Below are 72,089 nucleotides of genomic sequence, written 5' to 3' on the forward strand. Positions count from 1 at the left end.
TTCATCACTAAATCGATTTAGTGATGAAAGTTCGGGCAGCCATGTGGAGATTGCGAAGAGGTCGGGAGGCCGAGGTATCTGGGATGCGGTTTCGAGCCGGACCAGTACCGGAGCGGAACGATGATCACAATGCTCCGGTTCTAAATTTCATTCAGTTGTCCATCTCCCGCCTGCGGAGGAGACTTTACAGCCTCGCGATGGATGCATGGCAGCAAGAATGGCACACCACGACTAAGGGAAGGTCCTTGTATAGATTTATACAGAATCTGGGGAAATGGTATGCCTCAAGCTTGATTTTAAGGGCAACGGGTGCCTGGGTGCTCACCAACCACGTTAATTTGAACCAATATCTGTTTCAGTTCCGCCTGACGGCTGATGAGCTGTGCGTCTGCGGGGACGTCCAGTCAAATGAACACTTGATGTTTGACTGCCCTGCTCTTGGGGGTGCCAGAGACCGGGCCACCCTGGAACTTAGAGGTCAAGGGGAAAATTCGCCACTCACAAACGGCGAGTCAATGTGGCGAGAGCCGCATTATCGGACCGTGTGGGAGTTCCTAAATATGGTTGCTTTGATCAACCGGCATCAGTAGTTTGCCTAAGAGAAAATACTCCTACCGCGCTGCTGTAGGAAGCTAACCTAGAGATATGGCTGGCTATCAGCCAGATTAAGGCTCTAAGCTCTTTAAAGGTGGACAGGTTCTTGCTGGCATTCAGCGGTCTAGGCGTGGCAGCGAATTGCTGTCTTTGACGAGATAAATTTAATTATTGATAGTAATATTTGTTTTACTAGTTGACGGGGTGTGCCTACCCATTTTAGTGGTATATGACAAGCAATAGTGGTATATGGGCAATGGGAAACATAAGCGAGTGGTGGATGGTACCTCGCTTATTCCGCTCACGCTTTTAGGTTAGCTCTAGGAGCTAATTAGGACACTGGTCGCTAAACTGTTTCGAGGCTCAGTAGCCGTTTCTGGCACAAACATTCGGTCTTATGCTTTAGGGTGACCGAATGGTGTGGTGACGGGAGAAATGCCAAGCAAACCTAAATTATGTCTTTTGTTATACTGAATGAATTGATTTTCAGGTATTAATTTTTTTATTTCGTAGAGAAACTATCTTTTTTAGTCTCTTAGAACATATTTTCTGGAAGTTAAACGAAAAATTAAATAAAACTGTTGTTGTTAACATAAAATTATTATTATCATCTTTTCTACTAAGATCACTATAGTTTCTTTGTTAAGTACTGCTTACCTTTCTTAGGTTCATTTTTCTATCACTTGATGCGTTTTGGAATCACTTCATTGTCAAAACTTATACTACACTTTCAATTTTAAAGAGTACTCTTTTAAGATTGCCTACGTGACAAATTTAAACACAATTTAAAATTTGTTTGTTGTTTTTCCTTAATATTGTGTGTAGTGTTATGTTATAGCGTTACAACACCTTCATAATTTTAAAAAGATAAACTGCAAAACTTTAATTAATAATTAAACCTATTTTTTGCATTCCGAAGAGCATCAGCTCATGGTCAGATTGTTGTTCGCTGCATCTCTTTTTTTTATTAAAACATTTCCTTTTGATTGCTTGTCTTTTGCTTCTCTTCTATTCGCCTTTTTTTAATAACGAAAACTGTTCTGTATACGTCTAATCACAGTTCAAACAAAGTAATATTTAACATTAATTGAATTTTATTAATAACAATAATAAATTGACTTAAAAAAAAATTAAAAGGTTTTTAAAACTTTTTTAATTATCAAAATGTTTTCTTTTTACTTCCTTGTACGAAGTAAAGGAAGTATTATGATCGCGAAAAATCTTGGTTTTCAGATTTGAACGGAAATATCCATTTTCATCATTCCTGAATCCATTTTGACTAGTTTCGGTGTAAGGTATGTACGTACAGACGTCCCGTAACTCAAAAACGATTAGCCGTAGGATGTTGAAATTTTGGATTTAGGACTATTGTAACATCTAGTTGTGCACCTTCCCTTTTGATTGCAATCGACAGAACCAAAAGTGTCCAAAAAAGTCGAAAATCAAAAAAAAAAATTGATGTTGAACTTTTTATTAACTGCAGTAATAAGTTCTCATTGGTAGCTTTTCAACAATCCTACATAAATGGTATTTATTTTCATTGGTTTCAGAGTTATAGCCAATAAAATTTTAATTAATAAAATATTTGGATCTTACAAGGGGGAGGCACATCGGTTCAAATCAGTCTTGATCTCCTTTTTTTAACTTTTTTTTTAATTGAAATATATTGATTTATTAATAATTAACCTCTGAATGTAAACATTTTTTTTACTACAAATAATGATTCAATAATAACAATAAAAATAAAATATGAAAAAAATCAGAAGTTTATAGTGAAATAAAATTTTATGTTCTTTTATTTTTTTTTTAAATGTTATATATAATTTAATAGGCGTACAAAGAAGTTATGTGGTGTCTACATCAGATATTTTAAATCAGCACGAAATTAAAAGCAATTATCAATAATTTACTAACCCGTAATCTGGTGCTGATTTAGAATAGTACTTTTTTGTACCGGTTTTTTTAACGTTTATTTAGCGTAATCATTTTAAAGCCAATTTTTTAAAACTGAAAAAAAATTAATAAATTCTAAGTTAAAATTACAAAAAATTATAATTTGATTTTAACATCGTTTCTATTATCAGATCTCAGGTTACTCCCAGGAATGAAGGTTTTATTTCCATATTTCATTAGCTTCATCCTGAATGAATAACCCTGTTATACAATTAATTATTTTAATTTAATAAATTGTTTAGGAATTTAATTTTCACGTTAATTTTAGGAAGAAACGTATTAATGGAATTGCAATTTTTACACTAATGAATTAATAGAATAAATCTAGATGTGTATTTTAGTTTAAATAATTTATCAAGTTAATTTTACGTTAAAAGAATAAAAAGGTTTAATTATTTAAATTCAATGGCCGAGATTTATACTCTCAGTTACGATATTCATAATGTGTTTTTTTTTCTTTCGTGAAAGGTGATAGCGTGATACCTAATAATATTTCTTTGATGAGTAATTCTAGCCAGCTGAGCAGATTTAACGGGTTGATAATAAGCTGAAAGAAGGTCAAAACAGTTAAATTAGTTTAATTTCTCAGAAGTTCGTCTGTTATTTAATAATTTTATTCATAAAAAATTATCATCAAACAATTATGCAATTAATTAAATTACGTGGATATTCATATTTTAATTTAAATATTTTTTTTTTTCGTTTGTAAATATTTGTGTATTCAACTAAAAAATTAAATACATAAAGAAAATTAAAGTTAGCTATACCTAAGATATTTATTACTGTTACTTGTGCAGTGCTATATGTTTTCCGATAAATTGAAGCTAAATAATTAGTTTTATTGCATAAATTAAATTTTCATTTACGAACAACTTAAAAAGTGTAAATCCTAGTACTTTTGGAGCTTCAGGGATTTCCAGGGATGTTAATTTAAATTCAAATCAATAATCGTTTTTAAAATTAAACTGTTATGTTCATAATAGTCGGTCGTCAACAATAAAATTAATTCGTACGTCAATAAGACAGTAACGTCATGTCTGTAAAATGTATGCGACTGTAGATGTTTGCTAAACGCTTAGTAAATTAAATTAGTTTTATTATTACGAAAAAACGGACGTAATGTCGATTTATTTTTCAATTACTTTTCTATTAATATATGCAACGTTACTTCATTACTGAAATTTTTCTTAAAAAGTCGGAAGGAAAGCTAAGGTAAAGCTTAATTGAACTGAAATTTATGTTCGCGTGAAATCTCTAAAAAAAAAAGCCTTATTAATTTCATAACTAATATTTTCTCAGTGTCTACATTCATATTGAGCGTTTTTTAAATAATGTATTATAATATTTTTTTTTTTCATTTAACGACCTTTTTCAAATGCTATTCCAATCAGATGAAATCGAATTTTTAAATAAATAAAGCCGCAAATGAATTTCATAACAAATAACTTGAATACAATTTATGCAATTCAAAAATTTTTAGGTTTTTTTTTATTAGAGAATTAGAAATTTAAAATTCCGAAAATTTTTTTTTCATTTTAGGGCTCCCCCAAACTCATACTTAAGAGGAAGCATTCAGATAAAATTAGTTTTTAAGGAAATATTCCTTAAATAGTTATAATAAATTAAACAAATATATATTTTTTTAAATTGTTTAAAAATACCAAAGATAGAGCCATAATTTTAAATAAACAAAGTTGTAATTTTCTAGGAATGAGGTGAACATTTTCGGCTATTTTCTTTCAAGAGATATTAAAAAGTAAGTACTACAAAAACAATAAAAATAAAAAAATAAAATTTTAACATTTTAAATGCAACGGGTAACTTCCCAGATTTAAACTCGTCATCGCAAATCAGCTGATTTCGAAGTCGAGAGTTCTAAGGTTCAAATCCTAGTAAAAGCAGTTGTTACTTTTACATGGATTTGAATAGATCGTGGATACTGGTGTTCTTTGGTGGTTGGGTTTCAATTAACCACACATTTCAGGAAATTGTATATCTACTAGGAGGTTCCCTACCACATTTGAGGAACGGTCAACCTGAGACTGTACAAGACTAACTCCATTTACATTCATACATATCATCGTCACTCATCCTCTGAAGTAATACCTTACGGTGGTTCCGTAGGTTAAACAAAAAATGAAAAGAAAAAAGATCTCGTAACGTAAGTCAAGTCCCATTTCAGATTACCTACAACCATTAGATTATAGCATCATGCAAACATGAACGAATTTCTTCTTCCTCTTCTTAATTTAAAAACACATGATTTACTTACTCTTTCTAGATTATACTTTAGAAAATATAAATTGAATTGTAGAGTTTTTTTTAGTGGGATCTTTTAACTTTTCAACATTCAATTTTTTTTAAATTCTCAACAAAAAAAAATACCGTGTTTATTACATATGAATTTTTGGTTCATAACTTATTTTTGTCTGAGTGACTTAACAAAATACGTACAAAAATTGTGTAGCACTTCCCATTTCTCATGTTAGGATTAATAAAAATCGTAATGAAGTTTCATTCTTTACTCAGCCAAATTTCTCTGCATATCAATATGCCAGGTAAATTAAAACCCAAATGATATTTAATTTTACAAGCAATACCATTCAAACATGGGTTGGATATATAATTAACCTTATAACTTTCAGAAAAAGAACTGTAATATTTCTGATTATAATTTATTATTTCTTGATTTGGTATAAGGTAATTTAGAAATTTTCGCCTTAGACATAAATATTTAAAATATATAATTAATGATTTTTTTTAAATGTTTCCAATAAAAATTGATTCCGCAATATTTTTTATAATAAAATCATATTGCTATTATATTCCTGTACTGTTTTATGCTCCCGGAGTCAATGTAACTTTGTAGACATAATTAAAATAATAAATCTAAAGGTCATCATCCATGAGATTCATTTCCCGTACTGGAATTTCCTCCACAATCACTTAATGTTTTCTATAACAACAGATTTTTATATTTCTTGCTAATCAATTATTACGGAATTTCCCGAGTTTTTTTCCAGATCTTTTCCTCTATAAGTTACTTTTAGTGCAGTAATTATAGGTATCGATAGTCTATATGTGATTAAAGTAATTCTTAGTAGCATATAATAAAGTCTCACCGCTAAAATCAGCTACAATAATTTTCTAAGAATAGTCTTAAGCTAATTTAACATAAAAACACTCACTGTCTGGAAAATGATTTTTTAGTCATAAAATTACAACAAATCTACAAGATATATAACTGAAAAATAAATCAATATAAAGATATTTGCATACTTTTAAAAATATATATATAAATATAAATAATAAAATCTACCATTTAACCGACGTGATTTTTAACAGTACCGCCATTATATATTTTGAGGAAGAATAATAAGGTAATTTCACTGTTCCAACTTTTGAAACTTGTATTTTTATTAATTATATAACATATTTTTCAACATACTTCATTTTCAAAAAGATTAAGGTTGAGGACGTTGAAGCTCACAATTACCTTATTTTTTAATAAAATATTTTTTGTTTCACTAATTACTTTCCTTTTATCACTCGGTTTAGTAAATGTTAACCTAAATACTTTAAACTTTTTTTTTTGGTAGTCGTGTAAAATGTTTGTTAAATTTTTATGTTCGTTAGTAGTTAAAATACTCATATAATTTATTATTTTTTAACGTTTTTCTTGCATATACTGATGTACTGAAATACATTTTTATTTTGGTAATTAAAATCATTTGTAATGTTAATTTTAGGGAGAAAAGAAATAAATAAAATGTATTTATAAATATATGTTTAGAAATGCACTTAGTTGAATCTATAACGAAGAGTGTTGTTAGTTTCATTATTATTATTATTATTGTGTTTGAAAAAATTAAAAAACTAATATCGTTATAAAATCTATATTATACAATTAATTCAATAACAGTATATTACAAACATTTAATGTTGTCACATATATTACATTTAAATACGCCATGAAATTATCATAAAATATATAAATCAAAATTTATTAGTGTGTTATATATCTAATGGATGATGCTATACGATACGTTATTGCATATAATAAAATAGAATTTTATAATATCTGATATACAATTGTTATATGGCAGTAGTGCTTTAGGAAGGGGATATTATACTCGTATGTGTGTAAGATACACAACCCCTTCAAAGAAACCTGTTTTTTCACCTCCCCTTTCGATCCGCCATCCCGTGCTGGAACGGTACTTTCTCCTTGATAACGGGGCAAGGTGAGGGCTAGATCGAGGTGGTAGTTTGTTTTTTTTTTTTTTTAACTGAATTCTTTTCTTAACTCTTTCAACGTCATTTTTTTGTATTTTAAAAATATAATAAAATGTAGCTAAATATATATTTGTTACGTAATTCAACGTAAGAAACTTTATAATTACACTAAATGAATGAAGTAAATCTTTAATTTTTAAAAAGGAATTTTATAAAAAAAAAAATTATTCCTAAATTAGTTAAATATGTCATTCTTTCTCGAACTTGATTTATACCTTCTCGTAACAACTTAATAGTCTATTAGGCAATTCCCAAAAAGAAAGTTTCCACAAAGCCCCTTTTCATTATATAAGACACAGGTTATCTGAAACCCAATTGATGTAATCATATTTTTTTTAAGGAAGTGTTTATAGCATTTTATAATTTAACAAACTTGAAAATTGTGTTATTTTCAGAATCGATTGATTGATATAGAATTAACTGCCATTTTACAGCAAGACGGAGGAGTCCAGCTAATTATGCTCAGTCTGTAAGAGAACGTTTAAATGAGTATTTTAAGGACGATAAATTTGTAGGTGCTCCCAGAGTTTGGTGATCTAGAAGTTCAGACTTAGCAACCTGTGACAACTTCCTTTGGGGAATAATCAAAGAAAAAATCTCCCTTTTGTAACTAAAATACGTTGATGAACTAAAACCTTTTGTTTGAGATTGTTTTTACAACTTTAAACCTTCAAAACGGAAGAGAATGACCAAACCCACTTAATGACTGATAAAACTGTGCGCGAACAATGGAGTAGACCATACAGAAGTCATTTAAAATAAGTTATATGCATTAAAATATTGAACTAATGCATATAATTTATGTTAATTTTTGTATGTGCCCAATTTATAGAAAATATAGAAATATATTTCGTAGTACAGAAAAAAATTATGTTTGCAATGTAAAAACAAAAAAGGTTTTGATATTTAAAATGAAATCATTAATATAACAAAATAATCTTGGTTAAAAAAAAATCTAAAATGGAACCTTTTTTTTTAAGTAATTAAAAAAAGCTAGCAAAGAATTGCATGATTTCCTGGCAATTAATAATAAAAATCTGATGTGAACACCACATTACTTCCTTGTACGCCTATAAAATTACATATATACATATTTTTCCTGCACTTTATTTAAATTTATTTCATTTGAAAGTGAGATACGAACCGCCAATTCTTTAATAAAATGGTCAGTTACACTATTGCATTGGGTGGACACCACATTGAATCACATTTTTTTTATTGTATCCGTATCAGCATTTTATATTAGTTTATATATTTTATTTTTCTGTCACATCGCTAAAGTAGTTATATAGTGTAAGCGAGAACGTGTTGGATCAGTAACCATGCACACATCGGTTCAAATCCGACTTCATATCCATACTTTTTCTTAACTCTTTTTTTTTTTTTTAATTTAAATATATTAATTTATTAATAACTATTAATCTCTGTAAAAATTTTGAATTAAAATGAAAAGTATATAACATTTTATTTCACTGATAACTTCCGTTTTTTTCATATATTTTTTTTTCAATCAGAGGTTAATAATTATTAATAAATCGATATATTTAAATTAAAAAAAAAAATGAAGTCTGATTCGAACGGATGTGTCTTCCCCTTGTAAAATCCAACTATTTCATTAATTAACATTTTATTTTGCTATAACTCTGGAACCAATGAAAATAATTACCACTTCGATTGATAATTGTCCAAAATCCAATTTTTGGATTTTGGGCTTTTTTGGACACTTTTGGTTTGATCAATTGCAATCAAAAGGGGCAGTACACAACTAGATGTTACAACAGTCCTAAATCCAAATTTTCGAATTCTTCGGCTAATCGTTCTTGAGTTATGCGAAATACATGCGGACGCACGTACAGACGTCACGCCGAAACTCATCAAAGTGGATTCAAAATGGTCAAAATGGATATTTCCGTTGAAATCTGAAAACCGAAATCTTTCGTGGTTATAATACTTCCTTTACTTCGTACAAGGAAGTAAAAATTGACAAAGTTTGAGCCCAAAAAATAAAATATATATATTTTAGATCGGGAGGTATTTTTTAAATAATCTTTTCTCACAAATATACGTTAAACTAAACAAATTTGGTTAAGTAAAGTGTTTTCTAAATCTAACATCTCCTTCAATACAGGCAAAGATAGGAAAAATAAAATTTTAGGGTAAAAAGATTTTAAACATTTCTAGATAGCATTATATATGAAGTATAAAATTTCAAAAAAAATCTTGAAAATATTTAAACCAAAAAGAGATAGAGAAAAAAAACAAAAAAAAATCATTTTTAAATTTTAAGAGGTAAGGGTTTAATTTTTTTGAAAAAAAAATCATTTTGAATTATTTATTTCTAGGTAAAAAATTTGGTTTAATAAAATTTTCTCTTAAAATGCCCGTGAAGAAAATCGAAATTGTTTTTTACGCGATATTCCTTACACGCTTAATGAATTTTGAAAAAAAAAATAATGTGATCATTGCCCCATTTATAGAAATAGCTGAGAGAAATTTGAGAAACGTTGGTTTTATCAATTCTGAGAAATAAGGCCAAAAGCAGTACGACACACGTACGTACATAATTACGCTCGTTCATACATAAAACTAAAGGTAACAAAGTACAAAAAATTCGAAAATTAACTGTTAAGAATAAAAAAAAAAAGTTAAGTTAAATGGTACATAACATTGATATTGAAAACAATAAAATTTTGTGTAGCAATACACAAAAAAATAAATCATACATATATATTTTGCTTGTATAGACGGGTACCCAAATACATTAAGATTTACAAAAAAATCCAATACTCCATCTTCGATACTATCACCATACGCCCTTTAAATCTTCCTAAAGAAATCAAACTATACATTTTTGTATGTAAATCAATAAGAAAAGGTATCAGATTTTGAACTGTTAGTTTTTGAAATTGGATTTTAAAAACATAAATAAATAAACGGTATTAAAAGGTAACTAGCACTGCAGTAAAAATAAGTAAATTGAAAGAAACATTACTTACTTCTATAGTAGGAAGAATTTATCCTCTTGAATTATTTAGCAAGTATTTAAAAACATTTTCAGTAGTAACTGTTTATGGAAGTTAGTGGAACTGTTTATGGACTGTTACATTATGGAAATAATTAGTGTAATGACATGGCATATATGTTAAGCATTAACCTTCCCGTTCAAAAGACCTAGAGAAGTTTCAGGCGAGACCCGAGTAGTTAATGTATAACTAGTCGGGTCTGACTCCTCAAAAGTGTGCCCTAGCGGCGAGGAGCCAGTTAGTTGTTAATGTATAACTAACTAACTGGCTCCTCGATGCTGTATATTCCCCTTGATCTATAGGCTCTGCTCACGTTAGTATATTAACGGTGAAAAAACACTACGTAAATATGATATAGTAATTGTTAAAGCTGTTGAATAACGGAAATACTGCACATAACGGAAATGCACTATCCTACTCATGTCGGTAGGTTTACACATTGCCTCAGTCGCTCCAATTAAATATTATCGTAAAACATATCATAAAAATCAGAAGGTTAGTCTACTTTAGTTTATATAAAAATAGAGAATTATTTTTTTTTTAAATATACGTTTGAATCTGTCCATGGTAGAACGCTTCTAGACAAACATTCAATAGTTGAGAAATATTTCAAATTTGGCATGATTTCATTTATCAAAAAATGAAATGAAAATTACCTTATAGCAGCTTGGTTCAATCTGTTTTATTACTAATGTCGGTTCATTTTACAATTTTTCTTTTAACTTCTTGATAATGTCCTGATCTACATTCTGTTGTTAGATTTTTATTAACAATAACTTCTGCCTTGATAACATAAAGATATAACAAGTTATCACGGAGTTCGTTAGAACTTCGTCGGTAAGAGGCGACAAAGTCAACGAACTACGTTTACAGTTCTAAACGTGACCTAACCTAACAGTGAAATGAAAATGGAGAAAAAATAAATGTGAAAACATTATATTTCACTTCAATTAGCTGTGTAATAAAGAATACTTTCCAAAAATACCTCGAATTTTGTTAGGCAACGTTTTTTCTCCATTTGATGAAACGTGGGACACGAAATATATCTTTTTTTTTATGTACATTTACGAATCGCGCCGCAAGGTATCAGTACTTCATAGTACTAGGTAGCGTATAAAAACGTAAAAAGTTACTTGAATAATAATAAAATTAAAAAAAATATATACTATAGCTTGTTTTAACAGTAAACACTCTTATGTAAATGAAAGTATTGAGGTGAAATAATTTTTTTAATTCCCATCACTTCTTCAAAAAAAAAAAAATGTATTAGTTTACAAGAGATTACATTATTTTTATTAAAAAAGGAATAAATAAAACAGAAATAAATTCTATTGGTAAAATTGAATTTAACGATAAAAATCAAGAGTACATATACAAAGTAATAAGTGGAATATTACATCGCGGATCTTCGATTCGTAAAGGTAATTATATTAGTTTTATTAAAAAAGGAAAAATGTGTATAAAGTAAATTATGACTATAAAAAAAAAATTGGCCGTGAAATTCAATTTGTTTGTTGTAGAAAGGCAATAGATTTTAATAATAAATTCATAAGATAACTATCAGTAATTCATAAAAAAAAGGAATAATCTAACAAAACGCAGTGATATACAAAAATAAAATAAAATGAAATTGTAAACCGTACGGTAAGTCTCGCAGATATTTTTTCTGCTCAAAAAAAAAAAAATATCTGTAATATAAATAAAACTATTTTTAACAAAACGATGCTGATATCAAAAAATGTAAGACACTACATTTCTATTATCAAAATTTGTATAATTTTAATTTTTTATTTTAATAAATATATGTAATAGGCTATAGATAAACAATAATAGATAATAAACAATGTTCAAGTGTTCCATATAATAAGAAAAAAAAGAAAAATTTGTTACAAAACTTTTACCGGCCCGATTTCCTTTATATGCTAATACATATCCCATTTGCAGAAATAATACAATTTTTATGTTTACAATTCTAATGTTAACAATACAATTCGTTGTTTAATAAATGAAATCGAGCCGGTAAGAGTTTTGTAACAAATTTTTCTATTTTTTGCTTATTATATCGAACGCAGAAGCATTGTTTGTTATCTATTATTATATATTTACTGTCTGTTACATATATTAACCATGTATTTTTTTTAAAGAAAATTCTAAATTAGAATTAGAATTCAGATATTCAGAAAAATCATTAGAAATTCATTCAGAAATTAGAATTCCAAATTCAGAATTTGATAATAGAAATGTAGTGTGTTTACCTTTTTTTAATATCAGTAACGTTTTGTTAAAAACAATTTTAGTTATATTAAAGAAATTTTTGTTTTTTGAACGGAAGAAATATTGTCTGCGAGATTCTTATCGTACAGTTTACAATTCCACTGTAATTTTTTGGATTATAGTTTACTCATTACATTACTTAAAGCTGTGAGTTTGAAATCAACAAACCTACGCAAAATATCTAGAGATTTTCAGATATCGATCAATTATTATGTCGGAGTTAAAATATTTAAATAATTTTAAAATTTGGAATAATCTAAACAAGCAACCAAGGCGGTATCGAAATTTCATTCATGTATAAAAACCGTATATTAGTTGAGTCAATAGATTTTAACCTCAAAAATATTTTCTACAGCAAATAAATTATTGAATGCGTTCGTAAAACTATGTAGAATAAAAGTGTGCCTTAGCGAACATGAGCGATTAATTATTTAATTTGATAATTAAATTAAGAAAAAAAGGTTTTTAGTTTTTTGCAAATAGAAGCTTTAATTACATGTAAAAAAAAAAAACAATACATAGCTGAGGAAATTTCGCATAAAAAACTTTCCGGGTAATTTTTCTACAAGCTAAACTAAGGGCGCTAGCGAATTTTACAATAAACAAAATCGCACAATAGCTATCACACATAGGTAGCGTAATTCGAGGGTGCACAATAAATAGGCTTCCATAACTCTGTTCCTATTAGAAATAATTTAAAAAAAATTGAATTAGATACGTATTCATAAACCCAAGGACAGAAATTAATTAAATTTTCGACGTATTTTTAATTTCTGATTGCCCGTTAATCCGGATCTACTAGAAAATTTGCAAGTGGTTGATAAAACGCCTATAACAAAAAACAAAATGCAAAAAATGAAAAAGTCACACAGCATGTGTGACTTTTTCAGTATCACAGTTCTTGAGATACTCATTCCATAAGAAGTATCTCTATGCATTATTTAACTATTTATCAACATTTGAAATTGCGTTTTTTTTTAGAAAAAGCGTGTTTTAATACCTTGGCTAAATCTGAAAACCAATCATTATTAATGTATAAAAATATTTTAAAAACATAAAATATTTATTCAATTATTTAGTCAATTATTATCGGCAATTTAGTTATATTTTTGTTTATATTGGTAGTATTGTCGTGTTGCGTAAATGACGCATGCGTGGTTTAATTGTTATGTCTGTGCAGGTTTGATGCTGCTAAGTTACTTCCATTAACCTACCGGGTTGGTCTAGTGGTTAACACGTCTTCCCAAATCAAGGATTTACAAGACTACACCACTAGACCATTACAAGACTACACTCATACATATCATCCTCATTCATCCTCTGAAGAATTATCTAAACGGTAATTACCGGAGGCTAAGCGGGAAAAAGAAAGAAAGTTACTTCCATTATGGCTGCCCTGCCGATAACCATGGCTGCTCCGCTTTCTGTTTGCACCAAACAAGAGCAACGTTCAGTGATCCGTTTTTTGTGGTCGGAAGTTGTATCAGGAGCCGAAATTCTTAGAAGACTTTCGGTGCAGTACGGGAACAACGGAGTGTCTACGAATGGATTAAACAATTCAAAAATTGTCGCACAAGTGTTACGCACGACGAAGAAGCCGGAAGACCGTTTATCGCCACAAATGAGGAAAACATTGAGCGTGCACGTGACATGGTTTTCTTAGACGGACGAGTAACTATTGATGAAATGGCACATTCTCTGCAAATTATTCACGGTTCTGCCTACGAAATCATCCACAACAGACTTGGGTTTCATAAAATCTGTGCAAGACTGGTCCCAAAACAACTTAAACAGTTGCATAAACAAGCGCGCTTGGATATCTACCAAAAACATTTGGATCGCTACGGTAACGAACGGGACATCTTCTTAGACAGAATCATCACCGGTCACGAAACACGGATCCATCATTACGAGCCGGAGAGTAAACGGCAGAGTGCGGAATGGAAACATCCAAATTCGCCCTGCAAAAAAAGTTCAAGTTCCAACCGTCCGCAGGAAAACTGATCCTTACTATTTTTTGGAATTCAAAAGGCCCAGTACTGGAACATTATGAGGAGAGGGGCACGACAAGAGGGGCGCGTTACAGTGAGATGCTTACTGCCAAGCTAATGCCTGCAATTGGAATCAAACGCCGAGGACTGCTGAAAGGTGTTGTGTTGTTGCACGACAATGCTCATCCTGTGCTGACCTGTGCTGACACAGCTGAAACGCACCAGAAACTCAACTTTTAAATACTGGTTCATCCTCCGTATAGTCCTGATCTTGCCCCTTCTGACTACCAGTTGTTTGGTCTACTCAAAAAGGCATTAAGGAGCCGGCGATTTTCCTCGGACGAAACAGTGAAAGAAGCGGTGCATTCCCGGCTCGCAGCTCAGCCGAAAACCTTCTTTTATGAGGGCATCAGGAAGCTTGTGAAACGATGGAGCAAGTGCGTTGAAATGCAAGGGGACTATATTGAAAAATGATGTACATGTAAGTTTCCTATTTGTATTACAATAAAATGTATAACTAAATTGCGGATAATAATTGACTTACTCTCGTGTATGTATATATATATATATATATATTTTTTTTTTTTTAAATGGTTTTCGTTTAGATCAAACTAGCTGTAAATCCAAGCGGTCCTCAAAGTTGGAGCTGAAGTGGGAGACTAGATATTATACTCGGCTCCCGAACGGACCAGATATGAGGATCCTCTGGGACATTTATTTTCACGCTGGTAGCACTCCAATCACTAAATAAGGCGGTATGCCGTCGAGGCAATATTTTGGCTGGATTTGATATGCTGTCGTGGCATAAGTTGTTGCTATCATTTTTAAAGCGGTTACTTACGGTTGTAGGTGGTGATAGAATTTTAGTGATAGGCGCGGGGTCTTCGATCTTCTGCGTGTAGACTTTTAGCTTAGTTCCTGAAGGCTACGTAATAGAGTTAGGTGTCTGATATCTTCTTTGAAGGCAAACTTGACTAGGGCGGAATTTACCGATGTGGATATCTCTAGAGGTATCTACATCGGTGGCATTACAGGAGTCTCGACTGATAACTGTGGAATGTGATCAGTGTGAGAGCAAGAGGATGTCCACCGATTAAGTCACTCATGGTTAGAAGTGGAGGAGGTGGTGTAGCGAATAAACACGCGACAAGGAGGGTTTTCTTCCCCTCGGAAGAGGGTAATTGAGATGTTATTTGTTTGGTAAAACCTGTACTTAAGTATGGCAGAGATGATTTTTTAAATATTTTAATTCTTCAGAGTTTTAGGAAGTATAAGTATAATTCGTAAACATAAAAGTGTCGCTATCAACAAACTGTTGTAAAAAATTAATGAAAATAGATATTTTTATCTAACTGTAGATTTATGCAAAAATACGTCGTTTGTCAATATTTAACGTGAGATTTGATTAATTTTGCAAATGTTTTGCAGTTTGTGAAAGAAACATGTTTTTTTTGAAAAAGATATCTTGTTTTGTTTAAACTTAATCTTATGCAAAAAAATAAGTACCATTAGTAAAAAACTGACAATTTTGCATAAAAAAGCTCCCACACACTTTTTTTATGGGCGAAATTAAGAAATTATTGATAGATCATTAATGTATCGGATAAATTATCAATTTATTTATTTAGTCCTGCTGTATACGAGAAGGTATCCTGTTTTCAAACAACTCTATCATAAAGAGATTTTGGTTTTTATTGTAAAATTCGCTAGCACCCTAAGTTTTGCTCGTAGAAAAAAGTAAACGAGAGGTTTTTTATACAAAATTTTCTTAGCTATCTATTGGTGCTGTTTATTTTTAATACGAATAAAAATAAAGCCGCTATTGGCGAAAAACAAAATATTTTCCTTAATTTGTAAATAAACAAATTAAATTGTTATTCGCTTATGTCCGATAGGGCAGACTATTATTCTATAAACTTTTCTGAACCCGTTCCAATAATCTGTTTGCTATGGTAAACCTTTTCAAGGTTAAAGCCTTTTTGAATTTCTATTGACTCAGCTATATGTGGATGTAAATCTGTTTTGTTCAAATGTGAGTGTTGGGTTCAATTTACTTTTAGTACATTTTTTTATGGCCAGAATTGTATAAAAAAATGAAATATAACTAACGGTTATTCAGACTTATAAAACGAATCGGCGGCGAAATTTTCTTTGAAGAACGACTTTTGTATATTTCATTTTTAATAAATTAAAATTATATATTATTTTGACTTGAATTTTGAAACTGCTCTATCCAATATAATAAAGGAATTACGATCATAAATATATAAATTTTCTTTTATGCATTTCTTGACAAAATATACCTAAAATGTTATTTTAAGTGGAGCGCTCAGCGAAAGAGGAGTGGTTCACGGAGAGGGGTACGAGAAGAGTATGCACTCCTTACTATCTAGCGGGCCTCTGGCATGTTTATTGGGGTTGTATATCGCCCTTTCTGTCAGGTACTGCTTTATTGCTCACCTTCACTTCTTCCCCACTTCTTCGTCCACTTCGTTAGCTCATCCCCATTCCAATTTACAAGTCCTTCCCGTCCCTTATCGCTCACCTCATGGGACGGTCAACTGAACATAAACTTTCAAGGCCATTTACTTTACTGTACGTTCAAAATCTATTTCATACTAACTGTAAGTTTTCTTATATATATTTTTTATTATTATGACTTCGGAAATGTTTATACATGTAATTTAACGAGGAAAATGAGATGTTTGGAAAGTTAGGGGAAAGAATGTCAATTTTTGCTGGAAATCCTTATTTTTGTGTTTTTGACGTGTATCTCTCAACGTATATATACATGTTACTTGATAACTTATCAACTAAGGAATCTTTAAATTATTTCGATTATTTTTACTTATTATTCATTAAGGCTGTTATTATTATTTGATTAATTTTACAAGCGTGATACTTATAAATCAATATCCAAACTAATATTTAATTTTTTTTAATCTTATATGCATATTTTTACTTTTTCGTCTAGCGCTACAGCAGAAGTTATAGATATAGAAGGGAAAGTACTGTAATCGATCCAATTTGGGGATATGCGGTTTTCACCGGACCTTGAGATTTTGACACCTAAGAAACCCAAAAAACCGGTTGGAAATTTTCAGGATGTTCGTATGTACGTGTGTGTGTGTTCGGTGTCTCACATCTTATATCTCCAGAACTACTGGACCGATTTTGACCAAACTTGGTCAGATTACTTCTGTATACGGGGCATTGATTCCATTAAATTTTCAAAAGGTCAAGGGGGTGAGGCCGTACAGTAAGGTCACCCTCAGTATCTTGCAGGAATGGTCAGCCTGTGTTTGTTAAAGACTACACATTTACCGGTACAGTTACATACACTGATAAGTCGCTAATGACTTTAATTATTGATGAGACAATAAATAAAATTATTTTTTTTATTTTTTATATCAATTCTATGATAATAATTTTATCTTTAATCTAATCTGGACTGTGATGTAATGTTTGCCTCTACGAGTTAATATACCTGTTATCTTTTTAATTTTACGTTTTTTAATAATAGAATTCTTTGATAATGATACAGTTTACATTAAAAACGTTAAATAATTTTGTTTATTAGTCAGTGTTAACTGATAAATGATAATCATTATTTTATTATATCTGTCTCTATATTTTTAAAATTTTATATAACGTAATGAAATATGATTTTAAATATTTCAATAAATTTAGGGATTTTAATATTTTTAATATTTATAGCCTTAGTGACCAGTAGGAATATGTCGGTAAAGAATTTATTTTTATTTTTTTAATTATTTATTTTATTTTAGAAATTAATTTAATTTTTATGTATAAAAGTTATTAAATATATTCATAGTAATAATTTTCACAAATTCTTTTTTTTATTGTTAATTAAATTTTAATTATAAGAGTAGGTATACGTTAGTTTTATCTAGAAATTACCAAAAAGAATGTTAATCTAAAGTAAAATGTTTAAATATAAATAATTAATTATATACTAGAACATGTTTAACATTATTAATACATTTTATATACGATCATGCTCGGAATGTTTATCAGTAAAATTAATATGAATTAATTATACACGTAGAAATAAAATTCACTTCTTGAGACAATCTTTTTCATTAAATTTATAGTAACAAAAATTTAACAGTTCAAGAAAAAAAAACATATTTTAGCCTCAAATATTTTAATTAAAAATAAATTATTAATTAAATACTTACTGTTTTGTGTCTAAATGAACAATTATAGTAACCGCCGGCGCCGTTTATTGTGATTACAGTGTGATACGTCTTTACGATAGCAATAACCGAAGGCAATATTTCTTTAATTTTGGTCATCTCTGTATTTTTTAGATTAGGTCTACATAATTAAAAAATAAACAATTATAGTTTGAAAAAAATATATATACAAATTTATACTTTCAAACCTATTCTACTCGTGAAAATAATGGAAAAAATTCAAACAAACATATGTTCTAAAATGCTTCGTTTGTAAGTTAACGGCTAGTGTAACGTTTCGCTCGGAGTTTAGCTACCCGGATGAAAAGAGGTCGTAATGAAATTGTTTGAACTTAATTAAGGGACAGAAATAATGATTTCTTATGGTTTTTGACCTGAAAATCGAATAAAATAGTCCCAGAACCGTATCTGCAGTAGTTTTTGAGAAATCTGGGGTGAAACCAATAAATTGGGGAAAAAAATCCTGTTTTTTTATGTTTGATGTACAATAACTTTGTGGTTGAAACGGACCAGTAAACTGGCCACCTCGATATCCCGATCTCACGTCAGCGGACTTTTTCTTTTGGGGTCTAGTGAAGTCGTTAGTTTATTCCACTTTCAGCACACAAGAAGAATTGAGACACCGTATAATAGAAGCTGGAGTTACTATTAGGAATAATAATGATGCTATTAGACGTTCCCCCGCTAGCGTGAGTTCGCCGAGCGGAACTAAGCATTGAACAGAATTGCGGCCGCATGAAGCAACTGCTTTGAAGAAATGTTTGCAGCTCTATTAATTAAACATTTTGATATTTAATAATTCTTAGAAAAATACCAAAAAGTATATAATTTTTTTTTTTCAGTTTGTTATTTATTAATTTTTTTCTGTTATGATAAGTTTTGTTCTATTTGTTTTTTATTTACGTTATGTTCAAATATTTATAAAAATTGTTCTGTTTAAAATCGTATCCCTTTTCCAATCCAGTTTGTGTATTAGATAGATTTCATAACAAAGCTTCCTATTGTAATGAGTGCCATGAATCGACTTCCGGAAAATTTCGACATATCTTCTAGTTTCACAACCCCAGATCCCAACATCACCGTCAGTTCAAATGTTTATATATATGTATGTATATTTCACTTTCTTGTGGACACGATAACTACCGTAATTTTTCACCAGTCACTTTCAAATTGTTACATAAAATATAACGACCTAAAATCTCGGTCGAGTTCGTTAACGGCAAAAATCGGACCGTGGGGGTGGAAATGGGGCGACTTTTTCGAAAAACAAAATTTTGCTATAACTTTCTTATTAAGTAAAATATTGAATTCGTTTAAAGTTCCGACTATTCTTTGGAAAAGGACCTAAAACTTAAGTAAAGTTTTTTGATATCACCAACCATTGTCGCAGTGGATGGAAAAATTGGGTTTCGAACACAAAAAAATCATACCTCCCTTAATAGACATAGTATCGAATCGGTTTAAAGTGGTCTTCTAAACATTACCTAAAACCTTTGTCTAAAACAATTTTTGATATGTCCAACCCTTACGGCAAGGGATGATCAAAATGTTGCTGTAATTGTAAGAAGATGGGGCTTGTACGCTTAACATGTGAAACTTTTTTCACATGCAACCATTGTCGTATTGAGTAAATTTGAAGTTTTTCTTAACTTTAAGGTAGAAATCTCTTTTATCTCCTACTTATTACCGGTGAAATCTACTCCCGCCTTCTGGCGTGCCGAAAGGGATTTTTTTGTTTCTAATTAATGTTGAACTTCTCAGATTTTTGTTTAATTTTAACAGACGTTATATACATCAATTTTCTCAAAATTAAATTCTCTTCAAAGTTGACTAGAAATTTTTATTTCTTTAATGATAAATTAACAAAATTATTTTTATTCCAAACCTAAGAAAGTGTATTTTCCGACAAAACATTTTGTTGTTTTTTTAAAACCTAAATATGATAGAGATCTGTAACGGCTTTTACACAATTTCATTGATTACAAACAATAAGGAAGCTCCAAATTTACCCCTTGAGTTGTACCTCAACAATTTTAGTTCGGCTTAATTTCAAAAAGGAGGCAAAAAGCAGGGCAAAATGTTTCGCGACCCGAAACTCAATAACGAACCGGTTTTTGATGTATGTTTATATGAACTTTTTTATTATTTTTGGTTAGAGATTGCCGTGCAATTGGGAATCACTATGTATATATATGTATGTGTATATGATAATGTGTTAAATATTATAAATACAAGATAAGTTTTCATAAGTAAAGACAAAGTACATAAAATAAAACTTTATGTATTTATTCATGTTGACTTGCTATCAAATAAATTAATGTATTTTATTACCATCATAAATTTAGAACTTTATAATGAAACAATTGCGGCGCGAACTAATTAAAAAGCAAAAGTAAATTTTTAACCCATGTTTGATTTGTTATATGTAATCCTAGCGTAGTATATCGATTTCACTGCATTTTATTAAATAGTGATACTGTAATTATTTTTTCACATAATTTTTTTAAAAAATAAGTTGGAAAATTTAAACTAATGTTCATCTGTCGTATCTACAAGTATATACATATGAGTATCGTATCTACAAGTATATTTGATATACAATGTATATCAAATACATTAATACTTTGTAAGATAATGTATTACAACTAATTTTTTTTTCTTTTTCCGTAATTTGTCCGTAGTCGATTGATTGCTTTCTTTGTTTTTTATTAGAAAATCATTAACAAAACCTCTCGTATTTGTAACTTTTATGAAAATCTTCAGGTATCTGTTATTGATGAAATATTTTGTAATTATTTCTGTTTGTTCTTACCGGTAGAATTCTTTTACAAATATATCTATCATATTTACCCGCTTCTCTGGTGCTGCCATATTATTTAACAGTAATGATTTACAAACGTAATTTTCAGTTAGTTTCATTACAGTTTATCTAACGTCATTCAATCTTTGTACTCGTTTTTGGTCATGTCCAGAGACTGCATATTTCCTTTCAAGCATCGTTTTAAATGAATTTTTTTCAGTTTATACCGCGAAACAAAATAATAATAAATTAGCTGAAATAGCAATTCAATAGATGTAACAGTTTTATTATTATTATTTTTTTTTTTAAACACCCCAAGGTAACCAACCAGTCTCCGCCGTTAGGCGCAACGTAGTCATCTCAGGGTGTCGTTGCAGCAGTCTCTGCCCTCCCTGACTTACCCCTTCAAGGGGCTTTCCCAACGGGGACCCTCCAACCTCATAGGAACATGCCGACTTCCTCTTCTGGACAGCCGATGCGCCCCTCCCCGGCCACCTTCTACAAGCTCCAGACGTGCGTTGCACGACGTCTGGAGCTATCCTATGCTGTCCGCGACCCTCTCACACCTCAAGAGTCCTCTATATCATCATCGGGAAGCTCCGACCTCCTCCCCCACTTTTGCGTGTGGGCGGTCCAAAAACACCCTAGGCATAGAGGCTATCTCCTTGGCCCTACACGTTGCCACGCTTAGACCCTAGATTTCCTGAATTTTTTGAAGTCTTCCCCGTGTGTTTTTTGTTTTTTTTTTTTTAAACAAATATAGATGAAACAGTTTAGGCTCCCTGGTTTCTTTGAGCAAGTGGTAATATTGATCGTTTAATAATATTATTCGTAATTGAAATAAACGGTAATCACTAATTTTTTCTGCTACAAGAGTATAATAGCACCATCAATAAATTTCTTGTAAATCCTTATAATTGATTCATGAGATGAATCTTTGTTTACTATAAAAGAAAATTAAAAATACATTTTTAGGTTTTCTTCTTTTTTCCTTTTATTCTTAAGTGTTTACCGATTGTTAATTTATAATATAATTTAAATTTAAGATGATTTCGTTATATATTTATTTTGGTTTTGACACATTTTATCATTTCTCTGAATTCTTTGCCAATCTCTTATTTTTACCTCTCTTACATTCTACCTGTTTCATTATCTGTTTTGCATATTTTTATATTTTCTCTTTAATTGGGTGTATTAATACCATAAACACTTCCTTCTGGGATTAAATCCAGCAAAACTGGGAGTCTTAAATATACATGGTTTTGTCAGACCTTTCCCTACTACAATTTCCACCATCATCTCGCTTCAGTTTTAACATCTTCTGTTTCATCACATTTCAGAAACATCTATTATTTTTATTATTTTATTTTTTATTCTGTTTATTTTGTTATCAAAACGTTATACATTCCATGTATATTTTTTAAAGCTGTGTTATTATTTTCTAAATCTATGATTCTATCAATTCTTTTCTAGATATAATCTAGAAATTTAAACTCTCCTGGGCTTTTAATGTGTTCTTTTATTCTCCATTCTTTGTAAATTTATTCTGCAACCGCTGATATATTATGTTCTCCTACCTAATATTCAGTTCCTCCTTATATTCCTTTGAATCAATTTCGTTACTTTTGTTTAATTTACGGGATTGAATATTTCCCGTAGCAACGCATCCATACCATTAACTGATTTCCATTTATTTCCAGTTTTAGCAAAAATAACAATATCATTAGTGAATTCTTTTTTGTCACTGATTTTTTATTTTTTTGTCAGATTTCGTAAAAAATTTTTCATTCCTATTTTATACAATAATAGTATGCATGTTACGCTTCTACTGAGCTCTGATCAGTTCTCGCTTAGACTATGATTGCGTGGCTTTTCATCCACGGCTATCGCTCTAAACCCACGGGTTGGTCTAGTGGTAAACGAGTCTTCCGAAATCAGCTGATTTGGAAGTCGAAAATTCCAGCGTTCAAGTCCTAGTAAAGTCAGTTATTTTTAGACGGATCTGAATACTAGATCGTGGATACCGGTATTCTTTGATGGTTGGGTTTCGATTAACCACACATCTCAGGAATGGTCGAACTGAGACTGTACAAGATTACACTTCATTTACACTCATACTTATCATCCTCATTCATCCTCTGAAGTATTGAAGTATTAGCTGAACGGTAATTACCGGAAGCTAAACAGGAAAAAGAAAGAAAGAAAGAAGGCTATCGCTCTAAAGATGCTCGAAGCAGTACAACGTTCATTTATCCATCTCTCTGTAGATGCTCAAGCCACGTGGTAAGTCAATAAGTGGACAGTAGTGAGCTAGCTCTTTGGAATAGACGAAAGTAAATAATCTGCTCGTACGTAGCTATTATTAAAATCAACCAAATAATTCTTTGATGCTGTATTCTCCAATCAGTATGTTAATCGATATCAGGATCAACCGAGATCTACTGCTCCGTCAGGTATTGAAGCTCAGTGCCTTTTCTTTACTCTAAATATACAGTTACCTCCAATTCTTATTGTCGCTCCATGTTACTACTACCTTTGGGAGCTTTATATCGTTAATTGTCTGCTTCAGTCTTTGTCGGTATCATAAGAAAACAAATCAGGTTATATTACGAGAAAAATTCTATAATATGAATAGAGTGAATTCTGTTGCTGTAGTTTATACTAAAGGTTCTAAAAACGTTAATTCTGTTGGTTGTGCTTTTTTGGTTGGCAATAGAAAATATATATTTGGCCAGCATATATATTATATTCCTTCCCAGCATCGTCGGTGTTTACGTTGCGGAGCTGTACTCTATTAAGGCCTTACATATAATTACTCCAAAATTTTGTTCAACTTCCATGAGTGGTTTAGTGACTTATGCTCTAGACCTCTTGGAGAGGGCTAGAGACCAGGCCACCCTGGAATTTAGAAGTCAAGGGGAAAATTGGTCACCCACAAGCGGCGAGACAATGTGGCGAGAGCCGTATTGTCGGACCGTGTGGGAGTTCGTTTATGCGGTTGATATGTTCAATCGACATCTGTAGTTTAGTTAAGGAAAAGACTTCTACCGCACTGCTGTCGGAAGCTAACCTACAGATATATGGCTGACCACCAGCCAATTAATGTTACAAGCGCCTTAATATGGTGGACAGGTACTTGCTGGCATTCAGCGACCTAGGTGTGGCAGCGAATTGCTGTCTAGACGAAGTAAATTTTAATTTTTGGATGTCATATATATTTTTAGTAGTTGACGAGTTGTGCCTACCCATTTTAGTAAATATATGACAAGTAGCGGTTCGGACACGTAAACCGGTGATGTATGGCACCGTGCTTAGTTCGCTCACGCTTTTAGGTAAGCTCTAGGATTAATTTAGGACACTGGTCGCTAAACTGTTTCGTGGTTCAGTAACCGTTTGTGGCACAGAAATTCGGTGTTATGCTTTAGAGCGACCGAATGGGGTGATGGCGGGAGAAATACCAAGCAAACCAATATGCTCTAGGCACCCTGTCGTCTATGATATACAGACTATCTCTTTTTTCTTGTTTAGCCTTCGGGAATTGCCGTTCAGGTATTACTTCAGAGGATGAATGAGGGTGATATGTATGAGTGTAAATGAAATGTAATCTTGTACAGTCTCAGTTCGACCATTCTTGAGACGCGTGGTTAATTGAAACCCAACCACCAAAGAACACCGGTATCCACGATCTAGTATTCAAATCCATATAAAAGTAATTGCCTTTACTAGGACTTAGACGCTGGAACTCTCGACTTCCAAATCAGGTGATTTGGGAAGACGCGTTCACCATTAGACCAACCCGATGGGTTAATGGCTGTTATCTCTGAAATTACTCAGCGTAACACAACTGTGAGTTTCTGCTGGATCCCCAGCCATAGTGGAATTTCAGACACCGAGTGTGCTTATAATGCGGCAAAAGAGGTTTGTTTTCAGCCTTTTTTCACTAATCGTGTTTTCTGATAATCTTGTCTGTTTTCTAAAGAGCGTGATCCGTGATGAGTGGCAAAGTGAAAGGAGTGTTTACAAACAATAAACTTTGCCCTGTTAAGAATATTGTATCACCGTGGAGCTTCTCATAGGGGAATAACCATCGATAGGAGGTTGTAAATTGCCGTTTGCGAATAGGGCATACTAGGCTCACTCATGGATATCTCATGACCGATGCACCCGTTTGTACTGGCTACGATAGGTAACTAATTGTACGCCATATCCTGGTAGATTTTGTCTTTTATGCTGCATTGAATCGGATGTTTAAACTAGGAGATGCAAAAAAAAATATCTTGGAAATAATATCTCAAATATGTTGGAAAACAATGAGACGATGTTAGACAATGCTTTACGCTTTCTTAGGCTCGTTCATTTATATTCAAATAGTTGATTTTTACCTGTAGTATGTGTCTGCTACTTATGCCATTTGGCGAATAGCAGATTGTAAATTTAATGTTAGAGTATTAATGAAATATTTCATTGTAGATTTATTTGGGTTTTTAACATACCTCATAGGATTTTTCCATTTATCCAGCGTTTTTATGTTATTGGGTTTTAGTATTTAACTGAATTTTTAATATTTATTTACTTACTATATAAACATCGCGTCCGGACACTGATATCGATACTTCAGTGTGCGCCCAATCAATTTCATTATTTTTCTTTTACTCTTATTTACGGAATTAAACATTTCCCGTAAAAATGTACCCATACATTTAACTGATTTCCATTTACTTTTAAGTATAAATAAAAATTTTATTTTTGTCTTCAGTAATTTGACTGGTTTGATGCTGCTCTCCAAGATTCCCTGTCTAGTGCTAGTCGTTTCATTTCGGTATACCTCCTGCATCCTACATCCCTAACAATTTGTTTTACATATTCTAAATATTAATTACAGGATTCCTTAATATGTGGTCATAAGTCTGTCTCTTCTTTTAACTATATTTTTCCAATTGCTTCTTTCTTCATCAATTTGCCATAACACCTCTTCATTAGTCACTTTATCCACCCATCTGATTTTTAACATTCTTCTGTAGCACCACATTTCAAAAGCTTCTATTTTCTTCTCAGGTACTCCGATCGTGCAAGTTCCATTTCCATATAAAGCTACGCTCCAAACATATACCTTCAAATATATTTTAGTGACGTTTAAATTAATTTTTGATGTAAACAAATTATATTTCTGAGTGAAGGCTCGTTTCGCCTGTGCTATTCGGCATTTTATATCGCTCCTGCTTCGTCCATCTTTAGTAATTCTACTTCCCAAATAACAGAATTCGTCTACCTCCATAATCTTTTCTCTTCCTATTTTCACATTCAGTGGTCCATCTTCGTTATTTCTACTACAATTCATTACTTTCGTTTTGTTCTTGTTTATTTTCATGCGGTAGTTCTTGCGTAGGACTTCATCCAAATAACAATACCATCAGTGAATTAATTTTTTTGTTCCTGATATTTTTATTTTTTTGTCTAATTTTTGTACTAGTACTTTCATTTCCGGCCTCCGTGGCGCGAGTAGTAGCACCTCGAATTTTCATCCGGAGGTCCCGGGTTCGAATCCCGATCATGCACGGCATTTTCACACGCTACTTGTCATTCATCTCATCTTTACAAGTAATACCTAACGGTGGTCCCGGAGGTTAAAAGAAAAAAAAAACAGTTCTTTCATTACTATTTTATACAAGTAAAGCGTAAATGTTACAGGCTACAATGTCTTCACTCCTTTTTGTTTGTTTCTTTATTTTTTTTATAAGAACTTGATTCTTTAACAGTATTTTAATTCTATTTTTCTTAAAACCTTTGAAATTGTATACTATTCAACATTATGAAATGCTTTTACAAGCTTTATAAAATGTAGCTTTGGGTTTAACCTTATTATAAATTTATAAAACTAAAATTGCTTTTAGTGTTTTATGTCTTAGCTAAATTATAAGTAAGCTATATTAAATTTATAGAACAGTAATTCTCATGTTTATCTATTCCTCCTTTCTTTAATATGGTAAATATAATGATTTTATAAATAAATTTACTGGTACTTCAGTATCATAAGTTTCTCAAATTATAAAGTAAAAGTTTTTAGTCATTTTTCTCCTAGACTTTATAATAATACAGGTATTTGGCTTCTATCAATCTCGAAAATCAAAATCAAAAAATACTTCATATTTATTTTGAATTTGTCAGATTCAAATCTATATGTACATTTTCCACTAAATTATTACTTTTTCTTCCCATATAGTTTTTTCGTCAGATAATTTATCCCTCAAACAACCCTTTCATGTATGATTTTCGTCTATTACCTCAATTTTTCCTAAAGTTTAATTTAATTTTTCTATTAGATACCTCTTTATATCTATAATAACCTTTTTTATTTAAATATTTGTATAACTTCTGTCTTTGTCATTCTATATATTTATTTTTATACTTCCTGTGGACATCAATTTTTAACATAATTTTCATTTTCAAAGGTTTTCTATAAATTTTTACTTTTCTTTCTTAATTCTACTAATCCTTTAAAATTATTTCCTCTTTCAAATGCATCCTTTCTCTTTTGCTGAATCATTTTTTTCAGATAACTTCTAGACCTTATCCTAAACTTTGTTCTATCTTTAACGCAGCGTTCTCCAACCTGTATCATAATCGAAATCAGAAACATCCAAGCTCTACTGCTCCGTTCTGATACTCAGCGCCTTTTCTCAGCTGTAAATTATACAATTATCTCCAGACCTTACTGTTATTCAACATTATTACCCTCCTTGGCAGCCTTGTTTCGTAAATTATTGCTTAATCTTTGTCAATGTCATAAAAAATACAGGAATCCGATTATCTTACAAGAAAAATTCTATAATATTACAAATATCTTGAATCCAGATGATATTGTTCATATTGACGGCTCTAAACACAATGTTTGGATGTGCTTTTGTGGTTGGCAATAGAGCATGCATATTTGGCCTTTCCAGCGCTGCCAGTGTTTTCATTGCGGAGCTGTATGCTATTAATAAGCCCTTAAATACAATCAACTCGACATTCCAACACGTACTTGTCTGCTCAAATTCCGTGAGTGCCTTGCAGACGATTAATGAATGACGTATATTCCAAACAGCCTGTTGTGCATGAGAGTGACAATGAAAACTTAGTTAAAACTCTTCAGCTACGGCTGTTTGCTAAACTATGCGATGAAATGGGCAAAAAGAAAAGATCTCTTCTTTTCCATACGGAAGTCATATGGTTGTCTCGGGGAAAGTATTGGAATTACGAGATGAATTAATAAAATTTACCCAGAATGAAACAAACGCCATTCTAAATGTTTTTACAAAATCATGAGTATATATGTTGCTAGTGGCCTACTTAGCTGATGTATTTTCACATTTATACGACGAATGTGAATTTACACGGACGTAATAAAAACATTTTATTAATGACAAAGTTCTCGCCTTCATTAAGAAACTTAATATCGGGATTATTCGCCTTCAAAGCAAAAATTTTGATATGTTTCACGTACTACCGATTATAGAGATAAATATTCGGGTGAAGACGATTCTGATATTCACCACTGTTTGGATAGCATGAAGATGTATATGCGTGAACTAAAAATTCAGTTAGAGGAGTATTCCGCGGAAGATAATAATGATTTCTAAAAAAGATGGGTAGTGAATAAATGTAGTAAAAACGTTGTTGCAGCTGCTATATTACCGGTTGAGATTCACGACCGGCTCATAGAAATATCTCCCAATAAAACGGACCCAATAGACTGACCATCTCCCAATAAGATTACAACTACAGTTCACATGTGAAGAGTTCAGATAAGTTTTGGCTTGCTTGTCGAAGTGGATATGGAAATTTGGTCACAGAAACATTGAAACTATTAATCCTTTTCGCCACGTCTTACTTGTGAAAAGAGTTTTTCGTCTATGGTTGCGGTAAATATTAAATATAGGAATCGTCTTTTATCGGTTGAAAACGATTTGCTTTTGTGTTTTTTTAACATAGATTCTCGTATGGAGAAATATTTAAATGAAAAACAAACGCAACCATCTCATTAATTAATTAATTTATTTTTTTGCATGTGTACTTATAAAAGCAAGTAAAATGTTTATTATAAATGATATTTTATCTCATGAAATGATTTCACTATTGTTTCCGTGTAAAGTTTTACGCTAATTTTTTGACTCCCCTTTCATGTCACCGCGAAACCCAGGTTGAGAAACGCTGCCGTAGATCATTTACCATAGCAATGACTATTTAATAATAATACGTTGTCTTCATAACACTGCAATGTCACACAAGTATAATTTTTTTTTCTTCCGTCGATTTTCCTGCCCCCTGGAGCCGGATTCGCGACTAAGCAAAAGCTCAACTCCAAGGGGCGCCATCGCCTCAAACTAGCACCTCGGAAGGGCACAAGGCCCCACCCAGACAGCCGGGACTCGGTCTCCCTTGCTCGGTCTCAAATGAGGGGATCTCAAAAGGTTTCCCTCACAGAGACTCCGGTCTTAACGCCTCGCCTCTAACGAGGAACCCCAAAGGGATCTCCCACCGGGACTACGGTCTTACTTTTCCCCCAACGGCACTGCAAGAGAGTCCCTACTTGATTATCGAAGATGAGACGCCGGAGCCTCCCACCCGTCCCGGATGAGGCTGTTCCTTGCAAATACCACAGCTGTGTACGTATTCATGGTGCTGGTGCAGGTGGGGCCACCTTACATCCTCGACCTCCGGGTGCATGTCTACGCGATCTACATGGCAGACAGCGAGATTCCTGTGTGCAGCCCCTCCTCACGTGGCCGGCCATACCGCAGGCAAAATAATGACTACTTCGGTCTGGACCAAGAAAAAACTTGGTCCAATGCCCCACACCCCAACACCGAAAACAAAGGTCATTTGAGGCACGTCGAGTCACCCGGCAGGCCACCCACCCATACAAATATAATTTACAGAGTAACTTCACCACTAAGTTATTCCAACCACATTTTAATGATTCCAACACCTTAGTTTGAGACAACTATTTTTTTTATAAATATTTTTATTGGCAGCTAAATAGGTCTAAATATATTAATGGTTTACTTTTTAATTGAATTCTTCTCTTTCATCATTTATTAATACATATCATTTACCATTTCTTTTAATTCATTATACAAATTGGAGGACGTTAAAACTCGATTATTGGGAGGGGCTGTTTCATAAATCATCACTTATGATCAACAAAATAGTTGATCGATTGGACAAGAAGAATGTTTCTTTTTTCACACTTTACCAAAAAGTGGAAATTTAGTAGATTGTAACTTAAAAAAGTTTTTTTTAATAATTTAAAAAAAAATGTTGTGTACCAACGTTCTGGGCAGGAAAACGTTTTATAAATATTTAAACTACAATATATACAAAATAGAAGATTTATAAAAAAAATATTATTTCGATAATTTGTATTCTAAATGGAGTTAAAATCATAATAAAAAAATGGTTAAACATATACTGAAATTTTCTCGTATTGGTATTTTAACTCAAAATAATATACATTAATTGACACGTGATATTTTACAATAATTATTAATTAAAAATTCTAATTAGAAGCTTGTTATTACCTAAAGTAAATTAAACATAAAATTTTATTATCCTTTTATATTTTATTGTATGTATTCTATTATTATATGATTGGATAAATTTTATAGTCTCACCTCTAAGGAATTAAGTTTAATTAGCTTCGTAAAATTTTAAATATCACAAACTTAATAAAAATGATACTTAAAAAATTTATGTAGAATAGTTTTATGCTTCAAGATTTTTTCTTTCAGAACCCAGTTCTTAAAATAAAAAATAAATCAAGCGGATTAGTCCATTTTTTATTGAATAAAACAATTAAATATATTTCTTTTAACTGGACAATGGTGTGATGAATTTTGTGTACTGGTTTTTAATGATTGTGTTAAATTTAATTTAGTTGATTATCAGAATAAGGGTACATTTTTTATAATAAAAAATATATTACTCCTAATGAATTTCAAGGTGTTTGATAACCCATATTGGGTAAGGTAATTTAAATAAACTCAGAAGAGAGTAAAAAGCGCAATTTAAAATAGTTAATAAGATTATATTATCCGTTTTTATAATCTTTATTATGATCTAAAATAATTAGGGTATGGATTTATTACCCTTGTGGGAGGAATTCAATTTGAAAGTATAAAAAGTAAAGAAAATAAAATGAGAAAAAAGTAGGAAACAAAAGAAAACTCTAACTTTTCGGATAGAGGATCATTAAACTTTGGAAAATTTACTTTTAATTAAGTAATGAAATTATAAAATATTGATTAAACAAAAATATGCGTCAAAAGTAAACTATTATTCGAACCAATAGAGTTTTTTAGTAGAAAAGAAAACTAAGTATCAAACCGAAATTTAGAAATTGTAAAAATGCTCTAAAATAGTTGTAGACAGCATAGCGTTTTCTAGCATGGAAGGTTAAAATAAAAAATTTGATGCGGACACATGACTTCCTAGTATGCCTATTAAATTACATAAACATATTTTTGGCTACACTTAACTTAAACGTTTTTCTTTTTTTTAACCTCTGGGACCACCAGTAGTGATGAAGTAAGTCATTTTAGACAAGGTGTGAATTTTATTTTTACTAAACATTTCATTCAGAATACGAAATATAAATCAGCTGCGTACTATATAAAAAAATATCTACAGAGTGTTCAAAAAGTGACGCAACCTATAGGAAAATGAATAAGTTACAACAGTAGTTGAAAGTGGCATTATGTCACATAATTGTATACCACATTGCATGCTCTTAAACACATGTTATAACTTTTTTTGAGGAATTGCAGCGACACATGGTTAAATTTCGCTCTGCAATTCCGGAATGGTGTAAAAATGAGTTTTGTAAGCAGCATCCTTAGGTATCTTCACAAGAAAAGGTTAGAAGAGGATAAATCAGGACGAGGAGGCCACAACCCTTTCGAAATCACTTATCCATGAAAATATTGATCAAGAAAGTTATAGTGTTGATGGCTGCATGAGCCGTAGCATTGTCCGGGTGAAACCACATGTACTCTAGCCGATCTGCAAATATAATGTTTACAAATTGCTGCACTATCTATATGTAATGCTCACTGATCACTGTGCCGTGAAAGAATGTCATGAAAATTCGGTTACGTGATATTTCACACCAAACACTCACTTTTTGTCTGTACAGCTGATGTGGATTTTCCGTGAATGAGTGAATTTTGTGCATTAACCTAACCATCAAGGTAGAACCGTGTTTCATCAGACCAAAATCAATCATCGAGTTCTTCCCCATCTGGTGTTACAGATGACATGAATCACCGACGTTTTCCAGTGTGTGCAGGTAAATACTTGTGAACAACAAGAATTTTGTACGGATGCATCTTTAAACACTTGCGTAATGTCGTGTGGGTATTACCGAAAGAGAGAGACCAGACTGGCTAGATAGCCGTCGTATAGACTTCTTCGGACTAACAGAATATGCAGCTTGCAGGTCGATCAACTTTTCTGGTGTCAGCACTTTCGGTGGGCCACCTTTGGCTGCATCTGCCACATTCTCTGTCTCTTGGAACTTGTCCTATAGCACTTGCTGGAGGAAAACTTGTTTGGTGCATCCACACCGTAGTTTTCTGTGAAGGAATTCTGGATCTGAGCATAACTGGCACATCTAATATATTGGAAAACTACAAATATTCTCTGATGCGTTTTGTAACCCATTTTTTCTCGATTTTTCTCAATTAAACATGCATAAAAAAGGAAGCATTCTTCCGTAAGGTTGCATCACTTTTTGAACACTCTGTATTAAGGGGATCAAATCTCTTTTAATCAATGAGAAATTAACATTAAATGTATAGTAGTCATTTTTTGTAAATTCTTTTAAACGGTTCGGAAAGCTGTCCATTAAACATAACAATAGTTTAAATTTACAAGTCCTTGAAGATAATAAATTACTACCTTTGAAGTTACAATTTGTACAAGAATTTTTAAAGTATTGTATTTTTTAAATATAATTATGGGTTGTGTATTTCAATATTACGATAGAAACATTTAATACATAAACTTTTTTTTCAATTAAGTTTTCAGAAAACGCTATTTCATATAACATTTTTTTCTTAATGGACTTTCCAAATCTTTCAATAGGAGGTAAATAGCAGTACAGGTCTTTAGATATAGGAGTTTTTCTATAGGAGTTTTTATTTTGTAGGATACAGAAATATAATTTTTATAAAACTATACCCGAAACAATTAATGTCCTGAAAATCACTATATTTCATGAAGCAGCTCATACATTAATCAATATCATAAACAATTCCAAACTATTCACTTTGATTAGCGGGTTCCCAAGATACAGAAGGAAAGCGTTTTTTACATTGATTCTTGTAATTTTAGCTTCCAGGAATTTATTAAATTACTATATCCTGATAAAATAAGCTTTTAAACCTTAAAAAGCGGTTTAATTAAATAATATCAGCTTATCTACGGTATATCATTAAATCTTATAAATGTAGTAAGTACTTTTCATTACTAAAATTTATCTTGAGTAAACTTAAAAATAATATTCTTTTCGATTATTTTTAAACTAGAATTTATTTCGGGTTTTAAAAATGAAAAAAAAAAATTCTAAAGATTGACTTATTGGATATAAGTTAACTCTCTTTTTTCGTTTTTTTCCATCGATTTAAGACATTTTCTGATAAATTATTTTTTTAGTTATGATCATTCTTACAAAATTTCAATTCAAGTTTGAAATTTTTATTTTTAAAATTGATGTAAAGTTTTAAAAAATAACACGTTAAATAAATAAATTAAGGATCAAGTACTCTAATAACACAGATTACATTTCTGCGACTCGCTTGCTGAGTACTGCTGCTTTTAAGAGAAAGCGCTGCTTTCTTTTTCTTGTTTAGCCTTCGGTAATTACCTTTCAGATAATACTTTAGAGGATGAATAAGGGTGATATGTATGAGTGTAAATGAAGTGTAGTCTTCTACAGTCTCAGTTTGACCATTCCTGAGATGTGTGGTTAATTGAACCCAACCACTAAAGAACACCGGTATCCACGATCTAATATTCAAATTCGTATAAAAATAACTGACTGACTTTACTAGGACTTAAATGCTGGAACCCTCGACTTCCAAATCAGCTGATTTGGGAAGACGCGTTCACCGCTAGTCCAACCCGGTAGATTTGAGAAGGCGCTGCTAGCTGATAATTATCTTTTTCTTACTAAATATAACTCGAAATGTATTTTATTTACAAATATCAGTTATCCAAAGCATAACAAAAATGTTTTCATTATTAAAAATGTTTTCTTATTTAGTTAAACGTATTAGTTCTTCCCTTTTTTTTACATATATTTCTAAAAATGATTCCTATAAACCATTGCTGCAACCTAAAAAAAAAAAATATCTGGTAATAGACAACTGTTTGTCGGGTAGTCTTGAGAACACTGAAAAACTAGATATTTATGAAATTAATAATAACAATATATTTGAATGTTTTTTCCCTTTCACTCGGAAAAAAGTTAAGTTAAGGTGAAAAAGAATATTTTTCTTTAGTTTACCAGTTCAATAGTATTTTAGAAAAACATTTTTGGTTTTGTGATGAGGTAAAGTTAAACATTGTCTCACGAAACCGTGTAGCAAACCAAATCAACGGTATGTTATTTATAATTTAATTTAGCGCAATCTATTCGAGAAAACCCCTTCTTTATTTTTAACATAAAAATGAAGTAAAAATATCTTGTAATACAAAAATTACAAAATTGTGATAAAATGATATATTTACCTTAAAATTAAATAAAAAATTGAAAGAATGTTACCACTATTTTAAAATTTCATCAAGTAAAGCAGGAAAAGGTATTTGTTAAGTCAATCTATTTTATCAATGCTCAAAAACCTGCCGTCTCTTGAACTACTGTCATCGTTTCTCAAATTTATCGCAATATCTTCAATAATATTTAAGCAAAAACTGTCTGCTTCCCATATTTTTGTCTTCCTTAATTACATGTTGCCCAAATTAATTACTTTGACTTATGCCCAAATCAGAATCTCTCTGGCTAAAAGTGCAGTGGTATGAAGGAATACACAACACGACACAATTCTTTGATTTTACGATTTCATCTACTTTATAATGAATATATTTTTGTGTAACTGATTTTACCATCTTTAAAATTTCTAATTATAGTACGTCTTCAGTGGCGCGATTATCTTTGATTTTAACCATTCGGCAATCTCCGATTTTCTGGTCGAAGCGTATGAATTTTTTTCAATTTTCAGGCATTGGCACAGCGCATTACCCATTACTATGAGGGATCCTTCAGCAATAATTTCAAAAATTTGTTTAAACCTCTACATAAAATTGTCAACATTCATTTCATCTTTCGTGATAACTGGGGAAAATGTGAATTCAAATACCCATAAACCCCCGTTCAAAAACCGATTTTCACCTCCTATGTACGTTACTATAAATCGTTTATATTTTCCAGCTTGGGTTTTTCTTTTTTAGTAAAATCGTCCAACATTTCGATCGTTCTCACACGCTTTCGAGTCTCTTTAGGGTTAAAATGAAACGTGTTAACATGTCTTTTGTTTCTTTATTGCATTAAAAATTGTTCTTTCGCTAACGCCTATAGCACTACTTGGTTTCCGAGTAATGTTTCTGACTGCAGTTTCAGAGTTATTTTGTTTCAAGTTTATATACGTTGTATTTTACTTTTTTCTCGGAGCTACTTAGCAGTTTTACCAGTTTTTTCAAGGCAGAACTACTCATTGTTAAAATCCGATCGGCACAAACATACAGAATAAATTAAAATTAATCAAAATAACACTGAATAAAACTGGCATCAAAATTAACAATAAAATTGTATCGTACTGTACAGAGTAACGGACCAACAAAGAATGAAATACTTTCTTTCACTAAACCTAATAATGGTGGCAAGCATTACGAATAATGTTATCGTTATTCAACATTAATAACAAAGACTCATTGTTTTATCTTTGTTTTTGTTTTTATGTATTAGTTATTATCGGTATGCCAAGGTACCAGACAAGTGATAGCTTTTAGTATATTATTATGCGTATAAAGAATGAATGAATGATTCAGCCTAAACTACTGAGATATTATTTATGCATGGTGAAATTTATATTTATATTTGCTACACGGTTTTCTATGACAAGGTTTACATAAATTAATAGAAACTGATTGCAGTGGAAAATAACACAACATGAACTTTTTTAATCTTATGAAGCAAATTATTAAATCATCAAAACTAACTCGGTGATGAAAATATGTCTCGAATATTATATTACAGCTTTATTTTTATGTGTAATAATCTATATATTTGTTATTATAATCTAAAAAAATGTTAATAGCATAAAAAAATTAATTAATTTAAGCACTACTTGATAAAAACAATTAATAAATTCAATACAGATTGATAGATATGAGATAATGCGAAATATTGAAAGAGTGGAAAGAATGTTATTGTCGACAACGACACGACCTCCAACAAGCACTTATAACCCCTATGAAGATTTGGACGAAGCGTTTGTACGCCCATGGACTAGTGAAATATCTACTTCTTCTGAAAATTTAAATTTTTCAGCGAGTTTAGGTTTAACTCTTGAATATTCAGTAGAAGACGATGTGAAGAAGTTTCGATTGGAAAAACGCAAAAATACTACACAAAAAGTTCCATAATCGGTAGTTTGTGTTTTTTTAAAAAAGTAAAGAAAAAAAACATTTCATCAAATCCTGGAGCTTTTATAGAGGTAAGCTTAAAATAAGATTATTATCCTTAATTATTATAATACTCCAAGTAAATGATCTCAGAATTTTTTTTATTTTATTGCTGTCAGACTTTTTTAAGCATTTATTCTCTAAATAATACTGTTAATATATTAAGAGAACTAAATAGAAAAGTTTTTTTTGGAAAATAAAACATTTTTAAATAAAACTGTCATTAAAAATTGTTTGTTTTAAGAGTAAAATAAGACAGCTTGAATTATCTTTGTTTTATTGAAAAATTTTCAATGTCCTAATTCGAATCCCGGTCAGACATGACATTTTTCATGCGCTACGAATTTTCATTACGGGCTAAATAATCATAGCAGTCGATGCCGCACATCTCAAAAAAAAAAATCATATAATATTTTTTTTCGAAATAAAAAAAAAACGATTAAAAATAATCATTATCAATATTTTTTTTTAATAAAAACTTTGAAATTTTTCTTCTTACCTGCGCAAAAAAAAAATCGATTACGTTCTGTTAAAAAAAATTTAATTCAGCTTTCAAATGCGTTCATAATATACCAAAGAAAGCAGGAACAGATAAATGTGAAGAATACAGAACAATTAGCTTAACCCAAGTCATGCATTAAAAATCTTAACCAGAATTCTGTATAAAAGAATTCAGAGAAGAGTGGAAGAAGTGGTAGAAGATCAATTTGGTTTCAGGAAAAGTATAGGGACAAGAAAAGCAATTTTAGCGCTCAGATTAATAGTAGAAGGAAGAGTAAAGAAAAGCAAACCAACATACTTGGCATTTATAGACCTAGAAAAGGCATTCGATAACGTAGACTGGAATAAAATGTTCAGCATTTAAAAAAATTTGGGTTGAAATACAGAGATAGAATAACGGTTGCTAACATTTACAGGAACCAAACAGCAACAGTAATAATTGAAGAACATAAGAAAGAAGCCGTAATAAAAAAGGGAGCCGACAAGGATGTTCCCTATCCCCGCTACTTTTTAATCTTTACATAGAACTAGCAGTTAATGATGTAAAGAACAATTTACATCCGGAGTAACAGTACAAGGTGAAAAGATAAAGATTATACGATTTGCTGATGATATAGTAATTCTAACTGAGAGTAAAAAAGATTTAGAAGAAACAATGAACGGCATGGATGATGTCCTATACCAGAACTACTGCATGAAAATAAACAAGAACAAAACGAAAGTAATGAAATGTGGAAATAAGGAAGATGGACCACTGAATGTAAAAATAGGAAGAGAAAAGATTGTGAGGGTAGAAGAATTTTGTTATTTGGGAAGTAGAATTACTAAAGATGGACGAAGCAGCAGCGATATAAAGTGCCGAATAGCACATGCGAAACAAGCCTTCAGTCAAAAATATAATTGGTTTACATAAAAAATTAATTTAAATATCAGGGTAAGATTTTTGAAAGTATATGTTTGGAGCGTATATGGAAGTGCAACTTGGACGATCGGAGTACCTGAGAAGAAAATATTAGACGCTTTTGAAATGCGGTGCTATAGGAGAATCTTAAAAATAAGATGGGTGAATAAAATGACAAATGAAGAGGTGTTGTGGCAAATCGATGAAGAAGGAAGGATCTGGAATAATATAGTCAAAAGAAGAGACAGACTTATAGGCTACATATTACGGCATCCTGGAATAGTCGCTTTAATATTGGAGGGACACGCGGAAGAAAAAAATTGTGCAGGCAGGCAACGTTTGGAATATGTAAAACAAATTGTTAGGGATGTAGAACGTAGGGGGTATACTGAAATGAAACGACTAGCACTAGATAGGGAATCTTGGAGAGTTGCATCAAACCAGTCAAATGACTGAAGACAAAAAAAAAATACGAACGATTTAGTTAAAATGATATTTGTGTTTTGGGGATAAAAAAGGAAAACACGGGTTACAGCCGTGGTAAAAATCACAACTTGTGAAACAGCTAAAAATATTCAATTTTTTGAAACTTTTCATTGTAAAGTTTTTGGTGTTAGTACGCTAAATTCATGAACGTTATTTAGTTACAGTTGACAGAAACATTAAAAAGATCATATATAGTGAAATACAAGTAAGTAACATTTTCGCGGCGGCCTTACGGCTCGCCTATTTTCTTGTATTTAATTACGTTTTGTTATAAAAAAAAACTTACATCAGTCGTAAAGGAACACCTAATTTATTTTTCCTTTACCGTATAGTTGCACTTACCATTATAATCGTAGTAGATTTTTAAATGGAAAACCATGATCAAATAACACCAGGGAAAACACTGGGGAAAAAGAAAGAAAAATATTATTTTTTTATTACAATACAAGAGAACTTTTTAAATTTCTTTTTTTTTAGAAAATTAGGTCAGTCTTGATTTAAAACTGCATAGCTTCATAGGGATAAAAAGAGCAAAATAAGTTATCATAAATTTTACTTTCTTGACATCATATCTCTAGGACTATGCTACAAAAAGGAAAGTTAAATAATCACTCAAAAAATACGGTTTAGGTTTTTTCAGTTTTCGACGTTTGGTGACCAAGCAACCCCCCCCCCTCAACAAAAGTAAGGAGGTAATATTTGTACGTACATATGTACATGTGTTGGCTTGTTAGAAATTTAATAATTTTTGACTCGATAATCCGATTTTGATGAAATTTGTTACTGAGATTCGTGTACATGAGGCAATTTGTTGGTAAAAGTTTGGGGTCAGTATCTTCAAGAAGCAGGATAGATAATTTTTTAGGGTAATTTTTTCAAAATTTTACAAACATAAACCTACTTTATATTAAGCTCAGAACATGCGTTCATGCTAGTCTTACCATTTTTAAAAAAATGTTGCCTCCCAAATACTTCTTCTTGCCCCATTATCGAAAACTTATCTTTTTATTTATTGCATATTTTTAACTGATTTTTTTTTTGTACTCTTAGGCATAGTAGTAATGCCTATGACCTTCCTCCCAACCGAAAAAAAAAATACTTTGGAGGTAATATTGGGGTTACGGGATCTAATTAAGGTTTACAAATATAGATTTTTGAAATTTTTTAAAACACTTTTTTTTTGGTTTATTTAAAGCTTTTAATTATGATATTATAAAATTTTATCGTAATTTAGTCTCAATCCCAAAAAAGAAATCTTAGATAAGTTTTTATTAGTTGTACCATATTTCAATGGGATTTTTTTTTAGTTTCTTCCAGTTAACATAGTAAACGGAGACAAATCAAAAAACTTTCTGGGAAGTTGCTTTTGGGAGTAGAAGAGCAGAAAAAACAAAAATTATATCGATTTTTTAAATTTTTTTCATGTTTCATTATTTTTAATTACAATTATACGAATAAATAACCAATGCCAGGAAAGTATTACATCTTTGTTGTTAGCTTTTTTGTTGTTATTACAATACATTAAGATTTTTCATGATTGTTCTATCGTACTTTGATAATTATTAGGTCATTCCGCTTCACTGGTTAGTGTAAGTTTCTTCTTGGAGGTAGGAAAGCTATAAGGAGAAGTCATCATTATAGAAAAAATTATTATTATTATGAAACTAGTTATGAAGCTTCAGATTCATTGTCAACATTATAAGCGTCTAGTACAGCTTATAAAATGAATATTTTTTAATCATTATACGAGGGTAAGTCAATTGCTATCGGCAATTTAGTTATACTTTTGTTTATGTTGGTAGTACTGTTGTGTTGTGTAGATGACGCATGCGTGGTTTAATTGTTGTTATGTCTGTGAAGGTTTGATGCTGCTAGGTTAGTTCCATTATCGCTGCCCTGCCATTAACCATCGCTGATCCGCTTTTTGTTTGCGCCAAAGAAGAGCAACGTTCAGTGATCCGTTTTTTGTGATCGGAAGGTGTATCAGGGGCCGAAATTCATCGAAGACTTTCGGTACAGTACGGGAACAGTGTGTTGCCACAACGGAGTGGCTACGAATGGATTAAAAAATTCAAAAATGGTCGCAAAAATGTTACGTACGACGAAGGAGCCGGACAACCGTTTACCGCCACAAATGAGGAAAACATTCTGCGTGCACGTGACATGGTTTTCTTAGACGGACAAGTAACTATTGATGAAGTGGCACATCGTCTGAAAATTAGTCACGGTTCGCCTACGAAATCATCCACAACATAATTGGGTTTCATGAAGTCTGTGCAAGATAGGTCCCAAAACAACTCACACAGTTGCATAAACAGACGCGCTTGGACATCTACCAAAAACATTTGGACCACTATGGTAACGAACGGGACATCTTCTTAGACAGAATCATCACCGGTGACGAAACACGGATCCATCATTACGAGCCGGAGAGTAAACGGCAGAATATGAAATGGAAACATCCAAATTCGCTCTGCAAAAAAAAGTTCTAGACCCAACCATCCGCAGGAAAACTGATGCTTACGGTTTTTTGAGACTCACAAGGCACAGTACTGGAACATTATGAGGAAAACACGACAATAAACAGTGCACGTTACAGTGAGATGCTTACTGCCAAACTGAAGCCTGCAATTCGAAGCAAACGCCGGGGACTGCTGTCGAAAGGTGTGTTGTTGCACGACAATGCCCGTCCGCATACTGCTGCCTACACTGCTGAAACGCACCAGAAACTTAACTTTGAAGTACTGGCTCGTCCTCCGTGTAGTCCTGATCTTGCCCCTTCTGACTACCACTTGTTTAGTCCACTCAAAGAGGCATTGAGGGGCCGTCGATTTACCTCGGACGAAGCAGTGAAAGAAGCGGTGCATTCTGGCTCCCAGCTCAACCGAAAACCTTCTTTTATGAGGGCATCAAGAAGCTTATGCAACGATGGACAAAGTGCATTGAAATGCAAGGGGATTATGTTGAAAAATTATGTACATGTAAGTTTCCTATTTGTATTGCAATAAAATTTATAACTACACTGTGGTTAATAATTGACTTACCCTCGTTGTAATGATTAAATACAGATTGGAAAGGTCAGCGGACAATTTATGAAAATTGCATGATATAAATTACGAATTTTTACTATAAATTAAAAGTACGAAATTTAGTTTAACTTATTTGAATATTAATTACACTACTTAGGAATATCTTATTTTTTGTGGATTACCTACTAAATTTATTTATTACTGTTTTTATTTTGTTTGTTGTAGTGAAATTGAAGGAGAATTATATAAGCTCTATGATTGTACGTTTATGTATTTCTACAGGACATAACAAATAATGTAAAAAGTTGTTTTATTTAACTTATGTTGCTAAACACAGTAAAATGTTTTGAATTTTTACTGAAAACTAATTTGAAACGAGGACCTGAAAACTACAAGAAAATAACTGTGTAGGACTTCTTGCTGATTTTAGTTGCTGTATGCGAAAAATATTTCTTACCATCAGTTGTTTTAGTGATTTAATACACTTCTAAATTCCTTTCGATTCCAAACCAATCTCTAAGATTCATTATATTTCCTACATCCTCAATTATCTGTAAAGAAATAATTAAAAATAATTCAGTGGAATTTTTATAAAATGGAAAATACATTCAAACTACGGATCACTTGAAAAAAAGAAGATTTTTATAAACCTTAGTTTCTTGATATGGAGTTTTATAACGATAAATACTCTAGACAGCAGATAGATAGTTTGTGAATTGAACTAAAAAAAAAATATTATTCTTATGCGTGTTATAAAAATGTAAATAATTTAATACAATTATTATTACTATTATTATATATATATTTTTTTCTTATTCATTTACAATATTCTTTTTTTCATTCATTTTTTTAGCAATAATTATAATAAACACTTATAACATGTCCGATGTTTGTTTTTTTCAGAAATATTTACCCATTAACATAGATTTCGTGTACATTGCAAATCAAAAAAATTCCATAATTTTTTTTTTTAATTTAAAAATTATTTTTGAAGTTTTACATTTTTTAAATCTATATCCGATATGTAGACATTACCAGAAAGAATCTAATTAATATAGTTTATATTGATTGATAACATAAATTAAAATTTAGGCATAAACAAAATTGTTAAAACTGAGAAAAATCTATGTAAGGAAGAAAACAAAAATTGTTTTCTTTTTTAATTGGGTCTTCATAATAAAACAATAAAAATAAATAATTGTATTAACTGATACCCACCGGTTGTTCTAGTGATCAACACGTCATCGCAAATCAGCTGATTTAGAAGTCGTGAGTTCCAGCGTACAAGTCCTAGTAAATTCAGTTATTTTTACTCGGATTTGAATACTAGATCGTGAATACCGGTGTTCTTTGGTGGTTGGGTTACAATTAACCACACATTTCAGTAATGGTCGACCTGAGATTGTACGAGACTACACTTTATTTACACTCATACATATCATTCTCATTCATCCTCTGAAGTAATACCTGAACGATAATTTCCGAAGGCTAAACAAAAAAATAAAGGTAAGTAACTAATATTGCTAATGATCTACTCATCGTATTTCTAAATCGAGTCCAAATATAATTTTAAAGAAGTTTCTGGAATTGATAAAAATGATACCGGTTTTTAGGTATTACAATGTCAATTTTTCATTAAAAAAAAACGTTATCGGGCAAAATTATACAAAGTATGGAAATAAATTGCGAATTCCTTTACTTAAAATTATCTCTTTAAACATTTCTTTATTTATTTTAGTATTAAATTAATCCTTCATTTGTTTTAACTTTATTTTATCTGTACTACAGCCTTTATACTTTTGTTTTTATTTTTTGATTTGTTAAGTAGAATGAATTAATTGATTTCACATAAATAGATGCGTAACGTATGTAGCTTATACAGCAACACTTAGTTTTATAATTCTTAAACAAAATGATTTGAGTTGAATTTCTTCTTATATTGGTTAACAATTTAAATTTAAGTTAACAACTTAAATATATGTCATATCATGATGTATTAAGTTGTAGACTTGATGTTATGATTTTCCTCTTTGTTTAAAAGTCATATTAACATTTATTTTCAAGGCTGATATAGATCAACGTTTGACTAGAAATTAAAATTATAATAAAATACTTTTCTCAGGTATATTTTATAATCTCAATAATAGTTTCGTAAAATAGTTCGTTTTATTAAATTATTAGAAGAATATTAAATGTATTTATAGATTAAAACAGCGTTTCCTGAACTAAACATGCAAAATAAAATTTTAATTTCTAATCATCATTTCTTAAACACATATAAATATAAATATGTTTCAACCAGTTTTCCAGCTACTGCCGGATCTGAGTGTTTGTTTAAATACACTCATTGTACACAATGGTAAATTTAATTACTATTACCGGCTTGCCAGGTCTGACGTAGCTGTAATGTAAGTGTAAGTGTACCGGTAAACATGTGGAACAGACTCAGGTCGATACCTCCTGAGACTTGTGGTTATGTAATTGAAACCCAACCACTAAAGAACACCGGTATCCATAGTCTAGTAGTCAAAGCCATATAAAAGCAATTGCATTTACAAGAACTCAAAACTTAGAATTCTCGACTTCTGGTTTTACGATGACGAATTTATATATATATATATATATAAACAAGAAGAGGGTTTTGTTTGTTCGCGATAAACAAAAAACTAATCGATCAATCGTAACTAAATTTTTACCAATGTTTCTTGGCATAACTTAGAAGGTTTTTAGATAATTTCATCTCGAGAAATCTCGAAAAAAAAAATATACATGTAGTAGTAGAGATTTTCCGATGGAAGCACAAATTTTAATGAATTGAATTAATGAACTGTGAATTACGAGTCTCTGGTGAACTAAATAACTGTGTGAGCTGGGTTTGAACTGAATGATTCGAATCAATCGATTGAATAATATTACAAAAATTATAGTATTAAATTTACGCTAAATAAAATAATATTAAAAAAATTTTTTTAAATTTCAGTTAAAAAATTATAGGCTTCCCGTGGGGACTGCGTGTGAGGTCAGTGTGATGAGGTATGCGAGCACCTCATGTGAGGCTAGATCAATCATCACAATCAACTGGTAAAAAACGGGGTGTCTCTAGGGCGCTGTTTTGGGGGTGGCAATGGGGTGCTCTTATAATATCTCTGCAAACAATCGTATGATTTTCAAAATTCAAAGAGGGTATTATAGGGGGTAGGTTGAAAGCTAACTTTTGCATGCCTCAGGTACACTCTCGATCTAACATTTCACGGTTAATCGGAAATGTATATACTCGTATATTTAAAGTTTGTCTGTTTTTCTGATATCACCTCACGCAAGAACCGATTACTTTTAAATTTGCAGGATTCATTCGTGTTATCCCAGGGAAGGTTTTAAGCTATCAACTGAGGCCCTAGCTCACTAGAAGATTAAGATATTAAAAATATTTATTATTTCTTTGCCATCAAGGAGAGTGAAGTTGGTGAATTAGAGATACTCATTAAGAATAAATAGATTAATCCTTTTATTTCATTATTATATTCCTGCCACGGTGCAAAGAAATAAGTTATGAATTTTTTGTCTTCAAAGCTGTATGTACTTTAGTTATCATAGTTATTATTACTCTGTCTTTTATAATTTAGTTTCTTTTTCAGGTTTCTATAAAGCCTGAATTCTATAATTATTACTTATCAGTATTATTCTCACAACCGTGAGAATAACCTACAATGCGGAGGTTCAGGGATGAAGCGTTCTAGGTAGATGGGAATGGCGAGCTAAGCGAGCTCTGCGGCCTTGGAGTAGGTCCCTTGGCTCGGCTATGGGCTAGTATTTATATACGAATATATGAGAGAAAGTACATACATTTTTTTTTTCAACCTCCGGGTCCACTATTAGGTATTGCTTCAGAGGATGAGATGAGTGATTTGTAGTGTGTGTGAAAATTCTATGCCTGACCGGGGTTCGAACCTGGGACCTCCGGATTAAAGGCCGAGACGCTACCACTTGCGCCACGGAGACCGGAAATATATTGTTTCTTGTAATCTGCTTAATAAACAATTTTATTGGCATTTAAAGTAAATATCCTGAAAGTAAGGTAACTATTTGAAAAGAAAAATATAAAAAGGGTTGTTTTTAAAGTGTTTCCAAAATAATTTTTGAATGATTGAATTTGGAATAATCAAAGTTTTTTTTTACAAAAACGATAAATACTTCAGGTAAATTTAAGCATCCGAAAATTTGCACTTAGAAAATTTTAAAGTCTATTTCTTACATTTTTAAAATAACCATACTGTTTACGAATTCCCCTCATTAATACACGCAATAAAAAACACTTTCTACCTAGATTTTTTATATTAATTTTTAAAAAGAAAATACTTTTATGGTCTAAAGAATTATTCATAATCGGTTACCTGGACATTTTACAAATATTTTTCAGAAAAGCTCTTCTGATCCCATTTAATCAGTTACAACCAAAACCTTTTTCCTATTTTTTATGAAATTTTAGGTAAAATTCCTTGCTACTGGGTAGAATTTTATATTATTAAAGATTTTTCATAAATTTTTTTTAGTGCTGGCCATTATATGTATATATATTTGTTTTTTTTGGACAGACTAATGATGAGAAATTATGGAAGTCTGGTTTCTTCTCTAAGAAATCTCTGATTAAAAGTAGACTGAACATGTGGTTGTCCTACTCCTGACACAACTACTCTTACTTTATCCATCATTTACTCTTTGTCTTTAGCAGTTATACCTAAGATTCCGGCTTCCGTGGCTTGAGTGGTAGCGACTCGGCCAGAGGACCGAGTGCTTCATCCAGAGGATCCGGGTTCAAATCCCGATCAAGCATGGCATTTTCACATGCTAAAAAATTGCTATTTCATCCTCAAAAGCAAATACCTAACGGTGTTCCCAGAGGCTAAAAAAAATTATACCTAAGTTACAAATGGTTTACTCAATTTTTAAGTGTAACGTTTCTATTAGAGACGATTTTCTTCTCTCAAAGAAAAAAACGTTCACACTCAATTACGATCGAAAATTCCATTCTGTACTTTATTATAATTTTCATTTATTAATTCAGCTTGGTAATCTAAATTCAGTATAAGATGAGCGAGGTCTACTGTTTACTGAACTACTGAAAAGTGTATAACCTACTGGTATTTTGTTTATTACTAATTTGAACCTAAAACTTTAGGATAATAATCATACATTAGATTAATTATATAATCATGACCCTTCATTCTGATTTTGTTAAACTCTTGCCCCTGTAACGGGTTTAATAAAATCAGCCTTTGCAAATTTCTAATTTTACAAATAAACCAAAGTAGCTAAAAAAATCTGCTTAACATTCTTTTCAATTATATTTATAAATATTACCTATGTATTTATTTTATTTACAATGTTGAAAAAATGAACAATACTGAAAAAATGAAAGCAATAAATGCAAACTTTTATAATAAAAATTATAATTATACAATAAAAGTCTAAGACATATTTTCCATTATAAGAGTTTAAATTTTTTTTAATCTCTAATATTACAAATAAGACGTAAATTTTATTAAAAATTTTTCTTTTTATAATAAAGAAATATATAAATGTATAAAAAGGTAAACTGTTCCAATTAAATTGTATTTTTTACTTCTAGACTTAGAAGAAAATTTATTTTATTTTCCCGCCTATTTCTATAGCAGAGCTATAGGTATAGAAAAAAAAGTATGGTTATCGGCGTCAAATTTGGGCATACGCGGTTTTCACCGGATCTTTACGTTTTAACATCTATAGAACTCAAAAACCTGATGGAAATTTTCCGCATCTTCGTATGTACGTGTGTGTGTTCGGCATCTAAATCACCTTATATCTTCAGAACTATTGGACCGACTTTGGCCAAACGTGGTAACTTCACTTCTATATACGGGGAATTGATGCCATTAAATTTTCTACTTAAAAGGTCAAAGGGCGAAAATCAAACCGTTAAACACATCACAGAGGTTTGCCCTACGACAGCTTATGAAGGGACTCCTGAAGATTTCCTGATGGCGACTCCAGAATCAGTACTTATATTAATTTGTTAGTAATTTTTGACTGTAATTGGTGTTGTGTTTTGGTGCCATACGCTAACTAAATAAATAAATTTTGTAATGTCAAGAAAATAGACTAAAATTTGTGAATTAAATTCTCGCCTATCTCCTCTAACATGACTCAACATTAACTGGTTTATAATTTCAGTTATTTAAACATTTTTTATGTTGTTTCAACTTAGTAATTTCAAAAAAATAATGTATTTAAATAAGTTCTGTGTTGTTATTAAACATTTCCCTTGTATAATGATTAAAACGTAAATCAATTAATGAAGATAATTAAAAACATTTCCTTATTTATTTACTTTATTATCAATAGAATGTAATTATAACATATATAAAGATTTGTTAAACGATAGAACATTATAAATTCTACACAGATTCAATTCTGAGCTAACTTATTTAACCTTTTTGACTATTTAAACAAAAAATTAATAATAAAAAAAATTATATGTAACAAATCAAAAATTTCATAATAGCTTATAAAGATACTTAGTATTTATACTCAGAAGATAAATTTTTAGACCTTTTTACAATTGAACATTCAGTTGGAAAATTACTATACACAGAACCTAAAATTATAATTGAGCAGCGACATATTAACGACCAAAATATCCCAATTGCACAAGTAACACTACACCAGTGTTTCTCAAACTGTGGGGCCCACCTACGCTCTCCAAGGGGGGCATGATAATACTAAATGGGGAGGTACGAGCATATCAAAAATAAAATATTATTAAAACAAATTTATTAACAAACTGAAGGGAAAGCAAAACAAAATAATGCTGACATAATAAATAATAAAATCCACATTTACACTGATATCATATCCTTATAAATAGAATTGTATCAGTACTGCGTAATTAATACCAAATTAAAAACAAATTTAATAAATATTAGTGACTCCACTTGGCCTGTCTTGTACAGCAAAGTTTTTTGAAGGAAGGTTTAATATTAGAAACAGACAATCTTGAATTCTTTTTCTGTATTTAGCTGAGATCTGTATTTTGTTTTCAAAGCAACCACCGCAGAAAATCCTGTTTTGCAACGGTAGGATGTTGAAAATAGTAATAGTATACGAAATGCTCTTGTTGTCAGTGTAGAAAACTCATCATACATCCCTGCTCAAAATTCAAATAGCGATTTATTACTAAACTGTCTTTTGATTTTGATTTCGCCACTTGCTGTGAAGTCTATGAAAATTTCTTCTTTGACAGTTGAGAGCCTTTTGGGAGTATTTTGAAACGGATTCCTAACCCACTCTTATCTTGCTACCAAGTTGTCGTCAGCAAGAAAATACTTTTAAAATTCTTTGTCAGCATGTCTAAAATAACAAAAATATCAATAAATTGAGCAAATATCAATAAATTATTTTTGGTCATTTTTAAGGTTTGTAATTAAGGTCGTATTGTGCCTTTACCGTCAAAATATATTATTATTCAATACATTGTTATTGTATGAGAGGGGAGTGCGATGAAAATTATGAATGAAAATTGGCTCACAAATACTGAAACGTTCAGAAATTCTGCTCTACACAGGTTACTAATCTTATCACGAAGCAAACTACAAATATTTTATCATACAGTTATATCACATAACATACCATTTTTTAACAATCTCATGAGTAAAAGTTATTTCGAGCTCGAAATTTACCATTGAAATAATTTGTTTCGTATGATTACATTTTTCTTTCGGCAACTGGTTCATTTGTCATATTTAATTCATTATTCGAACTATATATTATTAGGACGCTAATAGATTCTATGACCAATTGCTTTCTTCTAAAAATTAATATAACATTAGCACTATTCCAGATTATAATGGAACTATAACGTTAACAGAATATTATTTTGCAATTCTCTTTATTCAAAAACAAATATTTGGATGACAGTATTTTAAATACATCGATATCTAAAGTACAAATATGATAATTTTTTTATTTTAAATTATATAACATCTCAATTTCTTACAAAAAAGGAGTTAAAGCTTTCTTGACATAATTAAGAACTATCTTAATTTATCTTACCCAAAGGTAATTTTAATTTTGGAAATTATACATCATTTTACGTCACAAGGACGACTTAATTGAAAATACTAAAAACATTTTTTTTTTTTGCTTTTTTCTTTATTAATTTTTTTGAAGTATTCAAATAATTCTTATGTTGTTTTAAGGTTAAAAAATAATAATGTCTGAACATCTGTTGCACGTATAAATTTTGTATAACTGCATTTGTAGAGATACGTTCTTCTTGTCAGGCTTCAATGTTTATTAGACGACATATATTTTAGTATCAGGGGTATATACACATATTACGAGGTTAAGTCAATTATTATCCGCAATGTAGTTATAAATTTTATTGCAATACAAATAGGAAACTTACATGTACATCATTTGACTACATAGTTCCCTTGCATTTCAACGCGCTTGGTCCATCGTTGCACAAGCTTCCTCATGCCCTCATAAAAGAAGGTTTTCTATTGAGCTGCGAGCCATGAATGCACCGCTTCTTTCAACGTTTCGTCCGAGGTAAATAGACCGCCCCTTAATGTCTCTTTGAGTGGACCAAACAAGTGGTAGTCAGAAGGGGCAAGATCAGGACTATACGAAGTCAGTACTTCAAAGTTGAGTTTCTGGAGCGTTTCAGCAATGTGAGCAGCAGTATGCGGACGGGCATTGTCATGCAACAACACACCTGTTGACCGCAGTCCTTGGCGTTTGCTTCGAACTGCAGGCTTCAGCTTGGCAGTAAGCTTCTCACTGTAACGTGCACTGTCTATTGTCGTGCCGCTTTCCTCATAATTTTCCAGTACTGGGCCTTGTGAGTCCCAAAAATCCGTAAGCATCAGTTTTTCTGCGGACGGTTGGGTCTTGAACGTATTTTTTTCAGGACGAATTTGTATGTTTCGATTCCATATTCTGCCGTTTACTCTCCGGCTCGTAATGATAGATCCATGTTTCGTCACCGGTGATTCTGTCTAAGAAGATGTCCCGTCCCGTTCGTTACCATAGTGATCCAAATGTTTTTGGCAGATGTCCAAGCGCGTTTGTTTATGCAACTGTGTGAGTTGTTTTGGGACCTATCTTGCACAGACTTCATGAAACCCAATTCTGTTGTGGATGATTTCGTAGGCAGAACCGTGACTAATTTTCAGACGATGTGCCACTTCATCAATATTTACTTGTCCGTCTAAGAAAACCATGTCACGTGCACGCTCAATGTTTTCCTCATTTGTGGCGGTAAACGGTTGTCCGGCTCCGTCGTGCGTAACATTTTTGCGACCATTTTTTAACTTTTCAATCCATTCGTAGCCACTCCGTTGCGGCAACACACTGTTTCCGTACTGTTCCGAAAGCCTACGATGAATTTCGGCCTCTGATACACCTTCCGACCACAAAAAAACGGATCACTGACGGTTGCTCGATCGCACGAAACCTCCCCTGATAACATACAGTTTATGGTTGTGTCAACTGTAAGAGGCCCAGTCACCAACTCACAGCAGCGACGTTCAGCAGCTCACTTCCAGCAGTCGGACACGACGTGTTCCGGTGTATCAAGCTCTCCGCAAGAGGGGCAGAAGGGATCATAAGCTCTCCTTCTGGCATGTAAGTACACCCGAAACACGCCGTGGCCAGATAAAAATTATCAACTAGTAGGTGACTTCACCAAAGCTGCGGTTGAACCAAGACCAGATCATTGATTCCTAATATTCTCTTTAATAAACATAAGATGACTCATAATAAGTTACAATGTTAAGATTAAGAAATTCATGCAAAATTAAATTGAAATAAATAAGTTATAAATATAATTAAATTAAACAATATTTTTAATGTATTTTTTTGGTTTTAGAAATGTAAACCATATTAACATTTGGCATTTTAGGGAACTATTTAGAAAATGGAGGTTTTAAATCTTATCAGATACATTTTTTTTGTGTGGTCCATTCTTATTCTTTATTAAACGTATCTGTTTTACCGGCATCTCTTATTTTAGACAAATAACACATTTTTTTTTTTATTTCCAAATTTAAAACAAAATAAACTTTGCTGACCTCTGTGGCTGAGTACGTGTTAGGCTCTCGGCATTTCATATAAAGGTCCCAGATTTAAATCCCGGTCAGGCATGGCATTTTTCATGCGCTACAAATTTTTACTAGACTAATAACCATAGATGTTGATGCCCGTTCTTTCATAAGTAGATAAACCTTAAAAACTTAAAACTATTAAGAATTTTATTTAATTTATATTAAAAAAAAAAGTTTTCAATATTTTCATTTTGATTTTTTAAACTCTAATCACCAAATTAAAGATTGGTAACCTGTTGACAAAAAAAAATTTTCTTTCTTTTTAACCATCAAACTGTATCTTCGTTAACTAAAGGAAAATCAATTTTGTAGCACAATACTTTTTTTTACTTTAATAATAAAAGAATTTAATGTATCTCAATCATCTGTAATTAAATTATTATAAAAATATATACATATATAAAACATTTATCCTTTCTGATGCTGTTAAGAGTGTTGTAGAGTCGGTTGGAATTTGCTACCCTTCCTTATAGCCGTTAGAAGATGATTTGTTATAGGAAATCTCCCCTAACAGATTAATTTCACCCCATCCTACCCCCTCCTTATCTAATTAGACAGAATATTCTTCCCTTTTCTGGTCTTACCCTTTGATTTCATCCCCTATGCATCCTAAAGAAACTCATACAAGGTGTGGGGATTGTTACTTAAATCTATGTCGTACTCTGATAGTATATCGTAGAGTATAATAATAATACTACTGGATGATACATGAAATATAATATTATGTTTTATAAAACCTTTTGAATAGATATAATTTATTATAATTAATGTCTGTCTGAAGGAATGGATCAAATCATTCCAAACAGAGAAAGATCTATCATGTAATGTAGATTATTATCTGGTTGCTCAATTTATTTGAGTAAATTTCCTAAAACGAACGAAAATAATATTAATAATTTTTGATTGAAGAAATAATCCGATGATCAAAATAGTGTTTTAAAATCTTTTTTTATGAAAAAATATTAATAATTTTTAAGAATTGTCAATTTTTACGAGAAAAGAACGTTGGGATGATCCAGAAACCATTTATATATTACTCTATAAAAGAGTGCATTTGTATCTCTCTGTATATGATCTTCGTTATACCAATTTTTGATTTTTTTCACGATGTTTAAAGTAAATTTTTGTAGTTAAATGGCATTCGATAACGTAGACTGGAGTAAAATGTTCAGAATTTAAAAAAAATTAGGATTCAAGTACAGAGATAGAAGAACAGTTACTAAAATTTACAAGAACAAAACAGCAACAGTAATAATTGAAGAACATAAGAAAGAAGCTGTAATAAAAAAGGGAGGCCGACAAGGATCTTCCCTATCCTCGTTAATTTTTAATCTTTACATAGAACTAACAGTTAATGATGTAAAGAACAATTTAGATCCGTAGTAACAGTACAAAGTGAAAAGATAAAGATGCTACGATTTTCCGACGATATAGTAATTCTAGCCGAGAATAAAAAAGATTTAGAAGAAGCAATGAACTGCATGGATGAAGTCCTACGGAAGAACTACCGCATGAAAATAAACAAGAACAAAACGAAAGTAATGAAATGTAGTAGAAATAATGAAGATGGATCACTGAATGTGAAAATAGAATGAAAAAAGATGACGGAGGTAGAAGAATTTTGTTATTTGGGAAGTAGAATTACTAAAGATGGATGAAGCAAGAGTGATATAAAATGCCGAATAGCAGAGGCGAAATGAGCCTTCATTCAGAAATACATTTGCTTACATCAAAAATTAATTTAAACGTCAGGAAAAAATTTGAAAATATATGTTTGGAGCGTAGCTTTAAATGGAAGAGAAACTTGGACGATCGGAGTACCTAAGAAGAAAATTAATATTTTCTTTTGACGCTTTTGAAATGTGGTGCTATAGGAGAATCTTAAAAATAAGATGGGTGGATAAAATGACAAATGAAGAGGTGTTGTGGCAAGTCGACGAAGAAAGAAGGATCTGAAAAAATATAGTTAAAAAAAGAGACAGACTTATAGGCTTTCTGGAATAGTCTGTTTAATATTGGAGGGACATGTAGATGGGAAAATTGTGCGGCAAGCAACGTTTGGAATATGTAAAACGAATTGTTTGGGATATAGGATGTAGAGGGTATACCGAAATGAAACGATTAGCACTAGATAGGGAATCTTGGAGAGCTGCATATAACCAGTCAAATGACTGACACAAAAAAAATAGTAAAATTTCAAAAGATATAATTTATTACATCTTTCTCATCAGTATTTCCAAAATTTCTGCTCACAACTAAAAACGTTGATTGTAAAGTAAAGCAATAATTGTGTGAATTTCATGAAGTCGCTAACAATAGATATAGTTAAGTAAAGTAGATGTATTCTGGTTATACGAAACCGTATACGGTAAAATAATGAATCCGGTGATTATGCGTAATTACCAATTAATTTGATTAATCGCCTCCAATGATGGAGAATTTAATAAACATATAACAATTTATGAAATATACTGGACTTATACTGGTATATAAGATATATAATTTGTATATTTAACGTTAATTAGACGAGGTTTACGAGCGAAGCGAGCCTAGGTTATAATGATATACATACGATTCGTCAGTATAATCGGAATATAAGTAGTATCAGTAATTATATCAGTAAATCATAAGTACGGAATCAAAAGATTCTAACCAAACAAGCAATCTACGCTTGCTAACCTCGACCAATTAACAATAATGTTTTGATTATTTAAATAATAAATTCAGTAATTACTGCTTATAGTCGAGTTATTTTAATATATAAAATATGCTAATATGGAAAATATATATGTAAAATGACAGTAATAAATTTCTACATATTTATTTATTATTTATCTCCAAAATTGGAGGCGATTTTACTTATTAACCGATAATTAAATATAATCTTCTATTAATTAAATTTATCGTAACATATATCCAATAAATAAGATAACAATAATAGAATCGATTCCATTAATACAAAACCAATCAATACATTATTATCGTTACGGCGTTGATATGCGACAGATGTTTTTTAAAGAACAAAAAGAAATACAGAACTATTAATAAACTTAATAAACAACTCCAAAATAAAACACTCGATAACAAAGAAAATTTAATAAAAAAATCTTCGTAAAACCAAAATCGCTGTGTTCAAAAAATTATTTTTTACAATACATCTTTCTTTCAAACGAATAAAAAACAAAATTACATTAAAGAATTTCTCTTTGAGGTAATTGTACATCAAAAGAAATAGGGACTTTTCCTTCCAGGACTTTTATTCTTTCAATTCAAAAAAAATTAAATTATTATTAAGTCAATAACAGCGATTCTTATTATATTCTATAACTCTATACATCTATTTATATCATTTTAACATCAAAAATCAAACGCAGCTAAAATATTAATTTTTTGTATTTATCAAAAATTTCAATTATTCGCGTGGAATCATTTATGGGAGCCGGAATTCTTATCTCTTTCAATTCTGTATATATATCCACCAAGCTGGTTCAGTGGTTGACTCAACAATTCGAGAGTTGTAAGGTTCAAATCCTAATAAAAGCAGTTACTTTTATAGGGATTTGAATTCTACATCGTGGAATTCTATATCGATGTTTTTTGGTGATTGGGTTTAAATTAACCACACATCTCAGGAATGGTCGACCTAAGACTGTACAAGACTACACTTCACTTACATTCATACATATCATCCTCTGAAGTAATACCTTACGGTAGTTCCGGAGGCTAAGTAGAAAAAAAAAGAAAGAAATCAAAAACTGCTAGATCAACCACACTGAATATTTTTGTGTAATATCATTGCGCGCGTGCACAACACACACACACACACACTGAGTAACAGGTGTTCAATATTATTTAAGAGTATAAGAAGTAAAAAGTTTTAAGTGTTGATCTTTCAATTTCTTCAGAAAATTATAGTTATAACAAAACAATTATACACAGACTTACTTTTTTCAAACAATATATATTCTCAGGATAAACCAATAATGGTTCTGAATACTGTGTAAAAATTTCAGGAAAATTGATTCAGTGCTTGCTGAGAAAATGTTCCTTATATCCTAAATAATTAAATTTTCGTAAAACAGGACAGACACACAGTTCGGTTATTAACACAAACTAATAGAAAAGGAATGGCAAAACATTATTTAATTTTCTTATATATTTCAAAATCGAATAAGGAATAAACTATGTTTAAGTCAATTGTGTAAACACACTTGACTAAAAATTCGGGATAATAAAAAACAATGTATTTATAATATTACGCAAAAAAAGTTGCTAAAATATATTCTTCGCAACTGTAAAAAATATTCCTGATGCATCATATTTAAAGATACGTTCTTTACAAAAAATATACTTCAGAATAATAATATAAATTACTCATCAATTTAACTAGAAATATTTCTATTTTAATAAAATACAAATAGCAAAAATGTAAAAACAATTTTTTTTAACCTTCCGGCTCCCCTTAAAGAAATAATAAAGTAAAAAAAATAATAATTTGTTTTCCTGTAGAAAATACGCATTAATAAAAACCAAATTTTAATACAAACGCTAACAATTTTAAACGGTAGATCCTACCATTTTCATGGTTGTATACTTCTGAATAGTTAATAAATTAGTAATAAAATATTCTAATTTTTTAATACAAGGACTTCACTTTTTTATGGGTTTACCATTTCTAGTAAAACAATATTTTTAATTATTACGTTAACGTAATAATTAAAAGAGCAATTTGGAATGCAATTTGTATATGTAAACAATGTATATGTCGCAGCGAAATGATAAAAACGGAGATTTGATCAAATCCCTAAGGTAGATGATCAATTCACGGAAGATGTTAAAATTATATACAAGTCAGGATACAATGAAGCTAGTTGTCTACTGGCCACCTAAATAGGTGAGTGAAATATATAAATATATATAAATTATTTATTTATATATTTAACGCTAATTAGAAGAAGTTAGCGAGCGAAGCGAGCGTAAGTTATGTTTGATTAGGTTATATTGATATAGTTCGCGATATGTCATTACAATTTTATTCAGTAAAAGAGAATGAGCTTTTCTAAACTGTTATTATAATTAATCTCACAGATTAGAAAATGTTCAAAATCTCTTTGTAAATAATTATTTAAAATATAAAATTATGAAAATTAAATAATCATTAGCGCACAGTTAGGAATTATTCTAAATAATTAGCAATTAAAATAAATATAATAAATAAAAGAAAACTGTTAAAATAATTAATTAATCCATCCTACTGAAAATACATATAACATTATACGTTTCTAATAAAGGTAAAACTTTCGAGCTAAATTCTGATAAATTAATTTCCTTTTTTTTTTAGCAATGGTCGGTGTCGGTTTGGAATAAATAAAACTGCTTCACTTTGGAGAGTTTTTTCTTTTCCACAATAAATTTTCATACTTTTGCTATATTCTCTTCTTCTTTGTTTTCTCCATTTTATTTTGTTACTTGTTATTTCATTCTGAAATTCCCTCAATTTTTCTGTTTTTTTTTTCTGAAAACATGTCAATTGTGTATTTCTTATTTTTTCATTTTTAGTTGAGATAAATCTTTCTCTATTTCTTTAATTAGTTTTTTTTTTTGTTTTCCTATTTCCAAGAAGCCATATATATATATAAATTATTTATTTATAAATAAATTTGTATATTTAACGCTAATAAGAAGTTTGCGAGCGAAGCGAGCGTAGGTTATGTTTGATTAGGTTATATTGATATAGTTCGCGATACGTCATTACACGGAATCCACATAATCTAATCAAACATAACCTACGCTCGTTAACCCCGTCTGATTAACGAGGTTCTTTATCATGCCGCTTGTTCAAAATCATTTACTTTCTTTAGGGAAATCACCCATAGAGTTGTAATTTTAACATTTTCCATGAATTGATCATCTCCCTTAGAGATTTGATCAAATCACCGTTTTCATCACTTCCTTGCGACATATATATATTTTAATTTTGACTTTTGCCCAAAGGAGCTTTTCTTTTAGGTAATAAAAGTTAATTAAAATGTATTATATCTTACATTTTTTTATGTATGTAGTGATTAAAATTTTCAATCTTCAGTTTATCGATATTATAGCGACCACCGTCAAAATAAGACCGGAATAGCACAGTTATAAAAATTTCATTCATAATATTGAACAATCGTTATAAGAACACAATAACATACAAATAATTGTATTACTACGTATATAATAATGTCTTGGAACAGTTGGATCAAACCAGATGCATGTTGCCAAGTAACAGCTGTGTAACAGTTCACTATTAAAACCACTCCACAACACTTTGCAAATCTGATTTAAAGGTAGGCAGGTACATATAAAACTTTAGTTAAACCCTCTTCCGGTTCTAGCAGGTGATTTCCGGTCTTAACCAACAAAATATATACCCATTATGAATAAAACCCTATAATTTAAATAACATGTTTTTATATATAACAGAACTTTAGATAAAAGATCATTATTCTTTTCCAATATTTTTTTTAACCCGTTGCGTTTAAGTTATTGAAGGCTTAAACTGAACTTTTGTAACATTTATTGAATAAAAGAAAGTACAGTAGTTATTATTTTGCCTACGTTCTGTTATAGAATCGATTTTTCTTTTTTAATACTTCAGATATTAAAAGAGTAGTCGCCCTCGTTGGCGCGAGTGGTAGCGTCTCGGTCTTTCATCCGGAGGTCCCGGGTTCGAATTCCGGTCAGGCGTGGAATTTTCACACCCTGCTACAAAATTTTCATTCCTTCTCATCTTCTTGAGCAGTGCCTAATGGTAGTCCCGGAGACTAAAAAAAAAGTATTAAAAGAGTGTATTGTTCATTAATTTTATTAAAATTAGTCGATTTGCCTTTAAGATAATTTATAGCCTAAATAGCAACAATTAAAGAAAGTTGAGAAATATTTGTGCAGAAAGAATATGTTGTAAGCTTTTGGATCAATATGGGGACCCTAATGCCATATAATTTAATTATGGTTGCAAAATTTATTAAATTTTGTTGGCATCTGTCACTGATCTCATTTAATATATATGTTTGTCAATTCATTTCTATAGTAAGCTAATTTCTTAGTTTTAACAAATCTCTTTATTTTTCATCTTATAAATGAATCCACTACATTTATTTGCCTTCCTTATTATTTTACGCTAATTATTACTTTTTTTTTAATGAGATAATTAAACCCGATTCTTATAAAATTTTTTCCTACATTCTTTCTTTTAATTTATCTGAAAACCATTTCATTACTTACTTTTCAGCTCAGCTAATTTTCTGTTAGATTTCGGTTAATATAAACAGATTTTTTGTTCTTAGTGAAAGCATCGTTTCATTTGCCTTGAATGTTTTCTTTATTTAATCCAAATTAATCTTATTATAAAAATTAAAAAAAAAATTGCAGTTGGTGTTGTATTATGTGTTCTATTTAAAATTTCTGGAACGCAATTTTCTTTAATGTCTTTAATCCTAGAAAAATTAAAAAGAGAATGAAGAGGTAAACTAAAAGGACTGTAAATCCAGCCAGGAATCAAATTTGGACCAAAGATCAAGAAACTTAAATTGAATAACTGCTTATCCTTTACAGATAATATTTTTACTTTTCTCACAAGACGTAAACAAACTGAAATCCTTGCTGAAGTAGCCAAAACTAAAAAATGTCCTTTGAAAAAACATCTCTCAAATGAACAAAATCAAAAAAAGATACAATCAATATAAAAAAAATTACGAATAGGAAAATTAAAAGAATCAAAACATTTAAATATCTTGGGGGAGTGGATTACACAAAATGATTCAGAAAATCTAGTTACATAGGACAGGCCAAGAAAAATGGAAAGAGCTTTTAAATCTACCTTTGAAAGAAAAAATCTAAAGTCACTTGGATTCTTATTACAAAAATAATCAGAACACAAAGTTTATTAACAGTTTAAGAATATTAAAATTATAAGAAAATCATGATTGAAGAACTAGAAAAGAAATAAAAAACTATTAAGGAAAGGTTTAGGTCCAAAAAAATAATCAATAACTTTTAATTTTATTTTAGATCGCTTTACAAAAAATTCGAAAAATTACAAAATTACAAATGAAAATAAGAAGATTAACATTTTATAGTGATATCTACGAAATGAACAAATATAGAATTGTAAACACCATCCTTGGCTTCTTGGAAATAGGAAAACAAAAAAAAACTAATTAAAGAAATAGAGAAAGATTTATCTCAACTAAAAATGAAAAAATAGGAAATAGGAAATACACAACTGACAGGTTTTCAGAAAAAAAAACAGAAAAATTGAGGGAATTTCAGAATGAAATAACAAGTAACAAAATAAAATGGGGAAAACAAAGAAGAAGAGAATATAGCAAAAGTATGAAAATTTATTGTGGAAAAGAAAAAACTCTCCAAAGTGAAGCAGTTTTGTTTATTCCAAAACCGACACCGACTATCGCTAAAAAAAAGGAAATTAATTTATCAGAATTTAGCTCTAAAGTTTTACCTTTATTAGAAACGTATAATGTTATATGTATTTTCATTAGGATGGCTTAATTAATTATTTTAACAGTTTTCTTTTATTTATTATATTTATTTTAATTGTTAATTATTTAGAATAATTCCTAACTGTTTACTAATGATTATATAATTTTCATAATTTTATATTTTAAATAATTATTTACAAACAGTTTTTGAACATTTTCTAATTTGTGAGATTAATTATAATAACAGTTTAGAAAAGCTCATTCTCTTTTACTGAATAAAATTGTGTTTATTATAACGATACCTCTAATTTATTTTTATTAATCTACGTTCATAAAAATATGAATAAATACTTTAAAAATAATTACTATTAAAGTACTTCTTACTAAGTAAGTATAAAAATATGAAAATTTTGTTTAGTAATTTAAAAAAATATATATTTATTTAAAATATCAGAATATAAATATGTAAATACAGTTTAGCACGTCCTGAATTTACCCAGGTCGTTTGATAGGAAACTAGAATCGATTAAAGTTAAGGATTCACACAAAAAAAAATTTGCCTTTATATATGAATTCATAACAGAAAAATGTTACGTTCAATTTGAGTTTTTTTTTTCATATAAAGTTATACGTTGTTTACAAAGAAGATGAAGATGTTTATTTTGTGTTTCTTTTTGAATATGACTTAAAAACATACCATGGGCTATAAGAATGGTTTCGGCGTCTCAAAAAGCGAACTGACCTTGCGCCAGGGCTATAAAGCAAGCTATAAAATCAGGGTTTTATGGTACTGGTCCTATAGACTCATTCGCTGTTAGCTACAATGCCATAGTACTTGCTTTAGGTGCGGCATAAGCACGATTTCGATGGCATGCACTAATACTGACTAGTCCTTCATACCTGTTTCTTGTAATTGGGTAATAAAAGTTTTAGGGCGTTGTGCTATTTTGTTGTCAAATAATATTTTATTACGATTTAATTAAGCAGAAAATACTTAAAACATATTTTTAAAGCGCACGTATTTCAAATGCAAGTTATTCTCTTTGATTTAATTTTCATTTTTATTACTATTATTGTATATTACGATTAAAATTTGAATAGATTTTTTTTATAAATATAAATTTTGGTCAATTTTTTCTATGTTTGTTTAAATATATTTTTGGTTGCTTTGATAATCAAAAAAATCTTAATTTTCCTATAAAATAAAACATAGAATATATAACTTTGCTCATTTTACTTTGCTAAAAGAGCTACTCCCTCGATATAAATGGAATAATAAATTTATAATCCCTTTCATGTAGAAGATTTCTCTGTTCATAAGTATCATAATTATATCTATATATATATATACAGTATAATGATTAAATATATTTCTTCAAGAAAAATAGTAAAAAGTAGTAACATTTACAAAAGCCTGAGAATAATACGTAAATCATGTGATGAACATACTATTTTATTAAATTTTCTTAAAACGTATATATCGACAAATCTTCAGCATCGTTTCAGGTAATTTTTTTCTACCTATTTTTACATTTTTAGAAAAAAATTAAAATAAAAGAAATTTTGTAAAATTACCTTTCCTGTTTTCTTTTGTTCTTCAAAGAGCTTTCGATTTAATTGTATAGATCTTACTATGAAAAAACTTAATAATTATTGTTAACTGGTTTACTCCAATCAATAGGAATTTTTTTCTATAAAATTAGTAGAATTTAGGGAAGTACATGGGGTTGTAGATTAGGGTAAGTATAACTTGTTTATTTGTGACTGGACAAAATTTTTGCTAACTGAAAAAAATGGCAGCCGTTCAAATATGGTGAAAATCGTTTTTTCAATTTTGTAGGCCAAAATAGCATGTTAGGAAAAAATGTTTTGAATGTAAGTTGTGGGCATTTGAATCCCGTTAAAGCCCACATCCCGTTAAAGTGGAACGGGGGGGACGATGTGGCGACCGAAATCGTCACAAGGGGGTTGTCTTCCCCTACCGGGGGTAGGGATGTTGGCATTTGTAGTATCTATAATTTAAGTACTGAAACGTTGAATTTTGTTAATTAGTTACCGTAAAAAAGCCGAAAACCCGTTAAAAATGACCGTTTTTTTTGCAAAATCAATGTTTATTGCAAAAAGCAACTTTTTTCTATTTTCATTATTTTATAAATTACCTTTTGGAATTCCAAATTCAATGAGTGGTTACACACACAAGAAAATCGATTTATTCGTTGCTGAAATACTGTAATTTATTTATAAAAAAGGCCTTCAGGCAGCTGTAATTATTTTGGCTTTACAGAACTTTTTCGTGTCTATTTCAAGTGCAATCTATTCTTCAAGTCTTTTAATCAAATATACTAAAACTTGTTTAAACTTCAAGTTTAAAAAACTTGTTTAAACTTCTTCAAAGATATGAGCGAAAAATAGAACGTGCTCGCGCGGTAGTCGTGGAGTTGGAAGCGTTTCGCAGTAGTCGCGCACAAATAAAACTGAATTCGTTATTTCAAATCGGCGGAGTCCAAAAAAAATCGCTTTATCCGCGAATTTTGGACGGATCGAGACAATTTTATTGAAAAAAAGTTCTTCCTTTTTTCTACCCCACTGACTGGACTATTGTTCAGTCATAATGTGGTTATGACTTAATCTCTTTATGTTTTCACTAGTTATAAATAACTAGTGATGTATCTTACCGTCCTTAAACAGTAGATTAAAATTTCTTCTTTGTACAGTAATATCCATTAAAAGTAGAACCTCACTTCAAAATATTATACGTAAGATCCCCAAGAGAAATTTCCTTGTTCTCTTTAAATATATATATAAATATATACACATGTTCTAAAAAATATCCAACCATTCATCGTTGTCTTTTCACAGATGATACAGTTGTATCAGATTATATAATTGTAAACGCTAAGAACCAGCAAAGTATATTTTTACCCGTACTAAGTACGAATAATCAGTTATAACTAATATTTTTAAGATAAAGACCGACTGTTTTCAAACCCACACTCTTAGATCACTTAAAGTTACAGCCTGCTTTGCTGTTAATCTGAAGATATTGCAATACTTTTTATAAATTGAACAGGTTTTAATTTTTATTTATTGTTATTATTATTTTCACAAGCATGAGTAAAATGAATACAGAGAGGTTCAGGGGGCAGAGCCTCCCGGCTAGACAGGAAGGGTGATTGAAGCGAGCCCCAACCGGCTAAACATCATCCTGTTGATGATGGGACGGGAAACGCAAGTAACCATTTAAGGCAAGTGAAGCCGCGAGGGTCTGCTAGTATATATATATATATTTATATACACACACGAGGCATGTTTTAAAAAGTACTGTTTCGAAATTAAAAACACAAGTTCACTATTCTTTATTCTTAATAATTTTATTTTTACGTGAAAGCATGTACTTTATTCTACGTTTCTACATAATTAAGGCACTTGTATCGTTCAACCAACTTTTGAACACCGTCGTGATAGAAGTCTGCCGCCTGATTTTATTAACCACTGCTTCGCGGTCGCGTGAGCACAGTTTTCAATCATTTAAAGGTCCGTTCACAATTTCATAGACAACACTTCTTGAAGCTTGAAGAAACTCTTCAGATATCGAAGAAATCGTAAAGCTTCTGACCTCTCTCACTTTTTCGTCAACTTTCGGCATCAAATCTTCAGTAATGACAGAAAGTCGTCCATTCTGTTCCATAAATATTCTGGCAGCCATCTTTAAAAGCTTTAACCCATTTTTGTACCATTCCATTGTTCATAATGTTGATCTGACGATGAATTTCAGCCGCTTTCACGCCTTTAACACTAAGAAAACAAATCATACATGTTTTTCACAGTCGGCGGGATTCTCTCAGCGGAAAAATTTTAAATAGTCACAAACAAAAATGTAAACACAGTCAAATATTTTCGTAATGGCGACTGTGGCTTGCCAACAGATGCGGGTACACAGTGCGCATGTGTAGAATGCCGACCGCAGAGTAGGAACGGCGGAATTTCAAAACGATACTTACTTTAAAAGCATGCCTCGTACCTATATTAATAAATAATCTAATGTTTTAAATGATCTTCTGACTTATTTATTCGAAATTAAATAAAATATTTTCTTTAAAAAATATTAGTATTATACTTCAGATGAAATTTTATATAATAATGATTATTAATATAATGATTATTATATAATAATGAGTCGAAGCAATTTTTAAGTAAAATCAGAAAGTATAACTGTTACTTCCAAATGACATCCTTTGGAGTAGATAAAGTGATAAGAATGCCCGGATTTTCACCAACTTTTACTGTACAAGGACAGATATATCATCAAATTGGATCACTTTTTCCAGCAGATAATGAACAGCATAAATTTTTGCAGGTGTATTTTATGTGTTATGAAGAAAATGAAGTAAACCGTCGTCGTCAGTATATTGAAGGAGTCAAAAGAGATACAGTATTGAAAATTCAACGAATGTTACACAGCCACAATTTGTTGATAAATATATAACTGGCCTCCAGATAATTACCTAGTGGTCATTGATGCTGATCGGACTCTACGTGGCGAACATGAGAGGCGTTATAATGCGCCGACGATCAATGAAGTTGCTGTTTTGGTTACTTGTGACCCATGCTCTCTACGAGACATAGTGTTACGGGCACATGATAATACGCTGAAAAGTGTAGCCGATACTCATAAATTTTATGATTCTTTGCAGTACCCGTTCATTTTCAGTAAAGGTGAGCCAGGATATCATTTCAATATTCCTGTCATTAATCCAACAACAAGACAGCCAGTTCCCAATAAAACAGTTTCCTGCATGGATTTTTATGCGTATCACAGATGCTTTGAGAGCACGACTTCAATCTCCTTTCGCGGTCAAGGCAACTCTTTCATCAATTCATGGTAGATATGTGTATTAAAGTAGAGAGCGAACGCCTTCGTTACATTTCTATAAACAGACGAAATTACGAGCTGAAAATTACATTCATCTACAAGATGTGATTAGCGCAGATGGTAATATTAGACCTAACGACATAGGCAAGATGGTTATTCTGCCTTCTACTTTTGTGAACAGTCCCCGTTATCTGCATGAATACACTCAAGACGCTTTCGCTTATGTACGAACTTACTGAAGGCCTGACCTCTGTAACTTTTACCTGTAATCCTTCGTGGCAGTAACTAAAGAGCTAATGCCCGTGTAAAAAGCCACTGAGATCGACATGACATAATTGCTCGCGTATTTCGTTAAAGATTCACCGCGAGTGAAGCCGCGGGTAAAAGCTAGTAATAATATGTTTTTAAATTATCGTTTTCTATATATTCTGTTCTCCGAATATGAACTAAATTTTTTTCTGGCGATCCGTTGAAAGACGTACACCTTATATGAGTGAGTCTAATCTTAAGTTAGACATGTCTTACTATATATTGTAATGTTGTGAGTTTTCCTCAATATTTACATCTAACAATTTTTTGTATAATTTTATACAAGACTTAGGGGAATGGTACGCCTTAAGATGATTTTTAAGGGCAACGGGGCCCCAAGTGCTCACCAACTACGTAAATTTGAAACAATATCTGTTCAGGTTCCGTCTGGCAACTGATGAACTGCGTATCTGCGGGGAGGTCTAATCGAATATACATATGATGTACAACTGCCTCGCTCTTTTAGTGGGGAGGGGCAGAGCTCGGGCCACCACGGAACTTAGAGGTCAAGGGAAAATTGGCCACTCGTAAGCGGCGAGTCAATGTAGTGTGAGCAGCACTGTCGGACCGTGTGGGAGTTCCTTGATGCAGTTTCATTGTTCAACCAGCATCAATAATTTGGTTAAGGAAGGACTCTAACCGCATTGCTGGACGAAGCTACCCTTGAGTAATAATCGATCATCGAGCTATAGCTTCAAGCTATAAAGAATGGATTGGTACTTGCTGTCATTCAGCGACCAAGGCGCGGCAGCGAATTCCTGTCCTTATTTAATTAAATCGGCGTAATAAATTTTTAATTTATGACGCTCATATATTTTATTATATGACGGGGTGCATCTACCAATTTAGAAAATACATGACATGTAAACGGCTGGACAGAAAAGCAACTGATGTAATTGACCATGCTTGAACCGTTCTCGCAATTAGGTTACCTCCAGGAGCTGTTAGGAATTAGGTCGCTTAAACTGTTTAAGGTGCAGTAGCCCTTCAAGACACGGACATTCGGTCTCATGCTTTATGTCGACCGAATGGTGTATTGGCGGGAGGAATGCCAGTAATCCAAACCAAACCGAAAGAAAACTTACATATAATCTATAAAAATACCAGGTAGCAATGATAAGAATTGAATACGAAGAAATATTAGCTATGTTTCAGGAAGACAAGGATTTAGTTTGTCCCTGTTAATCTCAACTTATTCATGAAAGAAGCAATATAGAAATCTAAGAAAAAATCTTAGAGCTGAATTTTGATTACCAAAATAAAAATAAATACCTTAAGATTTGTGGATGGCATTAAATTGCAGAAAACAGAAATAAATTAGAATAAATACTGGAAATGTCATGAACTTATTTCTTGGAAAGAAATTTATTTTAAAAATAAATAAAACTAAGTGAAGAATAATAAAACTAGGATAATGAAGAATTAAATATTAAAAATTGGGAGAAAAAATACTAGTAGTAAATACTAGTAGCGAAATAACGATAAATTAATCAAAAAGAGCGTTCACGTGCGACAGAAATTTATTAATACGAGGGCTGCCTTTTAAGTTTTTACAAAAATAATGAAGAAAGAATCGTTATATGGTTTCTCAGAATATATTTTTTAAGATTTTTACACTTTTCCGTGTTTTTGAACCAATTCTCGAAACATTTTTTTCACTCTTAAGTTGTTACCTCAGAAACATGGTTTTTGTAGGATTCAACCAACAGCTACTTGAGATGATGAAAATCGCTGTCCACGCGTTTTTTGTTCGACATTCGGGAATAAAAATAAGTCATTAGGCGATAAATCTGATGGATACGGACAATGAGACATTAATTCATTGTTTTTCTCCGTCAAATATTCAATTGTTTGACGTGCTGTGTGAGAGCTGGGATTGTCATGATGAAGAACGATGCTACATTTTTGACTGTTTTCCTGATTTCAATATATTTGTTGTATACCATTCAGCATTAACTGTTCTTCAATTTTCCAAAGCGATGGTTTCGACTTGTTCAGTATAACCAAAGAAACAAGCGATCATTTTCTTGGAAGTGTTTCGCAAACGAAACACTACCAAGATTGTTGGATTCGGTATATTATGGAACACCCAAACCGTTGATTGTTGCTTATTTTCCGGTTCGTACGAATATATACAAGTTTAATATCCTGTTTCGATGATGTATCGGATTTTTCATCTCCTCGGATAATTTTATGAGAATTTTCCTACACCGATTGACACGTGCCTGTTTTTAAGTTTCGGTCAAATTAAGCGGAATCTATAGTGAATAGATCTTTTTCACAGCTAAATGTTCACGCAAAATCGAATGTATTATAGTTTTCGATATGCCTAAGGAAGCCTGTATATCATGGTAAGTTACTTGCTGACCTTCTTCAATCATCTTGCATACAGCATCGATTTCTTTTGGAACAACAATCGATTTTGTTTGACCTTCACGAAATTCATCGCTGACGAAAGCATGACCACGACAAAATTCTGTAAACCAACTGTAAATAGTTTTTTCTGATGGTGGTTTATTACCAAAAGTTGACCAAAGCGACTCGAGGCGTTGTTGTTGAACTAGGCCTTTAATAAAAATCATAAAACGTAAAACGTAAAAAAATCATCCAACGAAAACCTTCACTGAAATTTCCATTTTTTCACAAAACAATTTTTTTAACGCTCACTATAAACAAACTACTGGACCGACTTCTGAGCTGCTATTGTTGTAACAAAAAAATAAATCAAATTTTACAGTAGTATTATTGTCACATCTCAATAGCGCCATCTAGTAGTTGTTTTAAAAAAATAAAGGCGACCTCTCGTATCAAACACTTCTCAGAATTATAAAGAAATTCGTGAAAATATTTTTGTCAAGTTTAGCGCTTAATAGAAGAAGAACAATAAGAAAATTAGAAATGTAACGAATATAGATTTTAAAATGTATTCTTATAGGAGGATATTGAAAATTATGTTGATTGATAAGGTAATAAATGAAAAGGCCTTAAGACGAATAGGAAGTGAGAAAAGTTTGTAACAGATTCTTATAAATGGACGAGCTAAGTTGGTGGGCCATGTATTAAGATATCTAGGTCTAGTTTACTCAGTAATAAAGGGGTGTCTAGAAGGTAGAAAGCGTAGAAAAAGACAAAAACAGGAATTTAAAAAACAAATAATTGAGGGTGTAGCAGATAAGTTGATGTTTGAAGATTAACTTCCAGAAGAGAATAAAATTGAGAATATTATCTAACCTGCCAAATGTTTGGTGATACAAATGGCTATACTTTTACTTTTGTAAGCCAGTAACCTCCAATACCGTAATTTGAGAAATTAAAATGTATTTTACAATACCTTAAAAGAAACCCACCGGGTTGGTCTAGTAGTGAACTCATCATCACAGTCACATGATTTTGAAATCGATAGTTGTAAGGTTCATATCCTAGTAAAGGCAGTTACTTTTGTAAGGATTTGAATACTAAATTGTAGATACCGAAGTTCTTTAGGGGTGGGTTTCAGTTATACACACATCTCAAGAGTGGTCGACCTGATACTGTATAAGACTACACTTCACTTACACTCATACATATATCATCCTTTGAAGTAATACCTGAAGGTGATTCCCGGAGGCTAAACAGAAAGAAAATAATACTTTAAAAGAGTTCTTAACACAGCCCTAATTTTTATATTTTTTATTTTTTACAGATTTTGCAAAAAAGATTTTTACAACTTTAACACTAATAGTAAATTTATATTTTTTAAGGTCTAATAAAAAGACCTGTGTGGTAGGAGGAGGGCAGATGCCCCTACTCCCCTTACTGCGGCGACCCGGATACCCCAGAACACGTGGTGTTCTGGTGCCCGCAGTGGGATGATTACCGCCTAGCTTGCTCGGCGATTACCGAACCGCTCAGAGTGAAGAACATCATCGCCACCATGTTGCGGAACCCCAAGAGTTTTGATACCATTGCAGGACTTGTGGCGAGGGTTCTTCAGGAGAAGGATCGGGGGGCTCGGGGATGAGGGACAGCTCACTGCGGAGCTGCCCTTCGTACATGGTTACACGAGTGAGCGGTACCGATGAGGCACAGGGACTCTCGCACCCCTGAGCGAAAAAACCTGAGTCCCGACGGGGATGCCCCATTCGGGGTGTCCCCATTAGAGGCACTGGCATAAAGACCATAAAGACCGAGTCCCGGCGTGGGGACCCAGGGACGGCATAGCCGGGTCTGGTGGATCCTACTCCGGGGGTTTGAGGCGGGCGCAAAGTGAGTCCGACTGGAGGGCCGAGGCGTGGAGGCCCGTTAGAGTAAAGGACACTCCCCTGGGCTGTGTAATACTTAACTGCAGGATCCGGCAAGGAGAAGAAGAAAAAGAGAAAAAAATAATAAAATAAAAAGACGGAGAAATTCAGCTCCATTACAGACAGAATGCTTTTCATCATATAGATATTAAAATTGTTAAATATAATTTCTTCAAATAATAAACTATGAAGTAAAGATGAATGAAATTACGTATTTTTTTCTGACATAAAAAGAATGATACTTGTATTCTATTTTTTGCCATTAAATGTTTCACCATTATAATTTATTTTATTACTTTTTCAGCCGAAGATTTTTTCACAAAACATTAAACATTTATAATATTTGTTTTTTCATTCTAAATTAATATTTTGCTGTTAACAAAGACAAAAATAAATTTAACTTATTATAATTGCACAAGAATAAAACGAACAATTGTGTTGAGAATTTTCTTACCGTTAGAAATGTAATACAATTGCGCACATTTTATTTAATCCATACTTTATGATTTTTTTATAACATCCAGGTTTAATAAATGAGTTCAAAGGCAGATGTGTAAAAAGTGAACAATGTAGACAAAAACAGAGACTGAAATAAACGAAACTGACAGTTACTAGTTTTGTTTATAATACAGGATTAGTAATGATGTTAAAGATATAAGATTAGCAGAGAACAGAAAATAATGAGCAAAAGCATAAAACCAGTCAAATGAATGATTTAAAAAAAGATAAGAATTGTCCCTCTGAAAATAAAGAAAAGTTTAAATAGGTAATTTTTTTGTGTGTTCAAAAGAACAAAATTCTTCTTTTGTTTTATCATTCAACATTGACTTAATTTTTTTTTAATCTGACTAAACTAACAATTAATATAATGCGAACATTTATTTCTTTATATTAGCTGCAACTTCTGATTGCATCGTAGAAGAATCCTATATTTCTACGTCTTTTTTTTCATCTTTAAAAAAGTCTATTTAGTTAAAATATTATTAAAATTTAAAACCCCTATTTGGTACAAAATTTTTGAATAAAAATATATTTTTAAGGCAATATAATTAAAATGTCAATATATTTTTGTAAATTTTTTTTTCTATAAATACGAGTGTTCATGTATATACATTTAGAAGAGAAAAAGACAGGCGGCATTTTTATTGCAGAGATTATAAGAAGAAGAATGCTCGAGTAGAGGGCTGCAATTTTGGAAAACATTTGTTGGATGTTATGTAGGAGAGGACAGGGGAGTGCTATGTTGCCGGATTGATCAACCCCCGCGGCAAGGGCTGTAAACCTGCTGCTGCTGGCCGCACTGACTCCAGTAGAAAGACGTCCACTGTAAAAGTAATACTTTGCCTGTAGCTGATGTTAAATAAAACGAAAAAAAAATTATAATAATTCATTAATAATATAGTCTTACTCTATTTTATTTTTTAATCAAAAATACTAACAATTACTGCAATGAGTTGATTAATGTGTTTTAACATTTTTTAAATTATTATTTTTTTATATTTGAATGAAATTTTAATGTTTAAAACTACTATATTTTTAACACTTTTAAAAACATAATTAAAAAATTGAAAAATAATAATTTACGAAATTAACTAAAATTAAAATTCAACTGAAAGCTTCCTGGAGGTTTAAATAAATAAATCTTTTATTTTGATCGGTATATAATAGTACATTGTATAGATCACACGTCACAAATGGGTAGATATGCTACTAAATAGATAAAAAAAGGAACTGCCCCAGCATTTTGCTGGATGAAACAAGGGAAAACTTGACCATAGAAACACTCAAAAACACTATTAATTATAAATTTAAAAATCTGATGTGGACATCACATGCCTTCCTTGTACGCCTATTAAATTACATGTATTTTTTATTACATTTATTTTTCATATTTTTTTTTTTGTTATTGTAGTATTACTTATCGTAATTTTTTTTTACTATCAGAGGTTAATAATTATTATTAATAAATCAATATATTTAAATTTAAAAAAAATATTAAAAAAAAGGACATGGAGTCTGATTTGAACCGATGCGCCTTCCCCTCGTAAGATCCAAATATTTCATTAATTAAAATTTGATTGGGTTATAACTCTGGAACCATGAAAATAAGTACCACTTATGATTGTTGAAAAGCTGTCAATGAGGACTATTGCTGCAGTTAAGAAAAAGTCCAAAATCAATTTTTTTAAATTTTATTTTGGGTTTTTTTGTACA

At 31.2% G+C, this 72,089-nt stretch overlaps 1 long non-coding RNA gene across 1 annotated transcript; it reads left to right on the plus strand.

Annotated features, from left to right (window-relative positions):
- Window positions 1–17,695: 17,695 nt before the first annotated feature.
- Window positions 17,696–42,596, plus strand: LOC142320213 (uncharacterized). Its single transcript, XR_012755314.1, has 3 exons — window positions 17,696–17,874; window positions 36,569–36,906; window positions 42,017–42,596. It is a non-coding gene; the product is annotated as an uncharacterized LOC142320213 (long non-coding RNA).
- Window positions 42,597–72,089: the final 29,493 nt, after the last annotated feature.

This window comes from Lycorma delicatula, chromosome 2 (genome assembly GCF_047948215.1).
Source record: "Lycorma delicatula isolate Av1 chromosome 2, ASM4794821v1, whole genome shotgun sequence".
Lineage (NCBI taxonomy): Eukaryota > Metazoa > Arthropoda > Insecta > Hemiptera > Fulgoridae > Lycorma > Lycorma delicatula.